The following is a 65,957-nucleotide window of genomic DNA, read 5'->3' on the forward strand; positions in this document are numbered from 1 at the left end:
TTTTAGTAGAGTCACAGACTTGCACAATCATCATCACTATCTAATTTTGAAATACTTTAATTACTCCAAAAAGAAACTCCATATGGATGAGTTTTGCCAGCCCTTGGCAAACACGAGTCTACCTTTATACCTTTGCCTATTCTGGACACTGCATGTAAATGGTGTCATACCATATGTGGCCTTTTGTGTGTGATTCTTTAACTTAGCATAGTATTTTAAAGGTTGATCCATGTTGTAGCATATATTAGTATTTCAAATAATATTATATTGCCAAATAATATTATAGCACGTGGACATCCCACATTCATCAGCTGATGTGTATTTTGGTTGTTTCCATCTTTAGCTATTATGAATAATGCTGTTATGAACATTCACATACAAATTTTATGTGCACACACGTTTTTAATTCACTTAGGTACATAGCTGGGAATGGAATTGCTGTGCCATATGTTAACTCTATATTTCACTTTTGAGGAACTGCCAAAATGTTTTCCAAAGTAACTGCACCATTTTACATTCTCACCAGCAATGTATGAGGGTTCCAACTCTCTGTAACCTCAGTGAGACTTTTTATTGCCTGTCTTTTTATAGCCCTCTCAGTTGTAATGAAGTGGTATTTGTTATGGTTTTAATTAGTTTACATTTCCATAACAAGTACTGACGGTAAACATCTTTTCATGTGCTTATTGTCCAATTGTATAGTTTCTTCAGAGTGCTATCTAGAGTACTAGTCTTTGCCCATTTTTAATTAGGTTATTTTTCATTTTATTGTTGAATTGTGTTCTTTATATACTCTGATAAAAATTCTCAATCAGATATATAATTTACAAATACTTTCCTATTCTGTGGGTTATCTTTTCACTCTTTCCATGGGTGTCCTTTAAAGTACAAAAGTTTTCAATTTTTCTAAGGTCTCATTTGTCTATTTTTTTTCCTTTTGTCAATTGAGGCTTCGAAGTCATAGCTAAGAAACTATTGTCTAATATGAAGTAATAGAGTTCATACTAACATTTTTGAGAGTTTCATAGTTGTTGCACTTACATTTCGGTCTATGATCCATTTTGAGTTAATTTTTCTGTATAGCATGAGGTAGTGGTCCAACTTTATTATTTACGTATGGATATCTAGTTGTCTTGCCACTTTTGTCAAAAATCAATTGACCATAAATGTAAAGATTTGTTCCAGGAATTTCTCCTTATGTAATATCAGACTGTCTTTGAGTAGTGTAACTTTGTAGCAAGTTTTAAAATTTGGGGAAGTGTGAATCCTCCAACTCAATGTTACTTTTTCCAGACTGTTTGGCTAGTTGGGTCCCTCACATTTCCTTTTGAATTTTAGGATTCACATATCAACTTCTGCAAAAAAGGCAGCTAGGATTTTGACAGGGATTGTGAGTCTGTTGATCAATTTGGGGAGCATTGCCATGTTAATATTAATCTAACCCATGAGCACGGAATATTTTTTCATTTATTCATGTCTTCTTTTAATTTACTTCAGTGACATTTGTAGTTTTCAGTGTACAAGTGTAGCACTTCTTTTGTTGATTTTATTCCTGAGTGTTTTATTCTTTTTGATGCTGTTGTGAAAGTAATTGTTCTATTTTCACATTCAGGTTGTTCACTGTGTATAGAATATAATTAATTTTTGTGTATTGATCTTATATCCTGCAATCTTGGTAAACTTGTTCATTAGTTCTGATAGGTGTGTGTGTGTGTGTGTGTGTGTGTGTGTGTGTGTGAATTCCTTAGAATTTTCTATATACAAAATCATACTATCTGGGAATAGAAATAGAGTTACCTTGGGGCACCTAAGTGGCCTAGTTGGTTGTGTCCAACTTCGGCTCAGGTCATGATCTCATGATCCATGAGTTCAAGCCCTGCATTGGGCTCTGTGCTGACAGCTCAGAGCCCGGATCCTGCTTCAGATTCTGTGTCTCCCTCTCTCTCTGCCCCTTCCACACTCACACTCTATCTCTGTCTCTCAAAAATAAATAAACATTAACAAAAAAATTAAAAAAAAAAGAAATAGAGTTACCTTTCCAACCTGGATGCCTTTTTGCCAGTTGCCTAATTCCCCCCTTGTCTAATTGCTCTAGCAATACCTCCAGTACAATGTTCAGTAGTTCAATAGAATGTCAAGAATGCACAAATTTGTCTTATGGCTGATCTTTGTGGGAATGAATCCAGTCTTTCACATTAAACATGATGTTACCTATGAGTTTTTCATGGATGGTCTTTATCAGGTTGAGGATATTCCAAGGCTGTTGAGTGGGTTTTTTTTCCTTATCATGAAAAGTTGTTGCATTTTGTTGAATGTTTTTTCTAAGTTTATTGAGATGAATATGTGTTGCTTGTCCTTATCCTATGAATATGGTATATTATACTGATTAATTTTTACGGTAAGCTAATCTTTCATTTTTAAGGTAAATCCCTCTCATGGTGTATAGTCTTTCTTTTAAGTTAATGGATTTGATTTGCCAGCATTTATTAAGAATTTTTTTATATGAAATTTAAGAATTTTTTATCTATATCCTTAAGAGATATTCATGTGTACTTTTATTCCCTGGTTTTGGTAGTGGCATAGTGCTGGCTTCATAGAAATGAGTTGATAAATATCTCTTTCTCTTCTACTTTTTAAAATTATTAAAATACACACAATGTAAAATTAATTATCTTAGCTATTTTTAAGTGTACAGTTCAGTGGTATTAAAACCTTTTTTTCTATCTTTTTATTTCAAGATTTTGTGAAGGATATGTGTTAATTCTTCTTCAAGTGTTTGGTAGAATTTGGCTGTGAAGCTAAATAGGCCTGGTTAGGGACACAGAAGGTTTTAGGAAGGCAACTTGCACAGTCCTGCTAATGAAAGATGCTTCCTGTGTCTTGGAAAATCTGAAAAACCTTTCATTGAAAACATTAACAGGGAGAACTTTTCTGCACTTGGAGCAAGTCAAAGTCCATCTGATAAGGTGCGCCTTTATTGCTTCAATCCCAAGAATATTATTTGATCTCAAAATACTATCATTAGGAAATTGGATAGCTCCCCTCCCTTCCTTTTTAGCATCTTATCATCAATTTGTCCTTCATTGGCAAAACTCCCTTCCTCATGACACTTACCACAGAAAACTCCAATCTACTGTAGGAGCAACAAATGTTGGATGGTCAAAAAGGATCCTCAGAAAAGCAGACTCACTTCATGATATTCTGATCAATGCTTTAAAAACATTTTTTCAACATTGCGTCCTTTGAAGCACCATTGAGGATCTAAGTTTCTTGGGAAAGGACCCAAGTGATACTCCAAGATAGATAATTGCTGAGACCCAGATCCTTTGAGGATTTGTGATTTAATATACAAGCCTTTGAGATTCAATGGGATACTGTGTCTTAAATGTCATAGAGAATAAAAGAATCCTTTCTTCTCATTCAAATTGTATCCATAATTCCCCCTTTTAACTCTTTATTCTTTTTTCTCATGTGGATTTTAATAAAATACACTATAAAATAAGCCGTGTAATATGTAACACTCCCCATTTGGCAGCTTCCATATATTAGATAAGAATAAGTTCCAAATCATTATTAACAATAGTCTTTTTCTGCCTCCAGAATGATTCTAAATAACATCAACCTGCCTCAAATAAGAATGATCCCAAGAAATCATTCACCTGATTTTCTAGAGCAGATGGGGATTGAGTACTCACATAATGTTATTTTTGAGGCACAATCCCTCCACACTGCCTCATTCATGGAGGTGCAAGGTATTCAAGAGGAACTGATCTAATTATTTTCAAACAAAATGTAATCTATTTGATCTTCTAAAAATGGCATATCACATTGATATTATTTATAGGAAATGTTCTGTTCATTGAGTAGGTCCAGGAAAGTCAAGATACTTGAAGGTCTGAGATTCTATAAAACGAATTGCAAGGAGGTGAATTCAATACTCTATATCACCCTTCCTCTTGAGGTATGTTCCGATATATAAGTACTACAAGATGAACAGAAAGCGGCTTTTAGTAGACCTAGAAGCTAATGGATGCCTTACCCATTCAAAGATGCTGAGGAGATAAAATTTGGATTATAGAGCCTGCCAAGACTAAGGAGATTTTGTTAAAAACCTCAGACTCTTAAACTGATCTTATGAGTCCTTAGGATGAGGAAGAGTCAAAAGTAGACCATAGCTTATACTTACTGAAACATATACTCTAATCATATTATTCCACGATTAGATTATTATTAAGGTGATTATTTCCTAATCAAACTCTTATAGAAAATAAAATGAATATTATCTAAAAGAAGAAAGATCATGCACAGCCCCTATAATTTTCCATACAAAATATCTAGCTTTCAATAAAAAATGATAATAAATACCAAGAAACTAAACCAAAAGGGGGAAAAAAACAAGAAAATAAGATCACATTACCAATTATCCACCAATTATTGGACATGGAATTTTAAATGCTAAGTGAAATAAGCCAGGCAGAGAGAGACAGATACCACATGTTCTCACTCATATGTGGATCTTGAGAAACTTAACAGAAGACCATGGGGGAGGAGAAGGAGGAAAAAAAAGTTACAGAGAGGGAGGGAGGCAAACCATAAGAGACTCTTAAGGACTGAGAACAAACTAAGGGTAGATGGGGGGTGGGGGAGAGGGGAACGTGGGTGATGGGCAGGGAGGAGGGCACTTGTTGGGATGAGCACTGGGTGTTGTATGGAAACCAATTTGACAGTAAATTATATTTAAAAAAAAGAAGAAAGAAAGTTATCTCTTTGTCTCTCAAATTGGCAAAAATGATGCTGGCAATCATTATAAAATGACTAATATTCACTGGTCTTGGAATGTAAATGGAATCAATCATCAAGCACTAAAAGAATATGCTTTAAAAATAAAATAAAAATAAAAATAAATGACAAGATTGAGAATTTAATCAGAAAATTGGAATGTATTTATTAAAATAATGAACAAAAATTATAAAAATAAGAACTTAAATAAGGACTCAGTCGATATATTTAATAGCAAATTAGAACAGCTAGAGGAAGGATTAAGAAAGTAGAAAGTTTAATAAAAGCTGGTATACTGAATTTCTGAAGAAAGAAAAGATGGAAAATGAAGACAAGAGTGTAACAAATTTATGGGACAAAGTGAAATATTTAACAAGTAATTAGAGTTCCAGAAAGAGAGGACAGAGAAAGAATGGTGTAAAAATGATACATGAAGAGACAATAGCTGATAATTTCCTAACGTGAAAAAAGAAATCAAACTGGATATTTAAGAAGCACTCTAGGGGTGCCTGGGTGGCTCAGTTGGTTAGGAGTCCGACTTTGGCTCAGGTCATGTTCTCACGGTTTGTGGTTCGAGTCCCACATCGGGCTCTGTGCTGACAGCTCAGAGCCTGGAGCCTGCTTCAGATTCTGTGTCTCCCTCTCTCTGGCCCTCCCCCACTCACGCTCTGTCTCACTCCTCTCAAAAATAAAGAAACATTAAAAAATTTTTTTTAAAAGAAGCACTATAACCTCTGAAAAAAATACAAATAAAGAAAAACAAATCCATGCGAGCAATCATCAGCTTGCAGAAAACCAAAGACAAAATTACAGTTATAAGATTAATAATTTTGGTGATCCAGAATGATGACTATAGTTAACAAACTGCTGTATATTTGAAAGTCACTGAGAAAGAGTAAATCTTAAAAGTTTTCACCACGCACGCACACACACACACACACTCACACACACACACACACACACACACACAGACATAATTGTAATTATGTGAAGTGATGGATGTGTTAACTAACTTTATTGTTTTGATCACTTCAAGAAATTAGTTTCAGCATTAGGTCAAATAACACTAGCTGTAGTAGAAACAACTCCCAAGTGTTGGTGATTACTTTTCATTTTTTATTTAATTATTTAATTATTTATTTATATTTTAGTTAGTTAATATACAGTGCAATATTGGTTTCAGAAGTAGAATTCAGTGATTCATCACTTACATGCAACACCCAGTGCAAATCACAAGGTCCCTCCATAACACCCATCACCCATCTAGTCCATCTCATACCCACCTCCATCCATCAAACCTCCATCAGTCGATGGACGTTTGGGCTCTCTCCATAGTTCGGTTATTGTTGATAATGCTGCTATAAATATTGAGGTGCATGTATCCCTTTGAATCTGTATTTTTGTATCATTTGGGTAAATACCTAATAGTGCAATTGGTGGATTGTAGGGTAGTTCTATTTTTAGTTTTTTGAGGAAGCTCCATACTGTTCTCCAGAGTGGCTGCATCAGTTTGCGTTCCCACCAGCAGTGCAAGAGTGTTCGCCTCTCTCTGCATCCTCGCTAACACCTGTTGTTTCATGAGTTTTTAATTTTAGCCATTCTGACAGGTGTGAGTTGGTATCTCATCATGGTTTTGATGTATTTCTCTGATGAAGAGTGATGTTGAGCATCTTTTCATGTGTCTGTTAGCCATGTGGATGTCTTTTGGAAAAGTGTCTATTTATGTCTTCTCCCCATTAATTAACTGGATTATTTGTTTTTTAGGGTGTTGAGTCTGATGAGTTCTTTATAGATTTTGGATACTAACCCTTTACCTGATATGTCATTGCAAATATCTTCTCCCATCATGTCTGTTGCCGTTTAGTTTTATTGATTGTTTCCTTTGCTGTGCAGGAGCATTTTATCTTGTTGAAGTCCCAATAAATCATGTTTGCTTTCATTTCCCTTGCTGTTGGTGATGTGTCTAGAAAGACGTTTCTGTAGCCTAAGTCAAAGAGGCTGCTACCTGTGTTCTCCTGGAGGACTTTGATGGTTTCCTGTCTCACATTTAGGTCTTTCATCCATTTTGAATTTATTTTGGTGTATGGTGTAAGAAAGTGGTCCAGTTTCATTCTTCTGCATGTTGCTGTCCAGTTTTCCCAACACTATTTGTTGAAGAGATGGTCTTTTACCCATTAGATATTCTTTCCTGCTTTGTCAAAGATGAGGTAAATATATAGCTGTGGGTCCATTTCTGGGTTTTCTGTTCTGTTCCATTGCTCTATGTGTTTGTGTTGTGCTAGTACCATACTGTCTTGATCACTACAGCTTTGTAATATAGCTTGAAACCTGGGTTTGTGATACCTTCAGTTCTGTTTTTCTTTTTCAGGATTGCTTTGGCTATTCAGGGTCTTTGGTGGCTCCGTGTAATTTTAGGATTTTTTTCACCTAGCTCTGTGAAGAAGGCTGGTGGTATTTTGATAGGGATTGCATTAAATGTGTAGATTGCTCGGGGTAGTATAGACATTTTAACAACGTTTGTTCTTCCATCCACGAGCATGGAATGCTTTTCCATTTCTTTGTGTCCTCTTCAATTTATTTCCTAAGTGTTCTATAGTTTTCAGAGTACAGATATTTTACGTCCTTACTTAGGCTTATTCCTAAGCATTTTATTGTTTTGGGTGCAATTGCAAATGGGTCGTATACAGTCCATGGCCTGGGACTTCAGGAAGTGTTTCTGTTGTCTGCTGCGTGCACTCTACCCTTGCGTTTTGGCTGCTCTTTTCCATTGGTCAGTCCTTTGCAGAGATCTTCCTTGCTTGAAGTGGTGGAGTGTTTGGACCTTTAACTAAGAGTGCTGTGATTTGTTTGTTGAAGTAACCCTGAAAAAAGTGGGGTAAAAAGCCTGATCCCCTCTCCCCCCCCCCCAAAAAAAAAGAGAAGAGAAAAGGAAAGGGAACAAAAGAGGCCAAACAGTGAATCAAAAAACTATAAGGCTGATTCCAAAGAAAAAGAAAGGGAAAAAAAGGAAAGAAAGAAAAAGAAAAGAAACAATGAAGCCTGATTTCAAAAAAAAAAAAAAAAAAAAAAAAAAAAGGAGGTAGAGAGAGAGAAAAGGAAATGAAAATACAGGTGTCATTTTGAAGCACTCAGTTTTCTGCACACTTGGCTACCTGTGCTGGTCTTCTGGAGGAGAGGCCCACTCTTTGGCTCCGTCAGTCTTGCCCCAGTAAATAAGTAGTAGCCAGGCACAGAGGGGAGGGTTTTAGGGTAAGCGGTCCAGTCTTCCCTGGTGGCCACTATGCTGGTCTCTGAAGTCTCACAGTGTTGATGTTCATGGGGAAAATGGCACCACCCCAGCCTCTTGTTCTCGGACAGGAGATATCACACCCCTTGCTGCTCAGGCAGTCTTCTCAGAATAGTGAGGGCAATCAGCATGCCCTGTACCACAGCTCTCCTGTGTTTTTCTGTTGGCGCTTGGCTAGGATTCAAAATTCTTAAAGGACCCAGCACCGGATACCTCTCCATGCTGTGTCTTAAGTCCATTGTCACAAGAAAACAGTTCCACATCTATATAGTGCGTGGAATCTATGGTGTAGCACTCTAAAAGCAGGAATATTGTTACATTCCCTCTGGATTTGCTTCTGTCTCCTGTTGATGAAAGGCTTTTTCCTGGCTCCAGCAGCCTTTTATCCTTGGGGAGGCAATATGCTGTCTTCCAAAAGTACTCCAGGAAGGGGAATATTTTCTCTCAGTGTGCCCAGTGATCCCTACACCACACTGTGAACTACGGGCCCAGCTCCCTCCTTCTCCCCAGAAGCAGGTGCCACAGATCCGCTCTGGAGAAAGTCATGCACTTCCAAAACCTCAGAGTTTGAGCTCTAAATGCTGTTTGCAAAAAACAAAAACAAAAACAAAAACAAACCTGTGACACTCAGTACTTCCAGTTCCCCAGTCCATGGTCCAGAGAGGTTTTCCTCTTGTGCAAACCTGATGTTGCACTTTCTAAACCCTTCTCTAGTTCTCTCTCTTTCGTCTCTCCACAGAAAAGATTCCCTCCCTTCCTCAGGATTTTTCTCTCCACTAATTCACTTCCACACACCTCACACCTACCATATTGTCTGCCTCCAACCATGGAGATCCTTCTGCAACCCACAGATCAATTTTCTGGGTGTTCCAAGTGATCTGACCTCAATACAACTGTGTTTGAAGGATGAGGAAAGCCCAGGGTTCCCCTACTTCCCTGCCATCTTAACTCCTCCCTTCAGTGGTTATTTTTCTTTTTCTGTCTCACTTTTCTCCCAAGTGTGCATCTCAGCATGTGCAGTGTGTAACTTGAGTGGAAGTCTTCTGTGGGTTACTTTTCACTCTCACCACAGCATGAAGAGGGATGAGCAGTAATCTGGAATACGCTTACACCTGTAGTTCTATCATCTTGGGGTCCTTCACTTCTAGTTTTGTTACTGGAGGATATAGAAAAGGAAGAGCCTCTTAAAATGTGCAGTGTAGTTGATTTAATATGAAGACTTTGTTGCTTTAAAAAATAATGTTCTTGGGGTGCTGGGTGGCTCAGTCGGTTAAGCATCCGACTTCAGCTCAGGTCACGATCTTGCGGTCCGTGAGTTCGAGCCCCGCGTCGGGCTCTGGGCTGATGGCTCAGAGCCTGGAGCCTGCTTCCCGTTCTGTGTCTCCCTCTCTCTCTGCCCCTCCCCCGTTCATGCTCTGTCTCTCTCTGTCTCAAAAATAAATAAACGTTAAAAAAAATAAAAAAATAATGTTCTCTCTCTCTCTCTGCGTGTGTGTGTGTGTGTGTGTGTGTGTGTGTGTGTGTGATATCTCAGTTAAGTATTCTGTTTGTGAACACTTAGCACCACAAGAAATGATACACTTAAAGAACATAACCCTCTTTTTTCAGCTTACTTGACCAGTTGGCTAAGCAATTACAAAATAAGGTACAGAGCAGCAATAACTTTGCAAATCTAAATAGACATGTAAACCCAAATATTTCTCAAATGTAGGGTTACAACACTCCAAAAAGCAATTTCAGAGGTGAACAAACATGACAGGACCCTGAATTTTGGTGGGTTGCCGGAGTAAGAAAAACATGTGGTATGCATGGAGAGGAGAGAACACTTTGCCTTGTAAGGAGCCTTATTATTTCCCTTTCTGTTGTTTCCCCATGTTTTAAGAACAACTATAATTTTATGCAGAATACTCCACTAATACAAAAGTTTCTCTGAAATATCACATAAAAAAATAAAGTGAATTAGAAAGGAAAGAGAACAATGGAATATAAAAGGGTAATAAAATTCAAGAATCTTCATGTTTCCTACACTAGTTATGTCTGAGCCACTTTCAGGTTGGAGCAAACCTGGTGGTGGTGGCGATGGAAATGGTGGTGGTGATGGTGATGGTGATGAGACAATGACAGTCTGCTGCTTCATTGAGTGCTTATTATGTGCCAGGCTTTGTGCCAATTAAATTAGACACATTCATTCAATTTTATGCCTGGCAAGTTTGTAATGTAAATATTATTTTCTCCACTTTGTAGTAAAGGAATTAAAATCCTGAGATGTTAAATAATTTGCTCTCCAAATCAATCAATAGTAATTAAGGAAAATAACAGATTTTAAATTACATAGAAGTAATCTTTGATGTGATCCAAAATTCAGATAACACTGATTATGATACCTTAGGCCTTGGGATGAAAGGACAGAAATAAACCACAATGATGGTATGATATCGCTAAAAACCAGGTGTAAAAAGAAAGAAAATATTTATCCCATCACAACAAAAATGCACTTTATTCAGAAATTAAAGAAAAGTGACAGTGGCCCAGGAAGTAGAAAGTCCTGGTCTGGGCACAGACAGTCGCAGGAGACATCCAGAGAATCCTTTGCTGACACCCCACAGAGAGCTGCTGCCCTTCCTTCTGAGGCCCTGGGGTCTGGCACAGCTGAGGACCACCCTTTTGCAGCTGCCTCTGGGAGAGTAATGGTATCACAGCCTTGGGAGGAAACCTTTCCCTCTGTGATGCAGTAGTTGTCACAGATATGGTACAGGCTACAGAGAGAAGCTTCCTCTGTACCCAGGTTAGGCTTTGAAAAGAAGGTAAGTGGAGCTGTGGAATTAGGTGAGCCAGTGTCTTTATCCTTCCTGGTCCTGGTGAGTCCTGAAGCTGCTACTTGTTCTTGAATGGGCACTTCTGCTGGCACTTTGGAGGTGGGCATGGCTCAGGGCACCTTGGTGGTAGGCAAGGCTCTGGGCACTTTGGAGGTGGGCAAGGCTCTGGACACTTTGGAGGTGGGCAAGGCTCAGGGCACTTAGGTGGGCACATGGGAGGTGGCTGGCATGGTTGCTTGCACTGCTGCTGTTGATAAGACATCTTTCTGGGATTTTAGAATCTGAAAGAAAACATGTGACAGTGTTCAAAAGAAGGGACTTTCCCAGAGCGAGAAAGCAAAGCTTATGTAAAACTTTGACATATTCTCTCTCCAATCTCTAAGAATATCCTTTAACCTTGTAACTCCCTTTTTATGACTTTCTGGCTTCTCTCTTCCTCTTTAGCAAATTGCTTCATCAGCCCACAGAAAGTGCTCTATTTTCTCATATCATTTTTCCAAAGAAAATATCTCTGTTTGAAAGAACTAAGTAATGTTATTTGCATGACAGAAACATCTTTGAGAAAGGCAGTCACACGTTCTGAAATCCTGGGCAGCCTCACAAACAATCTCCACCATCATTATCTCTTGTGAGGTCCCAATGAACTGGCATAGGTACAGAACAAAGGGCCACTCAATAAGAATACAATGGCTTCATACCTTCTAAGACATAAATCTTTGAAATCACAGTAGGAGGGACACCAAAAATATATAGAAAAGAGAAAAGTACTTTGTTCTTTTTTCCTCTTATCAAAGCTTTACTATTAATTTCTTTTTCCATAGGGGATGTCAAACTATCTACCGAAAAAACAAATGAAAACAGTATATCATTGTGCCCAGATACCAAGTTTCCATCACCTACGGAGCGTTGAACCAATGATCCTAACTTTGGAGCAACTGAACTTGCTGGCCACAGATTAAATTCAACATTTGAGAGCACCAAAAAACAGAACTCAAGAAATCAGACTCACCAACCTCTCCGAAATAGATCAGGACTCGAGTACCAGAAGGATGGTAGTAGTCTCATGGCAGGGGATCTCTTTATAGGGCTTGCTGCCCCACCCAGGAGGAAGTGGGATTGCCTAAAACTGGCCTGGTCCAATAATTTCCCAACTAAAATGCAAATCCACCCATAACTTGCTTGACAGGGACTCTGCAAATAGGAAATATCCTGCTCTAAGATTTCTTCACTGGGTTACGTGTTCATGACACAGAAACCCTAAGCTCTTAGTTTAAGTGACTTGCTATAGCAGAGGAATTTCAGGGATTCTCTAAATGGTGGTCAAAGGCTCTTTTTGATTGGGAAAGATGATTCTCTCTTTTATCTTTCGTGTTTCCTGAATCATAATACTGCCTACCGTGTTCCACTTTCGCTGGCTGGTATTCTGTTGTACATGCTGGGTTGAAAAGAGCCTTGCTACCTGATGACACCAGCATTCTTTGTCCCAAATGCTTCTTTTAATAAATTTCCTTTTGATGCTATAGCTTGCTAATCTAAGTATTCTTTTCTTTTTTCTAACATGGACTGAGGTGAGGTTGCAGACCATCTCATTGGTCTTCCCCTCATGATACTTAGAAACATTCAGGAAAATATTGACCTCCAGACTCCTAGTTTCATTGCTTTATTTGTTCCAATAGAGGACATCAAACTGATTCCTGTCGCCTTTAGAAATCTGTACCATCTTGGATCAGATGGAATCCACTAGGATCACAGTATCACCTGTTGTAATTCACATCTTCTGGCAGCTCAAGGCCTAGAATTACAACAGAAAGTAAACTTTTGCTCATGACTCCCCAGCATGACATACAACCTGCTGCTCCTACATAATATCTCCTAACTCTTTCTATTTCTTCAACTACTGAGGATAATTTAGAGGATAGTTAAAAATCTTCTGAAAAAAAAAAAAAAAGAAATCTTCTGGCTTCCTGCCCCTTTGAAATCACTGGGAAACCCAATCTAATAAGCAATGCCATCCAAACAACCAATTTTATATGTACATATTTTATACTTAATAATTATTTAAGGGACACCTGGGTGGCTTAGTTGGTTAAGCGTCCGACTTCTGCTCAGGTCATGATCTCACGGTTCGTGGGTTTGAACCCCTCAATGGGCTCTGTGCTGACAGCTCAAAGCCTGAAGCTTGCTTCAGATTCTGTCTCTCTCTCTCTCTCTCTCTCTCTCTCTGCCCCTCCTCCCCTGCTTGTTCTCTCTCTCTCTCTATTTCTCAAAAACAAATGAACATTGAGAAAAAAAATAATTGTTTAAACACATTTTATTTGACATAGAATCTATTGGTAAATTCAAGACACAACTTAAATAACTTTATTAATAATTCAGTCACAAGTTAATTGCCATTTGCTTACAACTTCTTTTTTTTAATTTTTTAAAAAATGTTTATTTATTTTGAGAGGGAGACAGAGCACAAGTGGAGAAGGGACAGAGAGACAGAGGTGCAGAATCTGAAGCAGACTCCAGGCTCTGAGCTGTCAGTACACACCCCAACACTGGGCTCGAACTCATGGACCACAGATCATGACCTGAGCCAAAGTCAAACAATTAACTGAGCCACCCAGGTGCCCTGCTTACAACTTCTTAATCATTAATAATGATTACATAATAATTTTTACTTATTTTTAAAGATTTTTTCCATATTGATCACAGTGGAATAGATGTCAAATATATCTATCTCCACCTCTGCTTTCTTCATACAATTTGTCATTGTGGTAGAAAGAAGGTGGTTGGTTTGTGTCAACTTGACTGGCCACCAGGTCAAACATTATTCTGAATGTTTCTGAGAGGGTGGTTTTGGATGTGATTAACATTTAAATCAGTAGGCTGAGTAAAACAGATTACCTTCTGTAATGTGTGTAGGGGTCTCATCCAATCCGTTGAAGGTCTGAAGAGAACAAAAGGCTGACCCTCCCCCAAGTAAGAGATAATCCCCCTGAATTCTCCTGCCCAATGAAACATTGCCTCTGCAGAGCTTGGACTTGCTAGCTTTCATAATCACATGAGCTAATTCTTATAATAAATTTCTCTCTCTCTTTCTCTATAGATAGACAAATAGATAAAGGTAGATCTAGATATGAGAGAGAGCAATGATAGACACAGATACAAATATATAGAAAAGTAAAGCTATAGATGTGAGATAGATAGAGAGATCATATATCTTATTAGTTCTGTGTCTTTGGAGAGCCCTAATACAGAAGGTGAGGTGAAAGGAGGTCTTGTCCCAGTTCTATCTGTGACAAACCAAGTGACCACAGGCAGTCTTCCCCTATAAACAAGGGAGAATGACACCTGCTTCTTGGGATGCAGGCTGATAGCATCTCTTGACCCTGTTCATGCCTGAAGTTCTCTCCTTCTCTTTCTTCCATTCCATAGAACCAAAGATATGACCAATATTTCCTGCCACTTTGAAGCTGTCTTCTCCACCCCATTCCCAGAGATGTTTCTCTCCAAGGAGAGATTTCAGAGTGGGATCTAGTTTCCTTAGCATTTTTCCTCCTTGCTGTCCACAAGGATACACACTTGAGCCCTTTTATTTTTCATAAATGTACTCCTAGTCACCACTTAACAGAAATGGAGTGAAGTAAACAAAAATCGCAAGCATTTATTCAACATTTATTGATACATACCCATATGGTTTCCAGTGATGTTCCCCACAATAGAGAACAAGATGAGGCCCGTGCCTTGTTTGTAAGTTAATGGGGAACACAGACAAATACACAAGCTACAGGGTACACTGTTCTGGGATCTACCCAGAGATGGCAACTGAACTCCTAGGAAATGTGCTCTCTGCTTTTATCTTTCCATTGGCTCCAAATGGAGTTTTCCTCAATCCTGGACCCTCCTTCAGCATCTAGGCCAGCAAATACCATCAGGGAAGAACATTACATACTAGCTAATGTCTCCTCGGGAACACACACTCCCTGTTCTGAGGCCTGCTGTCCCATAAATGAGAGATGACCTCACGAAGATGCATTAATTTATGAAAAGCCTTTTGAACATGGTTACCAGCCCACAATGAAAATGTTCTAAAAGCAACTACTAGTTTCTTTTTTTAAATTGAGGTGTAAATTGGCATATAACATATTAGTTTCAGGTGTACAGCATAATTATTTGATATTTGTATGCATTGCAAAGGAATCACCACAATATGTCTTGTTGACATTCGTCACCATACATAGCCACAATTTTTTTTCTTGTGATGAGAACTTGTGAGATCTACTCTCTTAGCAACTTTCAAAGATGTAGAACAGTATTATTTTTGTTTGTTTGTTTCAGGTTTTTATTTAAATTCTAGTTAGTTAACATATAGCATAATACTGGTTTCAGGAGTAGAATTTAGTGATTCATCACTTACATAAAACACCCAGTGCTCATCACAAGTGCCTCCTTAGTGCCCATCATCCATGTAGCCCATCCCCCCAGCCACCTCCCTTTCATCAACCTTCAGTTTGCTTTCTATCATTAAGAGTCTCATATGGTTTGTAGTACAGTATTATTAACTGCATTCACCATGCTGTGCACTACATTTCCATTACTTATTTAGTTTAAAACAGAAAGCTTGTACCTTTAGACCCCCTTTACCCATCTTATCCACTCCTCACACCTCACCTTTAGCAACCACAAATCTGTTTTCTATACCTATACTCCTGATGGTTTTTTTTCCTTTTGTTTTTGTTTTAGATTCTACATATAACTGAGATCCTATGGTATTTGTCTTTCATTGTCTGACTTATTCCACAAACATAATGCCTTCAAGGTCCACCTATGTTGTCACAAATAGCAGGATTTCCCTCTTTTTAGGGCTATATATATATATATATATATATAACATTTTCTTTTTTCCATGTCTTGGTTATTGTAAATAATGCTGCAGTGAACATGGTGGTGAAACCATGGTTTAGGTTTTGTTTTGTTTTGTTTTGTTTCTGTCTCCTTGGGCACTGAAGCTTTTCTTTTTGGGCCATGGCTGGTGAAGGGGCCCCATCTCGTTTAGGAATGAAGTTACAACACTGGCTTTATGTCACTGTAGACTGCGGGAACACATTTGTTCATGGGACTTGGATGTCCCCATCTCATCTGACCCTAACCCCCCTTGGACTGCAGGTATGGCCTCTAAACTTCTTCATCAGGAAATAAACCCTTTTCGTTCCATAAGTAAATACCAGGTTTCAATTTCAGAAAACCCAAAATAAATATAAGATACCATTTTAGATTCACAACATTGCATTTAAATGATTTAGAGTAGATTTTGGGGAGAGAAAAAGGAATCACAGCCCTAGAAGTCTGAAATCCAGAGGAAATAGACACTTAGGCTAACCCCATATATTTTTCTCCCACTCTCTTTCCAAACAAATTACAGGTCTTTGAAAGACAATAATTTAAAAAATGTATCTGCATGTTTATTCTGTCTTTTCCTTAAGCCCCTACCCCTCAACCTGCCACATTATCTTCTCCTTCTCCTGCATGTATCTCTTATCTGTGCAATCTGGTACATATCAGTTACTCCAGACACATCAATGCATTTAGTGATTATCATGATGATGATTATTTATATGAATAGTCCTTTCATATCTTTTTTTACCTCTTTTTGCAATTGGTGGGGCTGACTAAATGTTATATGCAGTAAACATTTAAAGTGATGTTGCTAGAGCTTCTTTGTCCTAGCCAAATAACCAGGAAGCTTTCCAAGAATGTGGGTTATAATTGGAAATGGAGGAAGAGGAGGAGAAGAAGGAGGAAATGGAAGAGGAAGAGGAGACACTGAAACCTCTGAGCCAGTCCCTGGCTATGCTATGGTGGATAAAGGAGCGCTGGGTCAACCCAACATCACATCCATTTGGTTACAAAGTTTCAGTTTCCAGAACTGTCATCACTCTTGCTGGTCAGGAAGAACTTTTGGCCAACACCCCCACTGTCTGTGACTACACAGGGATGGCACCAGCATGACAGCACCTTGAGGCCAAGTGTCTGCAAACAGTGTCATCACCAAAAGGTTCATACAGACTATTTCAGAGGGCAAAGAGAAGAGACTTTACTCAGTAAATCACTTACTACTCCCATGGCCTCACATCACATCTAAAACATAAATCATTAGAGAAATGTCTGATTTCTGTCATCCAAAATTTGATAATTACCTGCTCAAATGGGATTGCAATGTCAGAAACCCCAGTTTTGGTCACATTTTGAGACTCTCTGAGGACACCCCTCTCATAAAGGTTGCAAACCATGCTAATGCAGGTAGCTAAGTCATAGCAGCTCCAGTACCCCCAACGTGTCAGGCAGAAGTCACTTTATAGACTGCAATAGTAAACCTGAACTCTCAGACCACCTCAAGATCACAACTACATAAAGAGTTGTCGTAAGATGAAGAATGGCACATAACAATCAAAATTCCTCCCGTGTGGACATCTGTGACCTGAGACATGGAACCAAGAATACTTCACACACACACACACACACACACACACACACACACACACAACATACCCCTCATGTCCTATCTCTATCTCTGTCAACTATATCTATATTTATCTCTAACTCTATATCTATAATTTATATCATCTCTCTCTCTCTCTATCTATCTATTTATCATCTAGCTAGCTAGCTATCATCTATCATTTGTATCTAGCTAGCTAGCTATCATCTAGCTATCATCTATCTATTATCTATTTATCATCTATCTATCTGTCTATCTATCATCTATCTACATACCTAAAGAGCTTGGTTTTATGGACTTTAAAAGTCAGATAGCCCCAGGGTTCAGTCCTAGGATTTCCACTCCCTAATTTGTTAAGGATTTTACCATGTACCATCATTATGGGACAAATAACAGGAAAGAACAAAATTTTGCCCAGATCTTGATTCAATGTTTCATTTCACATTTTGCTACTATATGTTATACAGCATTGAACAAAATAGTCCCTGCAAATCAAGATTCTACAACAAATTAATGAAGAAATAAAGACAAATAAATAAGAATTATGGTAAAATATTCCTGATATACTTAGATACATGATAATTGCAAATCCCCTTGAATTTCTGCCTTTGGTCTTTATTTCTGAGTGAAAGGTTCAGTCTACATCATTCTTCCATAACTTTGCTGAATCGGATAAATTAGAGTAGATTCATATGGTGGAATTCTTAAGATAATTTAAAAGGATGTTTTTGCAAATGGCAAGATTTCATTCATTTTGATAGCTGAGTAATATTCCATTGTATATCTATACCACATCTTTATCCATTCAACAGCCAATGGACATTGGGATCTGTCTAAAATTTTGCTATTGCTGATAATGCTGCTACCAACATCAGGGTGCATGAACCCCTTTGAATCAGTAGTTTTGTATCCTTTGGGTCAACACTTAGTAGTGCAATTGCTGGCAACAACACAGTTGGAGCTAGAGTGTATTATGCTAAGCAAAATAAGTCAGTCAGAGAAACACGAATACCATATGATTTCACTCATATTTGGAATTTAATAAACAAAACGGATGAACATTGGAAAAAAGAGAGGCAAACCAGGAAATAGACTTTTAACTACAGAAAATAAACTTAGGGTTACCAGAGGGAAGTTGGGACGGAGGATGGGCTACATAGGTGATGGACATTAAGGAGGGCACTTGTTGTGATGAGCACTGGGTGTTATATGTAAGGGATGAATCGCTAAATTGTACACCTGAAATATCATGCTATATATTAGCTAACTGTACATTACACTGTATATTAAATAAAAACTTGGGCGGGGAGGATGTTTGGAGGATGTTTTTTAAGTTGATTTAATATTATCAAAGCATTCAAATCACAATTTTAAAAGACATATGTAGAGCATAATGAGATTTTCATATATATTCAAGAAAAGATAGAACACACACATAACCATTTGTTAAGAGCAATATTACCTCTGGATAGAGTAATTACAGAGGAGTTTTACTTTTTTGTTTTTCTTTTCAAAAGATTCTCCAAAGACTTTTACTGAATAAAGTATCTTAAAATGTTACTGTAAAAAAAGTGACAAAAAAACATGTCTCTCCATTGCTCAGGGAGAAAATACTCTTTTCCTTTTCTGCATCTGAGGTTCTGCACCAGCATTTCTGGCCTGGCACCAAATCTGGGGCTGTTGTTTTATTGTTACTCCCCCACATTTGATTGCATTCCAATTATAATCTATCCTGAAGAAAAATCCCAGTGAGATTCTCATTCCAGAATTGACATACACACAAGAGCCACAGTTCAACTAAACGTGGGGAATCATACTCACTTATTTAAAATATAAGGGAGGAGTCTGCCCAATATCCAAGAGTCAGATAAAAAGAAATGCTAAAATGGTCCAGTCTACGGTTAACCAGGAAAAAGTGAATGGTAGTGAGAGAGATAACAAGGATAATAGAACCTGGCAATAATAACAATACCCTCCCCTGGAGGTGCCTGGGTGGTCCAGTCAGTTAAGCATCTGACTCTTGATCTTGGCTCAGATCGTGATCTCATGGTTCATGATGAGTTCAAGCCCCTCATTGGGCCCTGTGCCGATGGCACAGAGCCTGCTTGGGATTCTGTCTCTCCTTCTCTCTGCCCTGCCCCCACTTGTGTGCTCTCTCTCTCTCTCTCTCTCTCTCTCTCAAAAAAAAAAAAAAAGAAAAAATATAAAAGTAATAATACCTTCCTGCAACTGATGAGAAAAAAGTGCAGTGGAATAAGTCAGACACCTCTCACAAAAGTCTCTCCAAGTACATGGGTTGTTGGATCCCTCCACAAAGGTGATAAAAGAGCACCAGGAAATCTGGGTAAACACTGTGAAAACTCAGAGATAAAGCTGTGTGAACGTCAGCATGATGGACAGGGAGGAGGAGGAGGTGACGGTTGCCTGGACAGAAAGAGCTGGCAGAATTTTAAGAGGATAAGTTTGAGAAAGTTAAATGACGTATAAAACTCTTAGAAAACTCTGACCTACCAAAACTCAAGATTTTCTAGAGCTAAATATCGTATATAGTCAATTGGTTTTGACAAAGCTGTCAAGACCGTTCAGTAGGGAAACTGATGGTGTTCTCAACAATGGTGCTGGAAGAGGGGGACACCCACATGCAACAGAATGAAGTGCCCCACATCCTATATGGAAATTAACTCAAAACGCAGAGACCTAAATGGAAGAGATACAACTATAAATCTCTTAGAAGAAAGCACAGGGGGAAAGCTTCATGACACTGGGTTTGGCAATGATTATTTGGATACAATGCTAAATACACAGGCAACAAAAGAAAAAATAGATACCTTGAACTTCATTGAAATGAAAAACTTTTATGCGTCAAAGGACACTGCAGAGGAAGTGAAAAAACAACCCACGGAATGAGAGAAAATATTTGCGAAACATATGCTATAAGAGATTAATATCCAGAATATATAAAAACTTCTAAAACAAACCAAACACCCAATTAATAAATAAGCAAAGGGCTTAAACAGGTATGTCTCCAAAGAAGATGTACAAATGGCCAATAAACACATGAAAAAATGTTCATCATCACTAATCATCAGAGAAATGCCACTCAAGACCCCAGTGAGGAATCCTGGGAAGATGGCGGCATAGGAGGACGCTGGGCTCACCGCGCGTCCTGCTGATCACTTAGATTCCACCTGCACCTGCCTAAATAACCCAGAAAACCGCCAGAAGACTAGCAGAACGGAGTCTCCGGAGCCAAGCACAGACTAGAGGCCCACGGAAGCCGGTAGGAAGGGCGGAGAGGCGATGTGCGCTCCACGGACTGGCGGGAGGGAGCCGGGGCAGAGGGGCGGCCCTCTGGCCAAGCAGAGCCCCCCGAGTCTGACTGGCAAAAGTGGAGGGGCCAGACGGAGTGTGTTCTTGTTGCATCCACACGACTCCTGAAACAGAATGCTACAGGCACCAGTGACAGTCACAACAAAGTTTATTACAATGAGAGGCAAGGCCGACCGATCGGGACCAACACTCTTGATAAGAGTGCGGCCCCGAACAGCCGGGGTACAGAGTTTTTATAACTGATCACATCGTTTTATCATCACCTGGGAACAGAACAAAGAAACAATTTCCAGATGAGTTAGAAACAGTTGCCTAATGAGGTGTTTACTTTAGACTTTCTGCCTCTAAGTTGCAACCAGTGGATCTCCTTGACCCTGCCTCTGATGCTCTTTTCTTTGAACTTTTGCTTCCTTAATTGGTGAAGCCTAATTTACAAGAGTATGAGGCGTAATTTATAAGAGTAAAGCAAGGCTGTTATCTCTTAACCTTCAATGTCAACACAAAGCTGTTATTTTTCAAGCTAAGCATTAGCCCTACACTACAATTTAACCCTTACATTCTGACAGCAAGTGGGACTTGACATCTGGAAGGGTGTAAGCTAACAGCTCTGCTCGGAGAAAGGGAGGGCTGGAGGACAACGGGAGGGAGAGTTGTTGAGCCCCGGACGACAGAGCTCAGCTTGGCGGGGAACAAAGGCGCTCGCCAGCGCCATCTCCCTCGCCCATCCCCCAGCCAAAATCCCAAAGGGAACCAGTTCCTGCCAGGGAACTTGCTTGCACCGCACAAACACCCAACGCTGTGCTTCTGCAGATCTGTCCCTCCAGCGGGTCTGACTCCCCGCCTGGTGCTGCAGGGCCCCTCCGAAGCGGATCTCCGAAGGAAAAGCGAGCTGAGCCTGCTCCTCCCACCCCTGTGCACCTGGCCGATCCGCCCCAGCTAATACGCCAGATCCCCAGCACAACAAGCCTGGCAGTGTGCAAGTAGCCCAGACGGGCCACGCCACCCCACAGTGAATCCCACCGGCCCCTAGGAGAGGGGAAGAGAAGGCACACACCAGTCTGACTGTGGCCCCAGCGGTGGGCTGGGGGCAGACATCAGGTCTGACTGCGGCCCCACCCACCAACGCAAGTTATTCACGACAGCACAGGGGAAGTGCCACGCAGTGCCGCACCACTCCAGGGACTATCCAAAATGACAAAACGGAAGAATTCCCCTTAGAAAAATGTCCAGGAAATAACAACAGCTAACGAACTGATCAAAAATGATTTAAACAATATAACAGAAAGTGAATTTAGAATAATAGTCATAAAATTAATCGCTCGGCCTGAAAACAGTATAAAGGACAGCAGAGAATCTCTTGCTACAGAGATCAAGGGACTAAGGAACAGCCAGGAGGAGCTAAAAAATGCGATCAATGAACTGCAAAAGAAAATGGAGACAACTACGGCTCGGATTGAAGAGGCAGAGGAGAGAATAGGTGAACTAGATGATAAAATTACAGAAAAAGAAGAAGCTGAGAAAAAGAGAGATAAAATAATCCAGGAGTATGAGGGGAAAATTAGAGAACTAAGTGATGCACTAAAGAGAAATAATATACGCATATTGGTATTCCAGAGGAGGAAGAGAGAGGGAAAGGTGCTGAAGGTGTACTTGAAGAAATAATAGCTGAGAACTTCCCGGATCTGGGGAAGGAAAAAGGCATTGAAATCCAAGAGGCACAGAGAACTCCCTTCAGACAGAACTTGAATCGATCTTCTGCACGACATATCATAGTGAAACTGGCAAAATACAAGGATAAAGAGAAAATTCTGAAAGCAGCAAGGGATAAATGTGCCCTCACATATAAAGGGAGACCTATAAGACTCCTGACTGATCTCTCTACTGTAACTTGGCAGGCCAGAAAGGAATGGCAGGAGATCGTCCATGTGATGAACAGAAAAAAATATGCAGCCGAGAATCCTTTATCCAGCAAGTCTGTCATTTAGAATAGAAGGAGAGATAAAGGTCTTCCCAAACACACAAAAACTGAAGGAATTCGTCACCACTAAACCAGCCCTACAAGACATCCTAAGGGGGATCCTGTGAGACAAAGTACCAGAGACATCGCTACAAGCATGAAACCTACAGACATCACAATGACTCTAAACCCATATCTTTCTATAACACTGAATGTAAATGGACTAAATGCTCCAACCAAAAGACATAGGGTATCAGAATGGACAAAAAAACAAGACCCATCTATTTGCTGTCTACAAGAGACTCATTTTAGACCTTGAGGACACCTTCAGATTGAGAGTGAGGGGATGGAGAACTATTAATCATGCCACTGGAAGTCAAAAGAAAGCTGGAGTAGCCATACCTATATCAGACAAACTAGACTTTAAGTTAAAGGCTGTAACAAGAGATGAAGAAGGTCATTATATAATAATCACAGGGTCTATCCATCAGGAAGAGCTAACAATTATAAATGTCTATGTGCCGAATACAGGAGCCCCCAAATATATAAAACAATTACTCACAAACTTAAGCAACATTACTGATAAGAATGTGGTAATTGCAGGGGACTTTAACACTCCACTTACAGAAATGGATAGATCATCTAGACACATGGTCAATAAAGAAACAAGGGCCCTGAACGATACATTGGATCAGATGGACTTGACAGATATATTTAGAACTCTGCATCCCAAAGCAACAGAATATACTTTCTTCTCGAGTGCACATGGAACATTCTCCAAGATAGATCACATACTGGGTCACAAAACAGCCCTTCATAAGTATACAAGAATTGAAATCATACCATGCATACTTTCAGACCACAATGCTATGAAGCTTGAAATCAACCACAGGAAAAAGTCTGGAAAACCTCCCAAAGCATGGAGGTTAAAGAACACCCTACTAACGAATGAATGGGTCGACCAGGCAATTAGAGAAGAAATTAAAAAAATATATGGAAACAAACGAAAATGAAAATACAACACTCCAAACGCTTTGGGACGCAGCGAAGGCAGTCCTGAGAGGAAAATACATTGCAATCCAGGCCTATCTCAAGAAACAAGAAAAATCCCAAATACAAAATCTAACAGCACACCTAAAGGAAATAGAAGCAGAACAGCAAAGGCAGCCTAAACCCAGCAGAAGAAGAGAAATAATAAAGATCAGAGCAGAAATAAACAATATAGAATCTAAAAAAACTGTAGAGCAGATCAACGAAACCAAGAGTTGGTTTTTTGAAAAAATAAACAAAATTGACAAACCTCTAGCCAGGCTTCTCAAAAAGAAAAGGGAGAAGACCCAAATAGATAAAATCATGAATGAAAATGGAATGATTACAACCAATCCCTCAGAGATACAAGCAATTATCAGGGAATACTAGGAAAAACTATATGCCAACAAACTGGGCAACCTGGAAGAAATGGACAAATTCCTAAACACCCACACGCTTCCAAAACTCAATCAGGAGGAAATAGAAAGCTTGAACAGACCCATAACCAGTGAAGAAATTGAATCAGTCATCAAAAATCTCCCAACAAATAAGAGTCCAGGACCAGATGCCTTCCCAGGGGAGTTCTACCAGACGTTTAAAGCAGAGATAATACCTATCCTTCTCAAGCTATTCCAAGAAATAGAAAGGGAAGGAAAACTTCCAGACTCATTCTATGAAGCCAGTATTACTTTGATTCCTAAACCAGACAGAGACCCAGTAAAAAAAGAGAACTACAAGCCAATATCCCTGATGAATATGGATGCAAAAATTCTCAATAAGATACTAGCAAATCGAATTCAACAGCATACAAAAAGAATTATTCACCATGATCAAGTGGGATTCATTCCTGGGATGCAGGGCTGGTTCAACATTCGCAAATCATCAGTGTGATACATCACATTAATAAAAGAAAAGATAAGAACCATATGATCCTGTCAATCGATGCAGAAAAGGCATTTTACAAAATCGAGCACACTTTCTTAATAAAAACCCTCGAGAAAGTCGGGATAGAAGGAACATACTTAAAGATCATAAAAGCCATTTATGAAAAGCCCACAGCTAACATCATCCAAAACGGGGAAAAACTGAGAGCTATTTCCCTGAGATCAGGAACACGACAGGGATGTCCACTCTCACCGCTGTTGTTTAACATAGTGTTGGAAGTTCTAGCATCAGCAATCAGACAACAAAAGGAAATCAAAGGCATCAAAATTGGCAAAGATGAAGTCAAGCTTTCGCCTTTTGCAGATGACATGATACTATACATGGAAAATCCGATAGACTCCACCAGAAGTCTGCTAGAACTGATACATGAATTCAGCAAAGTTGCAGGATACAAAATCAATGTACAGAAATCAGTTGCATTCTTATATACTAATAAAGAAGCAACAGAAAGACAAATAAAGAAACTGATCCCATTCACAATTGCACCAAGAAGCATAACATACCTAGGAATAAATCTAACCAAAGATGTAAAAGATCTGTATGCTGAAAACTATAGAAAGCTTATGAAGGAAACTGAAGAAGACATAAAGAAATGGAAAAACATTCCGTGCTCGTGGATCGGAAGAATAAATATTGTCAAAATGTCAATACTACCCAAAGCTATCTACACATTCAATGCAATCCCAATCAAAATTGCACCAGCATTCTTCTTGAAACTAGAACAAGCAATCCTAAAATTCATATGGAACCACAAAAGGCCCCGAATAGCCAAAGTAATTTTGAAGAAGAAGACCAAAGCAGGAGGCATCACAATCCCAGACTTTAGCCTCTACTACAAAGCTGTGATCATCAAGACAGCATGGTATTGGCACAAAAACAGACACATAGACCAATGGAATAGAATAGAAACCCCAGAACGAGACCCACAAACGTATGGCCAACTCATCTTTGACAAAGCAGGAAAGAACATCCAATGGAAAAAAGACAGTCTCTTTAACAAAGGGTGCTGGGAGAACTGGACAGCAACATGCAGAAGATTGAAACTAGACCACTTTCTCACACCATTCACAAAAATAAACTCAAAATGGATAAAGGACCTGAGTGTGAGACAGGAAACCATCAAAATCCTAGAGGAGAAAGCAGGAAAAGACCTCTCTGACCTCAGCCGTAGCAATCTCTTACTTGACACATCCCCAAAGGCAAGGGAATTAAAAGCAAAAATGAACTACTGGGACCTTATGAAGATAAAAAGCTTCTGCACAGCAAAGCAAACAACCAACAAAACTAAAAGGCAACCAATGGAATGGGAAAAGATATTTGCAACTGACATATCGGACAAAGGGCTAGTATCCAAAATCTATAAAGGGCTCACCAAACTCCACACCCGAAAGACAAATAACCCAGTGAAGAAATGGGCAGAAAACATGAATAGACACTTCTCTAAAGAAGACATCCAGATGGCCAACAGGCACATGAAAAGATGCTCAACGTCGCTCCTCATCAGGGAAATACAAATCAAAACCACACTCAGATATCACCTCATGCCAGTCAGAGTGGCCAAAATGAACAAATCAGGAGACTATAGATGCTGGAGAGGATGTGGAGAAACAGGAACCCTCTTGCACTGTTGGTGGGAATGCAAACTGGTGCAGCCACTCTGGAAAACAGTGTGGAGGTTCCTCAAAAAATTAAAAATAGACCTACCCTATGACCCAGCAATAGCACTGCTAGGAATTTACCCAAGGAATACAGGAGTACTGATGCATAGGGGCACTTGTACCCCAATGTTTATAGCAGCACTCTCAACAATAGCCAAATTATGGAAAGAGCCTAAATGTCCATCAACTGATGAATGGATAAAGAAATTGTGGTTTATATACACAATGGAGTACTACGTGGCAATGAGAAAGAATGAAATATGGCCCTTTGTAGCAACATGGATGGAACTGGAGAGTGTTATGCTAAGTGAAATAAGCCATACAGAGAAAGACAGATACCATATGTTTTCACTCTTATGTGGATCCTGAGAAACTTAACGGAAACCCATGGGGGAGGGGAAGAAAAAAAAAAAAGAGGTTACAGTGGAAGAGAGCCAAAGCATAAGAGACTCTTAGAAACTGAGAACAAACTGAGGGTTGATGGGGGGTGGGAGGGCGGGGAGGGTGGGTGATGGGTATTGAGGAGGGCACCTTTTGGGATGAGCACTGGGTGTTGTATGGAAACCAATTTGATAATAAACTTCATATATAGAAAATAATTTTAAAAAATTAAAAATAAATAAATAAATAAAAAGAAGGACCCCAGTGAGACACCAATGTACACTCAATAGGATGGCAATTACCAAACCAAATAAAACAAACAGAAAGTAACAAGTGTTGGTGATGATGTGGAGAATTAAATCCATTTTGCATTCCTGGTAGAACTGTATAATAGTGCAACTACTGTGGGAAACAGTTTGGTGGTCCCTCAAAAAGTTAAGCAGAACTACCATATGATCTGGCAATTATACTTTTAGATATATAGCCAGATGAAAGCAAGGACTGAAATAGACATTTGTACACCAATGTTTATAGCATGTTATTCACAATAGCCAAATGGTGGAAACAACACAAGTGTTCACCAACAAATGAGTGGATAAACAAAATGTGATATATCCATACCATGGAATATTATTCAGCCATGAAAAGGAATGAAGTCCTGATACATGCTACGTGGATGAACCCTGGAAACATTATGCTAAGCGAAACAAGTCAGACACAAAGGGATATTGTATGGTTCCACTTATATGAGGTACCTAGAAGAGTCCAATTCATAGAGACAGGAAGCAGAGTAGAGGTTACCAAAGGCTAGAGGGAGGGAGGAATGGGGAATTATTATGTGATGGGTACAGGAGTTTCTGTTTGAGATGATGTAAAAGATCTAGAAATGGATAGTGGCAATATTTTGCATAATATTGCGAATGTACTTAATGCCACTGAATCGTACACTTAACATCATTTTCTAAAAGGGAAAATTTTATGTTATATATATTTTACCAGAATGGAAAAGCTTATTATTTTAAAAGCTGAGTAGGGAAGGAAAAGATGTCTAGAACATTAAGAATTTTCCATTAATGATTTTTATTCCAGAAGCTTACTCAGGTTTCACAGGTTTTGGTTAGCCAGAATTTTAAAATAAAAATTAATTGGTTGTTAAAAAAAAAAAAATCTTCCTCTAGCAGTAATACAAATCTTGATTATCTATAATTATTAAATGAATTGAAATTATAATTTAAAATATTTTAAGTTATGTTGTCAATCAAAACAGGCCCGCAATGAAGCCCCCAATTATATTTTTATCAAGTTCTCCAAGTTTTCAATAAATGTTTTTCTCCAACAATGTCAACTTCTACACATAAATAAGAAAAAAAAAAAAAACATTTTCTGGGGTGCCTGGGCGGCTCAGTTGATTGGCATCCAACTTCAGCTCAGGTCATGATCTCACAGTTTGTGGGTTCGAGCCCCACGTCAGGATTTGGCTGACAGCACCAAGCCTGATTCAGATTCTGTATTCCACTCTCTCTGTCCCTTCCCTTCCTCTCAAAAATAAATAAACATTAAAAGTGTTTTCTAAAAAGAGAAAAAATTTTTCTAATAAAAATTTGGTAAAAAATCATAAGTTATTGCACAGATAAAGAAACACTTATGGCTGATATATATACAGTGATGCTCAAACACATAGTAACTAGGGTAATATAAATCAAGATCACAATGAAACACTATTTTGTATTATTTGATTGGCAAAAGTTAAGAAATCCAATAGTGCCAAATATTGAAGACAATATGGATTAATTGGATCTGTTTGGATTGTTAATGGAATGTGAAATAGTACAATTACTTGGGAAAATAAGACAATAAGGCAAAATGTAATACCCGCACATATTATAACCAACAATTCTATTCCTCAGGGTATATAAAGAGAAATATTTGTATATATGTACCAGGATACATATATAGGAATGCTCATAGCAGCTTTGATTGTAAGAGCCAAAACTGGAAACAACTTAAATTTTATTGATAAGGGAATGGGTAGTAAAATGTGGTTTAGTGAAATGATGGAAATCATATAGCACAAAAAATGAATATAGGTATGTGGTATGATAAATCCTGGCAATATAGTATTCGTGAAAGAAAGCATGACCCAGAAAGCTACATATAAGAAAATACTCATTTATTTTATGTTCAAGAACCATTAACATAATAATAAAACTCTGAAATGAAAAGCTATGAAACAATAAACATAAACTTCAGGAAGAGTGGGGGATAGGCTGATACTTAGGTGAATATAACTTATTGTCAGTTCTAGTTCTTGGTGGGTACATAAGACTTGAAAATATTTTTACATAAAATATCAGTTAGTCCTATGTGGACCAACAATTGCGATGTGTCTTGAACCAAGGGTTACGGTTGATCCAGTTCTGTGGAATTGATGTCCATGTGGGGGAGTGATGAATATTTAGATACATCCAGGGACCTTACTTCAATTGCCTTTCACCCTTGTTTTCAGATTGCATACTCACCCCCCCCCCCCCCCATAAGTCCTAAAAGCAGCAGATGTAAATTGAATTGGATTGGAAGGGAAGAAGAATAATCAGGATGTGGAAGGGTAACCAAGTTTAAGAACCTTCTTTATTTTTTTATAAGGCTTTCTATGTTATTTTATTTTATATTTTATTTTATTTTTATATATTTTATTTTATATGTATATATATAATTTTATTTTGTGATTTTAAATTCCAATATAGTTAACATGCAATGTTATATTAATTTCAGGTATACAATACACTGATCCAACAATTCCACACTTCACCCAGTGCTCATCACAAGTGCACTCCTTAATCATCTATTTAACCCATCCCCTCACCCCCTTCCCACTCGCAAACATCAGTCTGTTCTCTCTAGTAAAGAGTCTGTTTCTTGGTTTCTCTCTCTCTCTTTGTCTCTCTCTCTCTCTCTGTTTTTCTTTGCTCATTTTTTTTGTTTTGTTTTGTTTCTCAAGTTTGAAATATGAATGAAATCATATGGTATTTGTCTTTCTCTGACTGACTTATTTCACTTAACATTATACTTTCTAGTTCCATCCATGTCGTTGAGAGTGACAAGATTTCATTCTTTTTTACGGCTGAATAATATTTTATTGCACACCTTCTTTGCCCATTCATCAATCAATGGACACTTGGACTGCTTCCATATCTTGGGTATTGTAAATAACGCTGCTACAAAGATAGGCGTGCATGTATTCCTTTGAATCAGTGTTTTTGTATGTTGGGGGGTAAATATCCAGTAGTGCGATTATTGGATCATAAGGTAGTTCTATTTTAAATTTTTGAGGAGCCTTCATACTGTTTTCTACAGTGACTGCATCAGTTTGCATTCCCACTAGCAGTGCAAGAGGGTTCCTTTTTCTCCACATCCTCACCAACACTTGTTGTTTCTCGTGTTTTTATTTTAGCTATTCTGACAGGTGTGAGGTGATATCTCATTTGTAGTTTTGATTTACATTTCCCTGATGATGAGTGATGTTGAGTATCTTCTCATGTCTGTTGGCCGTCTGGATGTCATCTTTGGAGAAATGTCTGTTCATGTCTTCTGCCCATTTTTTAATTAGATAATTTGTTTCTTGGATGTTGAGTTGTACACGTTCTTTACATATTTTGGATAATAACCCTTTATTAGATATGTTGTTGATATTGCAAATATCTTCTCCCATTCCGTAGGTTGTCTTTTAGTTTTATTGATTGTTTCCTTCACTGTGCAAAAGGTTTTTATTTTGATATAGTCCCAATAGTTTGTTTTTGCTTTTATTTCCCTTGCCACAGGAGATATATCTAGAAAAAATGTTCCTATGCAGATATCAGAGAAATTGCTGCCTCTGTTGTCTTCCAGGATTTTTATGGTTTCAGGTTTCACATTTAGGTTTTTAATCTATTTTGAGTTTTTGCATGTGTGTGTGTATAGTGTAAGGAAGTGGTCTAGTTTCATTCTTCTGCATGTTGCTGTCCAGTTTTCCCAACAACATTTGTTGCAGAGACTGCCTTTTTTCCACTAGATATTTTTTCCTGCTTTGCTGAAGATTAGTTGACCATATAGTTGTGTGTCCATTTCTGGGTTTTCTATTCTGTTCCGTAGACCTCTGTGTCAGTTTTTGTGTCAGTGCCATACTGTCTTGATGACTACAGCTCTGTAACATAGCTTGAAGTCTGGAATTGTGGTGCCTCCAGCTTTGCTTTCTTTTTCCAGATTGCTTTGACTATTTGGGGTCTTTTGTGGAGCCATACAAATTTTAGAATTGTTTGATCTAGCTCTGTGAAAAAATGCTGATGGTGTTTTGACACATATTGCATTGAACCTGTTCTTACCTGTTTTTTTTTGGCTAGAGAAAAAACATTAATGATACCAACAACAAAATTTTCTTGTTAATTCAGTTCCAGGCCCTAACTATGCTAAGAATTTTACTCACACTATCCCATCTTACTGAATAGGAAGATTGTGATGTAGGTATATATTTCTCACTTTGAAGCTGGGAAAATTGAAGTTCAGATCAAGGAAGAAACTTGCCTAGGAGTCACAATGAATGTAAGCAGTAGAACGTGGCTTTGAAGCAATGAAGAAATATTCTTTGGTGTACCGTTATATCAGATCTAATTTAAACAAGATTCATAAAACATTTATTACAAGGCCCCAAAACTCTGGATCCAATGGGAAAAGGATTAAAAGATTTTCACACACATCCATACCACTACCATTTCCACCCCCACCACAACAAAACACTGATCAGCAAAAGTTACCAAAAGCAAATTTTAAAAAAGAGAGATATAGAGAGAAAATGAATTTACATTTGACCATAAGGCATGGTCTTTATTTATTATCCTGCCAGGAAGGTATATTACTCAGGGCACAGAAATCCTGCCTATATGGTAGACAGAAGGTACACAGTAAGGTTTGATCTTGCTCTTCTATCTGAGAATTTAGAAAGCTTGGAATCAAAGGTGGTTCTTGGTCAGAGAGAAACAGTATGACCCCTACATAAAAGAAGCCACTTCTCTGTCACACTTTGTTCCAGGTAGAGCAGATATGAAAATTGGCAAGGATAAAATTTATATATATATATATTTTTATTTACATATATATTATATATATAATATTTTTAATTATAAAATATATATTTTACCATATATATATATGATAGTAGAACTCAGACAAATATTTTATCAGCATATATTTATATATATATTTTGTTTATATATATATATTATTTACATATAATATATTTTTAATTATAAAATATGTATTTACCATATATATATATATATACATATATATATATATATATATATATATATATATATGATAGTAGGACTCAGAACAAATATTTTATCAGCATAAAATATTTGTTCTTGTTTTATAGTCCTGAATGTGTCTGGGGACTGAAAGTGATCGTGGGTGGGCCTTTTTTTCTGTCATGATGAAGGTTTCTGCACAGAAAGGCCTTTCTGCTGGCACAGCACAGGTGGGCACTTGGAAGTGGTCATAGTTCAGGAATCTTGAGGGGAATAGAGCAGGTGGCTCTCCAGGACTGCTATGCCTCAGGAGAAGAGTGTGGAATCTAGACCATCATAAAGAAGGTGTTAAGAAATTAAAGCAGACCCTTGAAAATCAAAGGGATAATTGCATGAACTTGGGCTTCTCTGCCTGTAGGAGTATCCCTTGATGACCATCTCTTGGTTTGGGACTGTTGTCTCTTCCTCTGCAACTGGTGCAGCTTTTCTTTAAGAGTTGCCCTTGAGCACAGGTGAGAGAAGGGTCTACTGAAATGAGAGGAGCTGTCCTAAAAGAGGACAATGTCAACTCCATGTGTCTCCTTGGTACAAGAACTGTCCCAACTTTTTGAAATCACATTTCTACATACTCTTTAAATGACCATGAGAAAGGAAAGAGTCTTAATTTCCTATCAATTTATTTTCTCCTGTGAACTTTAATGCAATTATCCAAAAATGAAAAAAAAAAAAAAAAACAACAGACAAAAATAACCTATCACCATCTGCCATTTCCATCGACCGAATGATGTTAAACAGGCCAACACAGTTTGGACTTCCAGATTAAATCAAACACTTTGAAGTACCTAAAGCAAGAGATGACCCTCCCCCTGCATCCCACGAATCAGACTCTCCAGATTCCCCAAAGTTGCTGGGGGGCTGAGATAGTGGCCATCTTGCAGAGAGCCCTAGTCTAGAACAGAACAGCCCAAGCCTGGGCAGGTTCGCATAGTGCACCATTCGAATGCAATTCACCTGAACTCTTTTTAACTAGGGCCCTGCCTTACCAGAAACATTCAGGGCTTTATCTCAGTTTGGAGATTGCAGAGTTCTCTGACTGGAAGTCAGTGGAGTGCTTGAATGAAGGGTGTTAGCACTCCTTCAACATCCCCTCAGGTTATCTGTGTCGTAAGCCTGGCCACTGTTTTTAGATCTCATTGCCTATATAATTGGATACCTGGTCCACCCTAGATAGCTGCCCAAGTCATACTTGTAGCCCATTCCTCCTCAGGCTGCTCCCCTTTAGTCTCAGTGATCATGTTAATGATCACTAATGAGTTTATGTGTAAATATTCTCCTTCAACTTTGTTTACAATTAGAGACATATGAACACCCCCAACAGTGACTACCAGTACCATATTTTCAAATACTGCATTCCGCTAGATAGGACACAGATATGCTCTGAGCTTCACAGTGTAGTTTTAGTAAAGCTTCACCACTGTGGCTATTTGGGATTTGCCAGAATCCCAAGACCTTCTGCCTTTCAGGTCTCTAAGCCCCAACCCAGGGCTGGCACCATGAGTAAGTTGTCCTCATGATTCTCCCATCCTATTACTCACTACTTCTTCCTGTCGAATTAATCCCAAATGACCTCCTTTGATTTCTTCGACATTTGAAAGATAAACATTTTGGCCTGATATCCCATCTCTGAAAAATCAAATGTTTAAATAACCTTTTTAGTCAGCTGTTAAAGTACTAATATACTTGCTATTTTAATTAATTTACGTATTTAAATAATGACAGTGTAGTTGGCAAGGAAACCAGGAATAAGTTCAAGGAAGATTTATGTCAGGTTACTCATGAGTCAGTTGTTATTATTAACTACCATTCAATAGAGAACATTTGGCCATTAACTATTGCTAAATTATTGTCACCAATTTTTGTGACACTCAGTGTTGTTCCTAGTGTTCATACTCTTCAAGGAGACTTATTATCACCTATTTCTTGCCCTACTTTTTCATATACTCTTGGCAGTATGGCTGTAGGGTGAGATCACATGGAACCTTTCTCTGACACAGCCTCCCGGGTCTCCTTGCTTGCAATGAGACATCAGATGTAGCTTATTTTTCATGCTCTTTTAGTGATTTTGTCTCCAATCTTTTCCTAGGAAGACCATCTCTCCCCAGGACTTCCTGCAGATTGGTACCCCCACTCCTCAGCTTGCTCCATCCTTACTCTTCTCTAGAATGGCTACTAATGACAGTTTCTTTTTAGTAACTTTAATAATTTCACTATTTATACTTACTATAGAGATTTTTTTAATATTGAATAACTACTTATAGAAGCATGAGTATGTTCTTTTTTTTTTTAATTTTTTTAACGTTTATTTATTTTTGAAACAGAGAGAGAGCATGAACGAGGGAGGGTCAGAAAGAGGGAGACACAGAATCTGAAACAGGCTCCAGGCTCTGAGCGGTCAGCACAGAGCCGGATGCGGGGCTCCAACTCACAGTCTGTGAGATCATGACCTGAGCCGAAGTCGGCCACTTAACCGACTGAGCCACCCAGGCGCCCCGAGTATGGTTTTTTTTTTTTTTTTTTTTTAACGTTTATTTATTTTTGAGACAGAGAGAGACAGAGAGAGACAGAGCATGAACGGGGGAGGGGCAGAGAGAGAGGGAGACACAGAATCGGAAGCAGGCTCCAGGCTCTGAGCCATCAGCCCAGAGCCCAACGCGGGGCTCGAACTCACGGACCGCAAGATCTGACCTGAGCTGAAGTCCTACGCTTAACCGACTGAGCCACCCAGGCGCCCCCCCGAGTATGTTCTTTTTAAGAAGACCTTCAACAACTACAGACTACCGGAAAGGCCAAGGCTGATGACAGTGTGGGCTACCTGGTACGGTGCTCTTGGTGCAGCGTGGGTGGGGGGAGCCAGGACCCCCAACAGGTCTGTTTCATCCCTGTAGCTCCAATAGGTCCTACTACCCCTGACCCTCTTCCCATGGCCTCAGCCTGCATTTCACCTGGGAAGAATAACAAGAACCAATGCATCTCTCTTCCTGTGCTCACGTGAAATGTACACTTCCCAGACTTTCATTTCTACTCCATGCTGGGAGAGTTACCTTATAAAGAAGAATCAAAGAAGAGGATGGAAGTTTTTGGAAAGGGAAGAATCTGTCCATGGAAGGCAATGCTCCATTTATAAGCATTAATTCCTGTAGCAGTATTTCCCAACAGTTGCAATAGTGTGACTTATTACAGAAGATGAGCCTACATGGCAAACAATTTTTACATTTTAATGCTTATCTATCTCAATCTAAATTTGAAAAATTCTTTAAATTTTTTAAAATATTGATTTTTTTTTTTTTTTTTACAGAGAGAGACAGAGAGAGAGCATGAGCAGGAAAGGGCAGAGAGAGAGAGACAGAAACACAATCCGAAGCAGCTCCAGGCTCTGAGCTGTCAGCACACAGCCCAACGCAGGGCTCCAACCCACGAGCCGAGAGATCATGACCTGAGCCAAAGTTGGGCACTCAACAACTGAGTCACCCAAGTGCCCCTAAATTTGAAAAATTCTTAAGTTAAATTTAAAACTTGTCATGTAATATATAGTACAACTGAATTACTGTAAGTTTTTAAAGTGTATTGATTTGAAGGCAGTTTTAATGAAAACTATTTAAGTATGCAATAATGCTGGCAATATGCAAAAATAAGAAAAGTGATATGGAACTCAGGAAAGTTTGGGAAACCTCCCTAATATATCCTCAGGTCCTTCCAGAATAACGTAATTTCTGCCTCCTGAGAAACTTACCCACCACCAAAAGACCACTGCAGTTTTTCTCTCTTATTCTGGCCCAGAATTCACCATGGCTGCTTTTCCTCCTTATGCCTTCAGTCACCAAGGCTGTTCCATTTTTGCTGTGGATAGTTGAGGATCCTTAGCTTATTTAAGAAAGTGCAAAAGGGAGGGGGCACCTGGGTGACTCAATCAGTTCAGCATCAGACTCTTGATTTCTGCTCAGGTCATGATCTCATGGTTCATGACTTTGAGCCCCACGTCGGGCTCCACACTGACAGCATGGAGACTGCTTGGGATTCTCCCTCTCTGTCTCTCTCTGCCCCTCCCCTGCTCATGTTCTTTCTCTCTCTTTCTCAAAATAAATAAGCTTAAAAAAACAAGTGCAAAATGAGGGCTACCCCCATCACTGAACCTCAGGACACCCTGTGCATACCTCATGTCCTGGATGATTCCTAAACTCCAGGAATAAAACAAGGTCCAACCTACACAAAACCTAAGAAAAGTGTAAGATGATATTTTACATTCACACATAGACGCATACAGGACTGAGTATGGATTTATGAGAGGAACAGGTATAGTACAGCAAAGAGGTCTAATGCCTGCAAGACTGGTGTATGCTTTCTCTTTCCAAACTTAGGTTATAAGTCCCTCAAAGGTGGGGGTTTCATGTTTAATATTACCTGCCTGTTGAATATCTGTTTTCTCTTTATATACCCCAGCAGTCAAACACAAAGACACTGTACCACCACCACCAAATGTACTCTCTAAAAGGACAGAGCTAAGAACTTCTTCATCTTTAACTGATATATCCGCATGATCTAGAATATAGTCTGGCATATAGTAAAGGTTTAGTGAATTAATTCATAAATGATGTAATCTATTTTTCTTTCCTCAAACTCAGAAGTGACCCTACTGGAATTTACTTGATCTAGTGAAATCATCAAAAATCTTTTCTAGAATGTAGTTTTCCAAAGGGAGAAGAAATATGAGCAGAACTGTGCGAGGAAGGAGCACCCATCCCCCTTGCTCTCCAGGTGAAGTCTAGGCAGGGAAGAAACACTAAACCATCTAAGCTCCCACTCAGAAAAGCAAGTACCTGACACCCATCCAATGCCAGGAAGTAGAGGGTTTTATGTGAAATCAGTATTGGTCATGAATGCCAGGATTAAAGCTGCCATGTTTAAAAGCTGAAGAACAGGAATCCGCAAACCATAGCATCACAATTGAGTCCATAATCATTGAAGCATAGACTCTAGGACATGCTGAGGGACTTTCCCTAATAGAAAATTACTCCTTGTATCCTATAACACACCCAAAATATAATTTCTTAAAAGAAGGCCTGACTCCCATTTAGAACTTGTGAATCATTCTCTTAAAGCTGGATCGGGACACACCTCCCAAAAGTGGATGCTGTGCGTGACAGTGAAGACGCTGATGTTCAAGTTTAGTGCCCAAACCCCTCAGACCAAAACGCGTACCTGGTCCTCCAGGATCTATGAACCTTTCCTGGGGCACTGAGTCAACCACAAGAGCAGCTGTAGTGCAGCTCCAGCGAAGAGCCTACAGGTGGCTGATACAGCGGCCTAGTCAAGTTGGTGCCTGAAACCTGCAGTTCACCAACACCTCCTCCTTGGCTAATGGGGATTGGGGAGGGGGATGCCCATGGTGGATTCATGAATAGCCACTCAGTAAGCTAATAGAAGCCAAAAATAAACTTCTCCATCACAACAGCCCCTCCAGATTGGGCCCAAATACAAATGTGAGGAGAAACTCTTCCTAGCAGAGAGTGAGAAATACAGAGCAATGGGATCTAGATGTGGATAAATGTAAATCAATATTCACAGTATGCTAATAATAATGATGTGTGAGGTTTAAAATTTATATTAAATTGCATGACAACAATAACTCAAGAGCCTGGGGTTAAATTAACAAAAGTATAGCATTCTAAGTTTCACAGTGTTTTCTGAGAAAGAGTATAAGCACTAATGCTTATTAGATTATAAGCCAAGGATGTTTGTTATAATTTCTAGAGCATTTTTTAAAATAATTATTTTAAAAATCCTAAAAAAAATTGAGAAGGGGGGAATAATAAAAACAATCAAAAAGGAGGCAAGAGAGAAGATATAAAGGGATATCAGAGGGAGAGAGAAGTTTCACTTTCACTGAGGGTGCAGAAAGCTGGCCCTTTCTGAGGCCCTTTCTGAGTCAGACCTCTGAGAAGGATATTAGAGGCCATACACTGAACAAGAAGAACTCAGTAAAAGTGCCTACCAAATTGCCCAAGCCTGAGCATGGGCCACATGACACTCTGGAGGCCCTAAGTGTCACAGAAACAGGGGACTTTGCACCCACTTGAACATCCTTCTCATTTGTCCACTGTGTTCTCGTGAGAAATGCTGGCAACAGGGAAGTGGATGGAGAAGAAAATGCCTCCCTCAGTGGTGCTGACTTAAGGGAGGGGAGCAGCCATGACTGTAAAGGCACGAAGCCCCACTAAAACTCTTCTCCTCCATGGGAAACAAGAGCCTTAAGCTGCTAGAAAGGCACGGCAAGTTCTGTTGCCCTCATTGCACACAGAAAGACAATCAAGGCTGGGGAAAAAGTAGAAGGAAAAAGTCCTCTACTCCTAAGGGAGACTGAGGAAAAGTCTTGGTCCCAAATTCCTATACCAATATCATTTGGAGTATCATCGTCTTTGTCATTATTATCATCACCATTATTAGAGATACTATCAGTACACTAGATGAGGGCAGAAATTCTTTCTCACATAAGAGCTACCATCAATACCAGGAAGAGTTTGGCTGCCACAGGAGGGAGGTACATGATCACTGAGAAAGCCCTATACTCAAGACACAGGTGCTGGAGGTCTACCTGAGACTGAGGATGAAGCAAGACAGTAGACAATGCCCTTGTGCCCCACCAAGCAACAGGAGTAGTTGTCTTCACTAGAGAAGATGAGAGCTAAGAAAGATACCAACTTTGTGGCCTAGATGTACCAGGAAGACCCAAAGCTGAGCGTTGAGTAGAAAAATTAAGAAAACCCTCCAGCATGCCAGCCACCATCCTAAGCACAAGGTAAGACTAGAAGAATTTGAAATCTGTGTGCAGACATAACCATAACAATAACAAATCCCTAATTCACCTCAACTCCTTAGTCAATGGACTCAGTCTCCATACTAACAGCCTAGCAAAAGAGGCATGCCGTTTTCTAGACATAAAAACTGCTTACCTCAGACAATAAAAAAGGATATTTCAAAAATAAGAAAAGGTCAATCTCAGGAAATATAACAATTCTAAATTTGCATGAACCATATTACATAACTTAAAATATTTAAATGATAATTGACAGGAATAAAAGAAGAAATAGACAAATCCACAATCATAGTGGGAGAACCTTAACATCTTTTGCAAAAACTGATAGGATAAATAGGCTAAAGTCAGTAAAGATGGAAAGGATTTGAAACACGTAATTAGCACATGACCTAATTGACAGGTTAAGAATATCACACACAAACACACACACACACACACACACACACACACACACACTTAAAGAAGACACATTCTTTTAAAATGCATGTAGGAGCACCTGGGTGGCTCAGTCATGATCTTACAGTTAGTGAGTTTGAGCCCTGCGTCGAGCTCTGTGCTGACAGCTCAGAGGCTGGAGCCTGCTTCGGATTCTGTCTTCCTCTCTCTCTGCTCCTCCCTCCCTCCCTTCCTCCCTCTCTCTCTCTCTCACTCTCTCCCTCAAAAATAAATAAACATTAAAAAAAAATTAATGCATGTAGAACTCTTTTTTTTAATGACCACATGCCTGGTATAAACCCAGTTTCAAAATGCTAAAGTTTGAATCATTCAGAATATTATATAACCACTTAGAATAAAGCTGCAAATTTAAAAATACATATATAACTAAAAAATCCTCAGTTGCTTGGAAGTACAGCAATACACTTCTGAAGAACCCTTGAGTCAAAGAAGGAATCACAGTGGAATTTATTTTTTTTAGCCATAGCTGAATAATAGCAAAGTTAAAATACATCAAAATTTATGAGATACAGCTAATTATAGCCATAAATGCATAATTTAGACAGAAAAGGCAGGAAAATCAATAACCTAAGCTTGTACAGCATGTTCTGAAGCTAGTAAAGGAGCAAGCAGCAAGGTAAACCCCACCAAAGTAGAAAGAACAGAGAAAATTAACAAAGATACAAATCAGTTCTTTGAAAAGGCTTGCCTAATTGATAGACTTCTATGAAAACTAATCAGCAAAAACAGAAGAAAGCACACATTGCTACTGTTGGAAATGAAAAGGAAAACAGACAGATATTGTACAGTCTATTGGCCGAATCTAGCCTACTACCTGTTTTCTAAAACTTAAAAAATTATTTTTGTAAGTAAAATTCTATTGGAAGACAGCCACACCCAGTCATTTATATCTGGTCTATGGCTGCTTTGTTGAATAGTTGCAACAGAGACCAGATTGACTCAACACATAAAATATTTTCTAGCTGCTCCTTTATACAAAGTTTGCCAAGCCTGTTATAAGGAATTATATTACATAAATTTGAAATGTGTAGAAAATCAGGGACAGCTGGGTGGCTCAGTCCGTTAAATGTCCAACTCTTGGTTTCAGCTCGGGTGATGATCTCATAGTTCATGAGTTCGAGCCCCACATCAGGCTCTGTACTGACAGTGCAGAGCCTACTTGGGATTCTCTCTCTTTTCTCTCTCTGCCCTTCACCTGCTCTCTCTCTCTCTCTCTCTCTCTCTCTCTGACTCTCTCTGTCTTTCTCAAAATAAATGAACTTAAAAAACTTAAAATGTAGAGAAAATCAATAAATGCTTATAACGTAACAACTTACTAAAAGTGATCAATAAGAAATATAAAATTCTTATAGTTATATAGCTTTTAAGAAATTAAAACTCTAATTAAATTAAAATAAACTACCAGGGTCAGATAACTTCAAAAGAAAATTCTTTCAGACATTTAAGAAATAATATCAATCTCACTTTAATTACTTTACAGGAAATAGAAAAAAAACTGAAAATACTCCACAATAAATTCAAAACTGATGAGGACATTATAAGAAATAAAAATTAGAAAAGATAGAGGAAAAAAATTTAAGCAAATATTAGCAAGTAATATCCAAGAATATATAAAAAGAATAATATAACCAAATTGGGTTCTTTCAAGAATGTGAGTTTGGTTCAATGTTTAAATATCAATCAATATAATTCATCACATTAACAGAATAAAAGCAAAAAAAAAATCATCTTATCACCTCAGTGGATTCAGAAAGACATTTGACAAAATTGAACATCATGAATGATTTTTATAAACCTCTTAGGAAACTAGGGATAGAAGGAATAACATTTAACCTGATGAAGAAGGTCTGTTTAGTAAACCCTATGCAATTGTGACATGACAAACATTTTCCCTCTGAGCTTAAGAATGAGGCAGAAATACCCAATATCACAACTTCTTCAACATTGACTAGAAATTCTGGCCAGTGCAAATAGGCAAAATAAATAGTCAAACAAACAAGCATCAAGAAGAAAAGACATAAGGACTGGAAAGGAACTGATAAAAGCATTGTTATTCACAGATCACCTAATGGGGCATGTAGAACATCCAAAATAATCTACAATGAAATAAATTAGAATTAATAAGTGAATTCATCATGATATACAAGTGGACAATGATATAAAAATAAATTCTGTCTATAAACTGTAGGGGCCAAGGGAAGACCACCCCAAAATGTGCCTCTTGGGCATACTGATTATTTTAACTAAAAGTCACTTTAGAGAGAGCCTATGTAGGAAGGACATTCAGACCCTCCCCCCTGAGAGAAGGAATACATCCCCCATGAGAAAGGTACCCTCCCTGTAGCAGGAGACAAGGAGACACCCTTATCACCAGAGGTGGGAAATTTAGGGCAGAGGAGGCTGTATAACAACCCTTGTTACTTTTTTACTAATCTACCACCCCGGCCCAAAATCTGTTTAGAATCCCTTAATGAATTGAAGCTCCCAACATTAAGTTTTCTTTGTCCTGTCAATGCCTCACAGATTTATTGTCTCTTTGTCTAAAAGGTATAAAAACTGCCTGCATCAGTCATTTGTTTGGGTCTCAATTTCCTTCCTGGGCCTCTGTGCTCCTGTAAGAAAACTGTGGCTTCTTTTTTTCCCCTAATTATTTGACTCTTCTCAATTTAATTCCCAGTCCAGCTGCAAGACCTTGAGGGTTTGATACACATGTACATTGTGAAAGGATTCTCCCAATCAAGTTAATTAACACATCTCTCCCCTCACATATTTAATTTTTGCTTACTCTCTTATCAAATTCCAATGATACAATATAGTGTTTCAGCTAGAGTCACCATGTTACACACTAGATCCTTAGGCTTTACTCAACCTTATAACTGAAATGTTGGACGCTTTTACCAGACTCTCTTTTACCAGCGTCTCTTTTACCAGACGCTTTTACCTATTCCCCCACTCCCCAGGCCCTTGCAACCACTCTTCTACTTTCTGTTACCATGGGTATAAAAAAGTCTTTTTTTTTTTAATTCCACATGTTAGTGATATCATGCAGTATTTATCTTTCTCTATTAGCTTACTTCGCTTAGCATTGCAGCAAAAATAAGTCTCATCCATGTTGTCACAGAGTGCAGGATTTCCTCCTCTTTAAAGCTGGAATAGTATTGGATTACATATACATTTTCTTTACCCAGTCCTCTGCCATAGTCAGCTTGTTTCTGTACCTCGGCTCTCGTGAATAATGAATGCTACAAGGAACATAGGAGAACACCTATCTCTTAGAAATAATGGGTTTATTTCCTTTGGATAGATAGATGTCCATGGATACACATATACCAAAATAAATAGATGTACTAATGTTTCCCAAGTGATAAGATGATAAACAATTTCTAAATATTAAACATTGCATCATTTCGACCACTATGTAATTTTTCTTACAATTTGGTAGATTTCTAAAACTCCGTGAAAGAAAGGTGTTTGGGTTGTTTGGTTTTGTTTTTTTCCCGATTTGAGGGACGACAAAGCTCAATCTCAGAGGGACTAAGTAACACAGCAGAATAGATTCCAACAGCAGAAAGCGTCTTGTCACACTCAATCCAGCTCACCTTGAGGATGAAATTTTGAATTTAAAGAGCACTTGAGAGTGGGAGAAGGGGAGAGGAGGAGACTAACTGTATTGTGATTGGATATAACCGACAAAGAGACTACAAAGAAGCAGAAGCGAGGATCTGTGTCCCACAGAAATGTGTTTTATTAATGAAACATGGCAGCCTGGGGATGGGAGTAGGGCCCAGGGTGTGCACAGCACAGGGAGACAAGACACCCGTGGCCACAGGACAGAGCTGAGCTAGATCCCGCTGCTCTGGGTTTCCGGGCTCTAAGAAGCCAGCGCACTAGGGATGCTACGTGCTCGCCGCCTCCAGGAAAGAGAAGCCGACTCCAAAAAGCAGGAGAAAAGCTGCAATCATCCAGCCTCTCTCATGCCCCGTGTCCTCCCAGGCAGAGCAAGCTGAAGCTGAAGGAAAAGCCGGTTGTTCCCCCAGGGGCATTTGGAGAAGAGAAGACAGCGCTGAGTCCGAGGAAGGCTCCCCAAAGAACCCAGGCGCCGCGACCCAGGTGGGCAGCCGAGCTGGCAGGGTTGAGGTGGCCACACGGCAGGACACTGCTGCATGGCTGAGGGGAACACTTGGTTGGTGGGCACGTTGGTGGTGGGTAACCCTACAGGACCCTCTGCGGTGTAACCTGGAAGCGGCCCTTCCTGGGAGGGCAGGGAACGATCTAAGGGACAGGCAGGCCACTCCGGTTGGTAGGTGGCCCTTAGAACAAGTAAAAGGGACTTGCATAAGAGGCTTGTGTGCAGCCGCAGCAAGAGGGATGGATGGTCCCAGCCCCTGAAAGTTCACCTGCAGGGAGGCCTTGACCGGCTTCCGGGCGGGTGTTCTCAACACCGCGTGGCATCTCAAGGCTGAGTCCTCCGAGCAGCCTTTGGGGGCAGGAAAGGAAGGCAGGACCCGGTTCCCGGGACAGGGGATGGGGTGAGGAGCCTCCGAAAGCCCGGGTCAAGCGGCAGTCACGGCTTTTTGCTGATGTTCCCCAACAGGCACAGCGCAGGACACTCTGGTGGTGGGTGTGGCCTAGGGCGCTGTGCTAATAGACGTGGTCCTAGGCGCTTCACTGGTGAGCAAGGCTCAGGGCAGTCAGGTGGACTCACGGCCGGTGGCTGGCAGGGCTGTTTGCATTGCTGCCGCTAGTAGGACTTCTTTCCTAGGTGCCCAGGAACCTGAAGGCACCGTGTGACAACGTTTACGTGGGATTCCTTTGCTTACCTAATAATCCACGGTGCTAATGCGCTTCAACACGATCTCTCCCTCACCAAGCACGTGCTCTGAACTCCTGCCACCGAATCGGTCCTTTTCTCTACTTCCCCGCTCTTCCCCTTATCCTGGTATTGGCACCTCCGTGGGCTTCTCTGCCGAGGTCGATCATTTCACATGCCTCTTTCCAGAGAGAGAAGTGCCTCTGTCCTTTAGCATCAAAAAAAAAAAAAAAAAAAAAAAAAAAAAAAAGGGTGAATGGACACACTGCCACGTTGAGAAGGAAAGACCAAGTTGCTGCAATCCTGGCTAAGCCCACACAAGCAATTCCTAAACAGGCTCATCATCATAAGGAACAAAATGATGGTATACCCGCCTGTGGTTCAGAGGGATAATTGCCAGGCTGGGATTCTGCCTTCAAGAGGCCTACACATACATCCAGAACCCTTGCAACTGCAGCGGGAGATTCTCCTGTTAGCATAGACACAGCCAGCAGAGAATTCCCCTTCCTCAGTTTCTCTCAATTCAACATTGCCCCGTAGGTGTTTTCCATATACATTTGAATGTAGTCCCCGAAAATGCTAAAATAAGAATGCCATTAACAGCACCTCCATGCTGGCAACTTCTGCCCCACGTTGAAGTAAAGAAATCAAGCATATATCAGTGGGTAACAACAGTTGTTTGTTTGTTTGTTTTCCCACTGTAATCCTCCAAAACAGGCACGACCTTCAGGAAATCAGACTCACCTGATATGCGACATAGGTCAAATATCATAAGAAATTAAAAAAAAAAAAAAAAAAAAAAGGACGGCGGTGGAATGGCAGGGTGCCCTTTATGGGACCTTGTTGTCCCTTCAACAAAGGCAGAGCATCACAAGACTGGCCTGTACCGGGCAGTCATTTCCCAACCACAGTGAACTTCTCCTGTAATTCCCACAGTGGTTTGTCCTACACGCTCTTTACGACTCACTTGTAGATGTACCCCATCTGAGAGTTTCAGTTCACGGTAGCCGCTGAAAAATGTGGGCAAGTCGCTAACTGGTCCAAAAGATTTTTCCTCCTGGCTGAGGATAGTATCACCTCATCCTTGTCCCCTTCCTTAGAGCCTTCCACATTACAGAACTGGTTGGCCCCCTTTGTCATTCAGTTTTGTGTAGAGCCAATAGAAAATTTGCCTCTTAGAGCCTAGCAAACTGGTCATATCTCCATGCTCATTCTCAGACATTACTCAAACATACTTCCTGCCTTAGTCATCGAAGGTTGCTGTGACAAAAATACCACAGACAGAGTGGCTTGAACAGCAAATATTTAGTTCTCACAGTTCTGGAGGTGGGGACGTCCAAGATCCAGGTGCCGGCAGAGTTGGTGTCTGGTGGGAGGCCACTTCCTAGTGCCGCTAGACTGCTGTCTTCTCTCTGTGTCCTCCCATGGTGGAAGGGGTGAGGGGACTCTCCAGGGTCTGTTGTACAAGGGCACTGATCTCATTCATGACCTAATCACTCACCTAAGGCCCCCTTCCTAATACCATCACATTGAGGGTTTGGATTCCAATATCTGAATTTGGGGTGTGTGTGTGGGGGGGGGGGGAGGAGACACAAACATTTAATCTGTAGCACTTCCCCTCAGTGCAGACCCCACAGGCTTTTGAAAGATAATTAGGTAGTAATACAAATAAATCCATGCCCATAAGTGCAATAACGTAAATGAATGGACCAGTTCACCGAATGAAATAAATCATCTAACCTTGTCCAAGAAGACATAGATAACCTGAGTTACACTATGTCAACCAAAGAAATTGAATATGTAGCTAAAACAGCTAAAACCCTTGCAACAATGGCAGTCCAGGCACAGACAGGTTCATTGTCAGATTTTACCACACATTTAGAAAAATAAATCAATTCTACACAACATCTTTGGAAGAAAAGAAAAGGAGAGCATACCCTCCAACTCATTCTTACAAAGCCAGTACTGTCCTCATAACAAAAACAAAGACATTACAGGGAAAAACTGGCCAATATCTCTCCTGAACAAAGATGCAAAATTTCTCAACAAATATTAGCAAGTGAAAATCACCGATGTGTAAAAGTGTAATACAGCATGCCTCAGTGGGATCCATCCCGGTGGCCAAAGGCTGGCTTGACATTTACAAACCAATCCATGGAGCTCATCATAGGAGTAAACTAAAGAACAAAAACACAAAATCACCACGATATAAGGAGAAAGAGACATCTGGTGAAAGTCAACATCCATTTGTAAATTAAAAAGCATTCTCAACAAACTAGGAATCAAAGGTAACTTTCTCAACTTGATAAAAGTCATCTTTGAAATACAGCTAACATCATGTTTTAAAGGTGAAAATCGGACTGCTTCCCCCCTGGGATCAGGAACAAGGCAAAGTTTTCCTCTTTGGCCACTTGTATTAACATCATACTGGAAGTCCCAGGCAGTGCGATAAAGCAGAAAATAAAGAAAAGGAATAGGAGGGAATAAACGGAAGAGATGGGGGAGTGGGATCTCCCAAAGACTACAATGTACCCACAAAGCTGTTCTCACACCCTCCAGTAGCTTTCAGGAGGGCTTTGATCAACTCTGCACCTAGGTGAAGGAGTGTTGTTAAAACAATCTGAGTAACCATGGTCAATGCTAGAAAGCAAATGCATCAGTTGGAAATAAGTAGGAATGTTAATTGTTACATCCTTTCCCTTTAACTGTACAATTTTCCCACATGTTTTCCAGGAGAGGTTTTCATTTATACTTATCGACACACATTGGGGTGCCTGGGTGACGGCTCAGTAGGTTAAGCCTCTGACTCTTGGTTTCCACTCAGGTCATGATGTCATGGTCTGAGAGACTGAGCCCTGCATCTGGCTCTGTGCTGACAGGGCAGAGCCTGCTTGGGATTCTCTCTCTCCCTTCCCCACTGGCTTTCTCTCTGTCTCAAAATACATAAATAAACATTAAAAAATTAACAAAAGAACAAAAACACTGGAAAGTCAGACAACTCAAGGTACTGATTTCAGGGGAGAACCCAAAGAAACACAGATTTCAACCTTGTGTGGACTCTCAAAAACAAATCAAGTGAGCAAACAAAGCAAAAAACAGACCCCAAAAGACAGACAACTGGTGGTTGACAGAGGGGAGGGCACTAGGGGGAAGGGAAAAGTGGGTGAGGGGAGCAGGGTGGTCCCGTTCTTCCAGTTCTGGAATGAGTAAGTCACAGGGAGGAAAAGCACAGCCAAGGGAGTCTAGTGGATGGCACTGCAGTGGGGCTGGACGCGTGGTGACAGACCACAACCACACTGGTGGCTAGCCGCTGCAGTGGGGCCACATGCGTGGTGACAGACCACAACCACACTTGTGAGCTGAGCATAACAGGTAGAGGAGTTGTTGAGTCTCCGGTATCAATGCAAATTGAACAAACCTTTTAGAATCTCCTCAAGTAAGAAAGAGTTTTATTTGAGCCCGAGTTTGTACAGCTGCCCAGGAAACACAACCTTCATAGGGAAGAAAGTGATTTGAGGAGCGAACACTTTTGCAGGGTTATATACTTTCTTACATCTTGTAAAAGGGGAAAAGATATAGATTAGCACATGGGCAGAAATCCCGAGTTCCCCAGGAAACAGGGGCATTGATTCATATCTCAAGGACAAGATGGTTTACCCTGAGGCTATGCATGAACCAAGCACGTGCACGAAGCCAGCCTAGTGGTCTTAAGTCAGGATTGCGGTTTGAACAGAGTTTATACACAGTCCTGTGGGCTTGGAAGGAAATCCCTTCTCTCATCACTATGTTGTATACCTGAAAACCTATGTAACATTGTGTGTCAACTATACTTCAAATTAAAAAAAATAAAATCAAGGTTTTTTTTTGCACCTGATTGTGAGATTCAGAAGAGTACGTTGGAAAAAATGAGGCGAGAGGATCTCTGTACTTACAGGAACCCTTCCATCTTCCCCCACTGCTTCTCTGACTTGAGAAAGAATCTGTGGGGGACCCCACGGCAGCAGAGCTCAGAACAGCAGTGTCGAGGTGGCAGAGCGTGGGCAACCCACGGTATGGATGTTGAGAGCAGGTCCTGGGGGGCATGGGAGTGAGGGGTTAGGGGTAGAAATGTGAGAAACCCTGTTCCCTGTGTTAACACTGACTCCCTATCGTCCTCACTCAGGTCATAGGCTGATGCTGCCGGGTAGACTGGGGAGACTTCCAGGCCCTGAGGCCTGTCCCTGGGTATGTCACCGGAGGGTCTTAGTCTCATCCCTGAAAAGAATTCACAGACAGTGGTTGAGCTGAGCGGTGCAAGTGAAGAGCTTCTGGGAGAGAAGGTGCACTCCAGAGATGGGAGAGTGGGCAGGTCAAGGGAGACCTGTGCACCCCAGAGTTTGACAGTAGTTAACTAGGGGATGGGCTGCTCACTACCTGGGGGGGGAGATTTGGGGGAGGGGGGCAAGTTTTCAAGCCTTTCCTCCCTTATGTCAGGGTCTCTGGCCTCCTTTGTCGCAGGCCTGTCTGATTTGGCCCGGTTTCTGGTGTCCTTGTATGTGGGGTGCTGCCAGGACAGGCTGCTGAGGTTCCTGATAACAGGCTCTGACTCCTGCTTTGCTGGACGGCATGCATCCTGGTAAAGCCTAACTAGGTGCTTGCTCTAACACTGACATTGATTATAAAATGGGAACTGCTCCTGGTTGAAAGTCCCGTGTGCAGGAACTATGCCGGACACATGACACACATTATCCCATTTGATGCGGTGATTAAAAGAAAGTTAGATGTGAGCCTCAACAATACAAAGTAACTATCAGCGTCCGGTGGTGGTCTCATCTACCTTCAAAACCCCACAACTTGGAGCATTTCACGTAGACTCATGTACCTCTACACTCCAGCATCCCCTGGCCATATGGTCCTCAGCAGGAACAGCTCTGTGAGCCATGAGAAACCATAGATTTAATACTGAAGATGAACTGGTTAAATTTCCTTTCAAGGTGGGACAATTGACAAACGTCTTACCTGTTAGCAGTTAGAAAGAAACTTCCATGTTTGCCAATGAACTTTAAAACTTAACTCTTTGATATTTAAATCTTTTTATCCAAACCTTTTAATAACCAAATATTGGGATGCCTCGGTGGCTCAGTCGGTGAAGCATCCAACTCTTGATATCAGCTCAGGCCATGATCTCATGGTCATGAGATCAAGCTCCGCTCAGGCTCCGTGGTGAGCATGGAGCCTGCTTGGGGTTCTCTCTCTCTCTCTCTCTCTCTCTCTCTCTCTCTCTGAAAATAAATAATAAACTTTATGAATAAGCTTTATAAACAAACCAACAAATAAATAACCCAATACCTTTTCAAGGCAAAATGTTGCAAGCATAATTTATTCTCTTAGGATATGCTACATAAGCAAGCTTATGTAGCACAAGCAATGGTATATGATAGAGGAGAATTTCGTAGGCATAAAATTTAGTGCGTACTATTCCCATAATACTTGAACAAAGTCCCAAATGTTTACCGAGTTCAACAAGCCCCTGCGTGATCTGGCCTGTGACTCTCTCACTATCTTCATTTCGTCCATGCTCCCTCCCACTCGTTCTAATGCAGCCACTGGCCACGTTGATGTCCTATGACCACACATCTTCCTTACTCTTCCCTCTGCTTGGATGGACCTACTCCTCCTATTCCCATGGCTCACTTATTTCACTCAGGGCTCTGAGACTAGCAGACCCCACCTCCCTTGCCCATTGTTCTTTGTCCTCCAAATCCACTTAATAACTATTCTCAAGCACATTTATTACTACCTGATATGATACACTGATTTATATTCATTTGTTCATTAACTTTTCCTTCCCACATCATTTAAGCTCCACAAAGACAAAGTGTTGGTATTTTGCCCACCACTGTATACCCCTTGCACAGCAGGAAGCCAGGCATAAAGTACACACTTTATGGGTACATGTATTTAATATGTTTTCCTGTGAAAGTACATATTTTGGATGACCGAACAAATGGGTAGATTCTTAGACAACCCTGAGCTGAAGATGTCATTTTCTAGCAAAGAAAGAACACATCACTTGTAAGTAGCAGAGCTGGCATTTGGCCTAATTAAAACAAACAAGCACACAAACAAACTTATTTCTTTACTCAACCTAAACAGACACGTTTCAAATCAAACACGATTAACTGTGACTGTATCCTTTAGAATTCAGTGGTTAATTCCTGACAGAAAAACCAAATGAAAACAATTTCCCACTAATCTGATACAGTTAACAACCAAGATTAAAGAAGAAAGACACTTGGAGAGAGGGAAGATGGCGGCGTAGGAGGACGCTGGGCTCACCGCGCGTCCTGCTGATCACTTAGATTCCACCTACACCTGCCTAAATAACCCAGAAAACCACCAGAGGATTAGCAGAATGGTGTCTCCAGAGCCAAGCGCAGAGGAGAGGCCCACGGAAGAGGGTAGGAAGGGCGGCGAGGCGGTGCGCGCTCCACGGACTGGCGGGAGGGAGCCGGGGCGGAGGGGCGGCTCGCAGGCCAAGCAGAGCCCCCGAGTCTGGCTGGCAAAAGCGGAGGGGCCGGAGGGACTGTGTTCCGACAGCAAGCGTGACTTAGCATCTGGGAGGTCAGAAGTTAACAGCTCTGCTCAGAAAGCGGGAAGGCTGGAGGACAAAGGGAGGGAGAGCTGCTGAGCCCCCAGACGGCAGACCTCAGCTTGGTGGGGAACAAAGGCGCTCGCCAGCGCCATCTCCCCCGCCCATCCCCCAGCCAAAATCCCAAAGAGAACCAGTTCCTGCCGGGGAACTTGCTCGCTCGGCGCAAACACCCAACTCTGTGCTTCTGCGGAGCCAAACCTCCGGCAGCGGATCTGACTCCCTCCTGAAGTGGATCACCTAAGGAGAAGCGAGCTAAGCCTGCCCCTCCTGCCCCCGTGCACCTTGCCTACCCACCCCAGCTAATACGCCAGATCCCAGCACCACAAGCCTGGCAGTGTGCAAGTAGCCCAGACGGGCCACGCCAACCCACAGGGAATCCCGCCCCTAGGAAAGGGGAAGAGAAGGCACACACCAGTCTGACTGTGGCCCCAGCGGTGGGCTGGGGGCAGACATCAGGTCAGACTGCGGCCCCGCCCACCAATTCCAGTTATACACCACAGCACAGGGGAAGTGCCCTGCAGATCCTCACCACTCCAGGGACTATCCAAAATGACCAAACGGAAGAATTCCCCTCAGAAGAATCTCCAGGAAATAACAACAGCTAATGAACTGATCAAAAAGGATTTAAATAATATAACAGAAAGTGAATTTAGAATAATAGTCATAAAATTAATCGCTGGGCTTGAAAACAGTATACAGGACAGCAGAGAATCTCTTGCCACAGAGATCAAGGGACTAAGGAACAGTCACGAGGAGCTGAAAAGCGCTTTAAACGAAATGCATAACAAAATGGAAACGACGACAGCTCGGATTGAAGAGGCAGAGGAGAGAATAGGTGAACTAGAAGATAAAGTTATGGAAAAAGAGGAAGCTGAGAGAAAGAGAGATAAAAAAATCCAGGAGTATGAGGGAAAAATTAGAGAACTAAGTGATACACTAAAAAGAAATAATATACGCATAATTGGTATCCCAGAGGAGGAAGAGAGAGGGAAAGGTGCTGAAGGGGTACTTGAAGAAATTATAGCTGAGAACTTCCCTGAACTGGGGAAGGAAAAAGGCATTGAAATCCAAGAGGCACAGAGAACTTCCTTCAGACGTAACTTGAATCGATCTTCTGCACGACATATCATAGTGAAACTGGCAAAATACAAGGATAAAGAGAAAATTCTGAAAGCAGCAAGGGATAAACGTGCCCTCACATATAAAGGGAGACCTATAAGACTCGTGACTGATCTCTCTTTTGAAACTTGGCAGGCCAGAAAGGCTTGGCACGATATCTTCAGTGTGCTAAACAGAAAAAATATGCAGCCGAGAATCCTTTATCCAGCAAGTCTGTCATTTAGAATAGAAGGAGAGATAAAGGTCTTCCCAAACAAACAAAAACTGAAGGAATTTGTCACCACGAAACCAGCCCTACAAGAGATCCTAAGGGGGATCCTGTGAGACAAAGTATCAGAGACATCACTACAAGCATAAAACATACAGACATCACAATGACTCTAAACCCGTATCTTTCTATAATAACACTGAATGTAAATGGATTAAATGCGCCAACCAAAAGACATAGGGTATCAGAATGGATAAAAAAACAAGACCCATCTATTTGCTGTCTACAAGAGACTCATTTTAGATCTGAGGACACCTTTAGATTGAGAGTGAGGGGATGGAGAACTATTTATCATGCTACTGGAAGCCAAAAGAAAGCTGGAGTAGCCATACTTATATCAGACAAACTAGACTTTAAGTTAAAGGCTGTAACAAGAGATGAAGAAGGGCATTATATAATAATTACAGGGTCTATCCATAAGGAAGAGCTAACGATTATAAATGTCTATGCGCTGAATACCGGAGCCCCCAGATATATAAAACAATTACTCATAAACATAAGCAACCTTATTGATAAGAATGTGGTCATTGCAGGGGACTTTAACACCCCACTTACAGAAATGGATAGATCATCTAGACACACAGTCAATAAAGAAACAAGGGCCCTGAATGATACGTTGGATCAGATGGACTTGACAGATATATTTAGAACTCTGCATCCCAAAGCAACAGAATATACTTTCTTCTCGAGTGCACATGGAACATTCTCCAAGATAGATCATATACTGGGTCACAAAACAGCCCTTCATAAGTTTACAAGAATTGGAATTATACCATGCATACTTTCAGACCACAATGCTATGAAGCTTGAAATCAACCACAGGAAAAAGTCTGGAAAACCTCCAAAAGCATGGAGGTTAAAGAACACCCTACTAACGAATGAGTGGGTCAACCAGGCAAGTAGAGAAGAAATTAAAAAATATATGGAAACAAACGAAAATGAAAATACAACACTCCAAACGCTTTGGGACGCAGCGAAGGCAGTCCTGAGAGGAAAATACATTGCAATCCAGGCCTATCTCAAGAAACAAGAAAAATCCCAAATACAAAATCTAACAGCACACCTAAAGGAAATAGAAGCAGAACAGCAAAGGCAGCCTAAACCCAGCAGAAGAAGAGAAATAATAAAGATCAGAGCAGAAATAAACAATATAGAATCTAAAAAAACTGTAGAGCAGATCAACGAAACCAAGAGTTGGTTTTTTGAAAAAATAAACAAAATTGACAAACCTCTAGCCAGGCTTCTCAAAAAGAAAAGGGAGAAGACCCAAATAGATAAAATCATGAATGAAAATGGAATGATTACAACCAATCCCTCAGAGATACAAGCAATTATCAGGGAATACTATAAAAAATTATATGCCAACAAATTGGACAACCTGGAAGAAATGGACAAATTCCTAAACACCCACACTCTTCCAAAACTCAATCAGGAGGAAATAGAAAGCTTGAACAGACCCATAACCAGCGAAGAAATTGAATCGGTTATCAAAAATCTCCCAACAAATAAGAGTCCAGGACCAGATGCCTTCCCAGGGGAGTTCTACCAGACGTTTAAAGCAGAGATAATACCTATCCTTCTCAAGCTATTCCAAGAAATAGAAAGGGAAGGAAAACTTCCAGACTCATTCTATGAAGCCAGTATTACTTTGATTCCTAAACCAGACAGAGACCCAGTAAAAAAAGAGAACTACAGGCCAATATCCCTGATGAATATGGATGCAAAAATTCTCAATAAGATACTAGCAAATCGAATTCAACAGCATATAAAAAGAATTATTCACCATGATCAAGTGGGATTCATTCCTGGGATGCAGGGCTGGTTCAACATTCGCAAATCGATCAACGTGATACATCACATTAACAAAAAAAAAGAGAAGAACCATATGATCCTGTCAATCGATGCAGAAAAGGCCTTTGACAAAATCCAGCACCCTTTCTTAATAAAAACCCTGGAGAAAGTCGGGATAGAAGGAACATACTTAAAGATCATAAAAGCCATTTATGAAAAGCCCACAGCTAACATCATCCTCAACGGGGAAAAACTGAGAGCTTTTTCCCTGAGATCAGGAACACGACAGGGATGCCCACTCTCACCGCTGTTGTTTAACATAGTGCTGGAAGTTCTAGCATCAGCAATCAGACAACAAAAGGAAATCAAAGGCATCAAAATTGGCAAAGATGAAGTCAAGCTTTCGCTTTTTGCAGATGACATGATATTATACATGGAAAATCCGATAGACTCCACCAAAAGTCTGCTAGAACTGATACATGAATTCAGCAAAGTTGCAGGATACAAAATCAATGTACAGAAATCAGTTGCATTCTTATACACTAACAATGAAGCAACAGAAAGACAAATAAAGAAACTGATCCCATTCACAATTGCACCAAGAAGCATAAAATACCTAGGAATAAATCTAACCAAAGATGTAAAAGATCTGTATGCTGAAAACTATAGAAAGCTTATGCAGGTAATTGAAGAAGATATAAAGAAATGGAAAGACATTCCCTGCTCATGGATTGGAAGAATAAATATTGTCAAAATGTCAATACTACCCAAAGCTATCTACACATTCAATGCAATCCCAATCAAAATTGCACCAGCATTCTTCTCAAAACTAGAACAAGCAATCCTAAAATTCATATGGAACCACAAAAGGCCCCGAATAGCCAAAGTAATTTTGAAGAAGAAGACCAAAGCAGGAGGCATCACAATCCCAGACTTTAGCCTCTACCACAAAGCTGTGATCATCAAGACAGCATGGTATTGGCACAAAAACAGACACATAGACCAATGGAATAGAATAGAAACCCCAGGACTAGACCCACAAACGTATGGCCAACTCATCTTTGACAAAGCAGGAAAGAACATCCAATGGAAAAAAGACAGTCTCTTTAACAAAGGGTGCTGGGAGAACTGGACAGCAACATGCAGAAGGTTGAAACTAGACCACTTTCTCACACCATTCACAAAAATAAACTCAAAATGGATAAAGGACCTGAATGTGAGACAGGAAACCATCAAAACCTTAGAGGAGAAAGCAGGAAAAGACCTCTCTGACCTCACCGTAGCAATCTCTTACTCGGCACATCCCCAAAGGCAAGGGAATTAAAAGCAAAAGTGAATTACTGGGACCTTATGAAGATAAAAAGCTTCTGCACAGCAAAGGAAACAACCAACAAAACTAAAAGGCAACCAACTTCGGAATGGGAAAAGATATTTGCAACTGACATATCGGACAAAGGGCTAGTATCCAAAATCTATAAAGAGCTCATCAAACTCCACACCCAAAAAACAAATAACCCAGTGAAGAAATGGGCAGAAAACATGAATAGACACTTTTCTAGAGAAGACATCCGGATGGCCAACAGGCACATGAAAAGATGTTCAACGTCGCTCCTCATCAGGGAAATACAAATCAAAACCACACTCAGATATCACCTCATGCCAGTCAGAGTGGCCAAAATGAACAAATCAGGAGACTATAGATGCTGGAGAGGATGTGGAGAAACGGGAACCCTCTTGCACTGTTGGTGGGAATGCAAATTGGTGCAGCCGCTCTGGAAAGCAGTGTGGAGGTTCCTCAGAAAATTAAAAATAGACCTACCCTATGACCCAGCAATAGCACTGCTAGGAATTTATCCAAGGGATACAGGAGTACTGATGCATAGGGGCACTTGTACCCCAATGTTTAGAGCAGCACTCTCAACAATAGCCAAATTATGGAAAGAGCCTAAATGTCCATCAACTGATGAATGGATAAAGAAATTGTGGTTTATATACACAATGGAATACTACGTGGCAATGAGAAAAAATGAAATGTGGCCTTTTGTAGCAACGTGGATGGAACTGGAGAGTGTGATGCTAAGTGAAATAAGCCATACAGAGAAAGACAGATACCATATGGTTTCACTCTTATGTGGATCCTGAGAAACGTAACAGAAACCCATGGGGGAGGGGAAGGAAAAAAAAAAAAAAAAGGAGGTTAGAGTGGGAGAGAGCCAAAGCATAAGAGACTGTTAAAAACTGAGAACAAACTGAGGGTTGATGGGGGGAGGGAGGGGAGGGAGGGTGATGGGTATTGAGGAGGGCACCTTTTGGGATGAGCACTGGGTGTTGTATGGAAACCAATTTGACAGTAAATTTCATATATTAAAAAAAAAAAGAAAAAAAAAAAGAAAATACGGTATTTTCAATCTAGATGCTTGTAACAAATACAACCCAAATAATCTTTTTGATTTTTATATTTTATTAGGATTGGCAATTAAGTTTGTTTCATTGGCACACCAACTTCTGTGGCTTATACAAAGGCTGCAAGATGTAGTTAATAAAATTCAGAATAAGAAAAAAAAAAAGAAGAAAGACACTTATGTTCCATCATCAACAATGCTTTATTAGGGAAGGAGAAGTAAAGTTTTATTTATCCAAATCCCCCCACTCCCCCCCCCCAAAAAAAAAAAAAGAAGAAGAAAGGAAAAGAAAATAATCCTTGCCCAGGTCTTAGGCACAGATCGAAGAAAGGCTGTATTTTAAGAAAGGTAGACTTGTTCCTGATGCTTTTCCTGGGGCTCTGGGGGAGAGTGGTCCTAATTCAGAGAGGAGCCTGACCCTAAGAGGAAAGAGAACAACTTCAGGATTAAGTCTCTTCTATGGCAAACCTCAGCCCAGGAAGAGCAGAGTAGAGATTCAGAGAATGCCATCTGCCACCAGGGCAGGCTTCGGAGAGAAGATGTGCTGCTGGAGCATGGGGGAGACCTGTGATTTGTTTGCACGATGGTCTTGATGGCTTTTGCTCTTACTGCTTCTGGGTGGTCACTTCTGCTGGCACGGTGGTGGCTGCACAGGGGGACACTGCTGCTGGCAGAGTTGAGGTGGAAACTTTGGAGGTGGGCATGGCACTGGGCACTTCGGCGGTGGGCATGGCGTTGGGCACTTGGGAGGTGGGAGCACAAGAGGTCGTTGGCAGGGCTGCTTGCACTATTGCTGCTGCTGCTGATAGGACATCTTTCTGGATATCAGAGAACCTAAAAAAAATGCAAAGGTCAAAATGCAAGTGTCATTGTTTACAAGAGGATCACTCTTGCAGATAGAGCAAGCCAAAACCCATCAATTATTTCCAAGGACAAACTTTGGTCTCTGACTCTCTCCTTTAGACTGTGTGGCTCCCCTTTTTGTTCTTGTTAGGATCATGCCTCATCAGTATCCTGTCCATTTGGGGCCACTTTATCTCACCTTCTCTTGACCTCTTTCAATGACAAAATTGTCTTCTCTGTCTTGAGATAGCAACAGACAGTGGATGTATGCAAATACAATCTCAAGAAAAAAGATGCTGAATTCCTGGCCAATACCAAAGCAAGTCTCTACCACATCAGTTCCCATGAGGCCCTGATTAAGATTGAAGTAAGCTGCTTTGGGTGCTAAGACAAAGTCTATTCAGGGAGAATTGCCAAAGTGTAGGCCTGCCCTCAAAGGGCTCATGGAGAGCCTGGCAATACATTAGGATGCTCTCTCTTATATTAATATGTCATGACCAAAGAGAAACTCTTGCCCTCACTTGCTTTCAGCTCAATATTATTCCCTTAATTAGGTTTTGCTTAAGAATTTCAACCTTGTAATAGAAAGACACATACTTCATCAACAAAAATTAGCTCACTTACATCCTTGGCCTGACAACTTTCAATTCCCCAGGGAAGAGTATGCACGTCGTTGAGGAAAACCAGCTATTGCTGCTTATAAATTAATTCCAAACATCATCTCATATCCCCCAAGCATATAGAACCACCCACCCCACCCCCCATGAGATTCACTTGATTCTCCAGAGCTGTTGGGGAGCTGAGCACGAAAAGGGTGGCAACAATGTGGCAGGTGTCCCCTTTATATGGCTCGGTGGCGCCCACCTTCAGGAAGTGAAGAAGCCTAAGGCTGGGCTGGACCAGTTGTTTGGAAACCAAATGCAATCCACCTGAAATTCCCAAAATGTCTTGTCACTTCGATTACTGGAAACTTCCTGCTCTGGGATTGTCCCCATTGGGGCAAGAACTCAGTGATTTGCCTGAGGCTCTCTCTTGACCAGCAGTTCCAGTTTCATGTGACAGATGAAGAATTGGGGCAGTTCTCAAACTGGGGGCCCAAGAGGTCATTCCTTGATTGGGCTTACCTTCACCTACCTCCCTGCCCCATGCCTGTATCAGAAGCCTGTGTGTCCATTTACTTTTCAACTGCCTGTCATTTAGCTTTGTGTTCTAGAATGACAGAAGCTTGGGTTCTCAGAGGCTAGCAACATGGCTTATGCTCTGTCTCTCTCGCAGGCACTTATAACTCACTTCCACTTACTCTAAGGCTGGCTGCTCACATTAACTGGTTCCTTTTAATATGGATGAAGAGAATGCATGGTCTCCACAGGGAGCGACAGGGCTCCCTGTGCAGGAGCTGAAGCCAGGATCCAGCACAACACAGGCTGTGCTATTCTGTAGAGAACAAGACTGTGTGGCCTCATGTCAATGGTGACATGGGGCTGGTCCATTTTCCACTTAATGTCTGCTAGAATGCCAAGGTTACTTTCTACCATATGCTCGTCCCAGGATTTTCATTCTCTTATTTGAAATCCTGTGGGAATTTTCAACTCATAGCTCACTAAGAGAAACTGAAATGTTTGTTTTTATTGAATGTCACTCAACAGACCTGCGATCACTTCTGAAACATGAGTTAGGGTGTTAGCAGAGGCTTCAAAACTCCCTGCCTTACCTTTTCTTAACATCCCTGGGAGTACTCAATCCACTGATTCCTCCTCACCTTCCAAGTGAACTCATCTGTGGTTTTGTTTAAATAAAGGCAGGGTGGTTGGCATTAAAATCTCCCAGTAAGTTCTAAATACAGCTTACATAAACCCTTTAGTACTGTAATCACTATGCTTACAGCCCCTTATTTATTTTTATTAATATCCTATCCATTAATAGATTAATTAATGTTATCAATATCTACACATCTCACGGTAACCAGCCATCACCTGCCTTGCACCTCTTCCAATATTCAGTGAAGCAGCAGAGTACACTGGAAATGTCCTAGAGGAGACATCCAAAGACAGGAGTTTAAACCTAGGGGCGTCACTAGCTAGCTTTGTGATGCGGGAAAATATTTTCTCAGCGTCCTCTGCCTTCGTACATCTGTTATTAGTTACAGCTAACATTGACAAGAATTATTCCTAATACTTAGAAGACCTAGAACCTTCCACTGGGCTTTCCATTGTTAAAGTCAATAATTACCAGCCACGCCATCAAATCTCCCTTGACCTTCTTGATTTCCTCCTGCAGAACCCCAGCACTCAGCCTATTTTCCTTGCACCTTTGAAGCCATTGTTTACTTCCATCAAGAACAAGTAGACAGGTGTTCCTTTTCATTATTAAGGGTATTACTAAGTAACCATCACTATAAGGAAACTGACAAAAATGATCAAAATTCAAAAGCATTCGAGTATTCAGGCAGTTGGCTCACCATTACTGGGTTTGGGGCTTCTATGACGTCATGAGTAATGCCTGCCCTAAGAAATGTCAAGATATTATGAAAAACAAGCAAACACTGAAAGAGTTGATCAAAACATATTTTCTTAATGCTTTCATGGGGATGGTTTCTGATTAGATCATTTATGGATCCACATGACAAAATAATAGGCAAAAATGAAAAGTGATCTTCTAAAAGAGTGTGTATTATATGAAAAGGGCAAGTAACAAACCATGTGTACAATATAACTACATTTATATTTAATGTATATGTAGTTACATGTGTGTATATATAAATACATATGTAAATGTGGATCTCTTACACCATGCAGAGGAAATCAACTGTACTACCGTTTGAGATTTTAGGCACAGCTAACTGAAGGTTTGCTATGTGCCAAGCATTGTGTGAGGAACCCTATGTGCATTAACTCATCTTTCCTTACAACAGACTTATAGGTGAAAAGTTATTTTCTCCTTCCCCACTTCAACTCTTGCCCTGTCAGTCTTTTACCGTGAAACGTATATGAACTCCCTATGATTTTCTCAGAAAGAAATTCAGAGCTGGATAAGGAGAAACATTGCTGAACATTCCCAGAAAGCAAAAAGAAAACTACTACCACCCTTCCAACAATCACGTTTAGGCAGCTAAACTGGAAACTCCATTAGGACAACCTGGTTTGAAAAAGTGGTACAATCATTTTCTCTTCTCTGTCACTAGCAGGTTTGCTGTTTGGGGTCTTTAAATTTTTGGTTTCGAACCAATGTGCAAGCACTCGCAAAAGCTCCAGGATCACTGAGCAAGTACATGGTAGACAAATTTCATGAGAGATCGAGAGAGAAAAGGACTCTTACTTAGTTCAACAACTTGTTATTTGCATGAGCAAATGCTCTTGGATATTTTTAATCTTTGAGTAGATAAGAAATGCACACTTGGCAAAATTCAAATGGTGCAGAGATAATACACGATGAAAATGGCCCCTTACCCCTTTCCTTCAGCCACTCAATTTCCCACCCTGGGGAATCACTGTTAGCAGTCTCTCAGTGAGTCCTTCCATTGACTGTAGCTTTATATTACATGCATATGTAATGAATGTAATATAAATGTAATGAAAGCATGACAGTATCATGCTTTCCTCAGTGAATTTGTTCCTAGTGTTGATGATGAGATTATTAGTATTTTATGAGATTCTTTAGAGGAACCAGTGATGTCCAGATGCCTCACAATGAAGAAGTTTAACTAATACCAGCCATATAACACCTTGTGGGGAACCATTTACCAGTTGTCAGACTCAAGGATCCAAGAAGACAAAGGAAAAAAAAAAAAAAAAAAAGGAAAGAAAGATGCAATGGGCAGTGAGCCCACTTGGGGAGAAATAGCTTTCCAGTAAGCAGCATATGTTGGTTGGCAAGTGTGCAGGAAGGTGGGCCATGGGGAAAAGAGGAATACGATGGAAGAGGCAGAGCAGATGATCCACAGGAAATGATGAAGACAGAGGGGAAAGACTCTTCAAAGACAACAAAGCTGCTGGCATTTCCTCGTATATGTATTGGACCAATCATTGCAAACTGGCAAATGGACGTTAAACCACCAGAATAAATGTGATCCGTGCTGGAACACGTGTGTAATACACGAGTAAGCATGTCTGCCGTTGACACATGCTGCCTCTTTTAATTTGTATAAACTTGTACAATTTATATAAAGCATACTAAAGAAGAAAACTAAGGAAGGGAAATAGATTGTATACATGGTCAGGCAGGCAGAGAAACCAAATCCTGAGCATGTGACTGAATAGAAGCTGACGTGATACCAGAGCCAGCTGCATGTTATGTAACAGAAACCCAGGGGCTTTGGAGACACACAGGCCTCAATCTACGGCTTCCTGTATGACTGATCCTATGTGAGTCATTTAACCAGGCGATGCCTCTGCACTTCTCTGGAAAATGGAGAAAATAATGTATTTATCCTGAGAGTTACTATGATGATTAATTTAAGTGAAAAGTACCTGGGGCGCCTGGGTGGCTCAGTAGGTTGGGCGTCCAACTTCAGCTCAGCTCATGATCTCCTGGTTTGTGAGTTTCAGCCCCACATCAGACACCCTGTTGACAGCTCAGAGCCTGGAGCCTGCTTCAGATTCTGTGTCTCCTCCTCTCTCTGCCCCTCCCATGCTCATGCTCTGTCTCTCAGTAATAAATAAACGTTAAAAAAATTTTTTTTTTAAATGAGAAGTGCCTGCCTCCTAGTAGGTACTTAATAAACATTAATAACTATAATGTTTTAGTACATAAAGAGGCATGTAAATCTGACTCTATGTAGTATATACTGTGTAACCATTATGTTATTTTTTTTTATTTCAACAGGATTATGTGATTTTTTAATAGGTTGATTATATATTATATTATATATGTGAATAGATACAGAAAAAGAGGGAGTGAGGGAGATAGAGTTTGAGAAAAATGTGCTGAAATCCCTAATTCAGTTGATTATGTCCATGAACAGCCTGTTTTGTTTGTTTGCCCTGTTTTGTTTTCATCAAAAAATCCTCTATACCTAACAGCCAATGACTTGAATTAGCCATTACCTGTAAGTAACATCTTTTACAATAAACGAAGAATTTAGGAAAAATTAATTAACTAATGATAGTAACTTTAGAAATTCATCGAAAGCTTTTTAAAAATAAAATCTGTGTGTGTGTGTGTGTGTGTGTGAGTGTGAGTGTGTGTGTGTGTGTCTACATGGATTAGATAGATAGTGGCCCATGAAAACAAAAATAGACACAAAAATCAATACTATTTATTTTTATAGGCACATGTATATATGAAATATATAAAAATAGCATATAGTAATAAAACAAAATATTTTAACATAGAAAAGGAAGCCGTCAAGAAAACAGAAAAGACAAGCTACTGAAATGGGAGAAGAGATTTGCAAGTGATGTATCTGATAGAATGTCAATATCCAAAATCTTTAAAGCCTTCACCTGCAAAAATAATCCCATTAAAAATGGTCAGAGGACCTGAATAGACATTTTTCCAAAGAGGAACAAACGGATGAAAAGATTTTCAACATCACTATGCATCAGGGAAATACAAATCAAAACTACACCCTATACCTGTCAGAATGGCTAAAATCAAAAACACAAGAAATAACAAGTGTTGGCCAGGACGTGGAGGAAAAGGAACCCACGTGCACTGCTGGTAGGAATGCAAATTGGTGCTGCCACTGTGGAAAACAATATGGAGGTCCCTTAAAAAGGTAAAAATAGAATTACCATATGATCCAGTAAATCCACTACTGGATTTAATGGATCCATCCATTACCCAAAGAAAATGAAAACACTAGTTCAAAAAAGACATATGCACTCCTGAGGCACCTGGCTGGCTCAGTCAGTGGAGCATGCGACTCTTGAACTCAGGGTTATGAGTTGGAGCTCCACGTTGGATGTAGAGATTACTTAAAAATAAAATCTTAAAAAAAAGAGATATATGTCCTCCGATGTTTATTACAACATTCTTTACAATAACCAAGATATGGAAGCAACTCAAGTGTCCATCGATAGATGAATGGATAAAGAAGATGTGTATACAGACACACACACACACACACACACACACACACACGTGCGTGTGTGTGTGTGGGTGGGTGGGGTGTTTATTTTATATAAATTATATGTTATTCCATATATTTATATATATAACTATATCAATATAATTATTATAATCATATCAATATAATTATAATTATACACTATATATTATATAAATATATAACTATAATTAAATTTTATTATATATAAATGATTTATATATAAAATTGTACAGATTATATATATTTATATATAATTTATATACATTATGGAATATTATTCAACCATTATAAAGAATGAAATCTTGCCATTTGCAACAACATGGATGGTGCTACAGGGTATAATGCTAAGTGAAGGAAGTCAGAGAAAGACAGATACCACAGGATTTCACTCATACGCGGAATTTAAGAATCAAGACAAAAGAACAAACACAGAGAAAAGGAGAGGAAGAAAAACAAATAGACTCTTAAATACAGAGAACAAACTAGTGGTCTCCAGGGGGAAGGTGGGTGGGGGGATGGGCAAAATAGATAAAGGGGATTGAGAACACACTTATTGTGAGGAGCACTGAGTAATGTATCAAAGTGTTGAATCGTTATATTGCACACCTGAAACTAATCTAACACTCGATGCTACTTATACTTCAATAGGTACATTTTTAAATGAAATACTGTATGTGACACTCATGATTATTTGATTCTGGGAATGAGTTAGAAGAGGAGTCAAAGGTATCTTAGGCTTTTCTTTATAGTTATATTTCTCTCTCAAATGAAACAATATAAATGCATTTTGTAATTTTAAAAATTAATTACAGGTGAAAAATTCTGACCAGGTATCACATGATATCACTAGTTACTCATTTTGAGTGATGCAGATATTCAGTATTTCCATATATGTCTTAAATTTCTCAAAATCAAAAGCTTAAAGCAAAGAAAGAGTAAACTAAAGAAAAAAATGTCAAGCAGTCAACACACCAAGATGTTGATAGTGATTATTCCGGCTGATAGGATTTCATCTTGTTATTATTATTTTTTTTATCCAAGTATAATTAACATATCAAATATAAGAATCTATATACCCTGCGGGTATACTGACAAAACCCTCACATAAACACACAGGCACACATAATCCAGTTCTCAAATATTTTTGTGGAAAATCACAGGGATGGTTTCGCACAGCTTTTATCCTGGCCTTGTCATTTTCGTCACAAATGACACCCGATTTACCCCACTGTCATGCCAGAGTTAGGCAGACAGCTCAGCTTCTTTCCTCAAGCCCACCTGGGCACTCCCACACTACCATTGTCTCACAAGGCTGATCAAAGACCATGGAGCTGCCCTAGGGAGAGAGATGGTAGCTATAGGTAGCAGTAGGAAAGCTCCTAGCTCTTACATACACAGCCTATGCGGGCTTCACAAGGCTCCTGAGGAGCTGTATTTAGCAATTCTTCTACACCTGTTAGAAACATTCCAAGCTTCAGTTTGTTTGTTGGTTCATTCCAAATTGTAAAGGATCATATCCAATCTCTCATTTGAAGCATCCCTTTCTTTAATTTTGTATTTATCGACTTAAAAATGGCAGCAAAAAGCCCACACAAAACTAGTAAAATACATTAAATCTCTCAAGTGTCCTTTTGCTTCTCTTTTTTTCCAGGACACTGAGCTTCTGGAGCCCTGTGCTTGTCAGTTCCTCAGGTAACTTGGAGTCCTGCAGCTGCCTATAAGACCCTATTTCAAGATTCAAAACTACGTTCTCGCTTTAAAGCCCGATTTCTGCATCAGGCAGAAGTTTCATGGCTCGACCAGTGACAGTCCCAGCCTTGGGGGCAACTCTGACTTGGAAATGTCTTTCTTGTTCTACATTGAACCTAGCAAACCTCAGCGCCCTGAGCTGCGGGCCTGTGGCTCCACTCTTTAGTCCAGGGTGGGAGGGGGGGAATCAGGTGGGACAGCTGGTGCCCTGACTCACCCGGCCTCCTCTTCTTTCCCAGGCGCACGTCCATGGGGCCTCACATGACAAAACTTCTAGCTCCTTCCCTGCTTGGTCTCCCTGCATGGACCATGTGCTGGGAGACTGCAGATAGGGCAGACCCAGAGGGCCATTCCTGACCTGTGCTAGCAGATCCTGATTATGCATGATGCTCTAGGGTAGACATTGAGGCCCCAGACTGAATGAGACAAACTCCCTGTACTGAGGGGCTCCTAAGACTTTATGTGACATAGAAATTAAAATAAAATGTTGGCAAGCACATTGGTAAACATACATAGTTTACCCAAAAAGGCATTTGATTCAGCAGAGGTTGGCTGTGGTCAGGATCTGATCGAAGTCAGAGGTCTGGGTTGGTCAGACTGTGGAGTCTGAGGCTCCCATTCCATGGCAGGACCCTGCCATCCCTCATTTCACATTGGTCACTAGCCGGGGCCCTGGGGCTGCATTTCAGTGGGATGACTCAGTCATGGGTCTGTCTCCTCCCACATTCCTGGCCCAGAATCGCACCGTCCATGTGGCCTTCGAGCAGAAGCGGAGGCTTCAGAGTGCTCAGCACCTCTGCAGCAGGAGGGAAAGGAATGCGGGTCACTCATTTCATGCAGCAGAAGACACTCCTTTCCTAGGACTATTGATATCTGTGGACACTGGGCAAAGTGCAGTTTCCTGTTCTCTAATTTCATGAGGGAGACTGTAGGCATTGTCCATTTAGAAATGTCACTTAACACTGGGAGGATCCTGAGATTATATTTCTGATTTTTGAGTAGTCTTTACAACTTCTGT

At 40.3% G+C, this 65,957-nt stretch overlaps 2 long non-coding RNA genes across 2 annotated transcripts; both read right to left on the bottom strand.

Moving 5' to 3' along the window:
- Positions 1–42,995: 42,995 nt before the first annotated feature.
- LOC128776410 (uncharacterized) lies at positions 42,996–49,324 on the bottom strand. Its single transcript, XR_008421457.1, has 2 exons — positions 49,083–49,324; positions 42,996–44,292 (listed from the first exon to the last, which is right to left on the bottom strand). It is a non-coding gene; the product is annotated as an uncharacterized LOC128776410 (long non-coding RNA).
- A 7,282-nt stretch (positions 49,325–56,606) lies between these two features.
- Positions 56,607–57,301, bottom strand: LOC128776411 (uncharacterized). Its single transcript, XR_008421458.1, has 2 exons — positions 56,864–57,301; positions 56,607–56,717 (listed from the first exon to the last, which is right to left on the bottom strand). It is a non-coding gene; the product is annotated as an uncharacterized LOC128776411 (long non-coding RNA).
- Positions 57,302–65,957: the final 8,656 nt, after the last annotated feature.

The sequence above is a fragment of the Panthera pardus genome, unplaced genomic scaffold, assembly GCF_024362965.1.
Source record: "Panthera pardus isolate Hobbes unplaced genomic scaffold, ASM2436296v1 HiC_scaffold_124, whole genome shotgun sequence".
In the NCBI taxonomy this organism is placed as follows: Eukaryota; Metazoa; Chordata; class Mammalia; order Carnivora; family Felidae; genus Panthera; species Panthera pardus.